Here is a 72089-nt window from a genome sequence, read left to right on the forward strand (position 1 = left end):
CCGATGCTGTAGGTTGTGGCTTAGCCTACTGCACTATAGCACTGGCCCCAAGAGTTCTATTTTTAATGTGTAAATTTTGAAATAATCTGTTTTACATCCAAGAGAGTATGTTCATTAAGTATCCATATATGTGACTCTGGAATTTATGGAGCAATCAGAATAGAGATATAAATTTTTTTATTTGACAGACAGAGTTAGACAGTGAGAGAGAGAGAGAGAGAGAGAGAGAGAAAGGGAGAGATAAATTTGAGAATAAAGTGTTTATGTTCACCCATGGTATGCATCACAGACTATTATTCTCATGATTTTTGAGTGGAATTAATATTTAAGTTCTGTAATTGAAGCATTTTATGTTGATCTAAGTATTTGAAAAAATGTCTCATTCTCTGAAGAGTATTTGGATGCAAATTCTCCACACTGCCATGAGGGGGAGTGTTTGGACTATATTCATCTGACAGATACATCCATGTCCTTATCTTCAGGTCAAAGAATAAGGGTGAATCAACTCAAGTCCCTCTGAGATCATAATGAGCCATTCACCTCATTCACCCAGGTAATTATCGTATGTGTGGGATTTTTTGTTGTTACTGTTGTTGTCATTGTGTATACTTCAAATTTAGATTAAGTCTTCCAGTTTAAATCTGCATTTCATTTTACATTTTGTATCCATAATCATTTTATAAATAAATGGAAACATTTGTTTAAATATGAAAACCAATTAATGAGGTAGCGATTTCAAATGAGGTTATGTTAATATTAATGTCTGAATGTTTCTATTCTTTCCCTGATTCAGGACCTCTGTCACCATCACCAATTGAATGACTGCTTTAATTTCTATTTTTCTGATTATTCATAAATGTGGAAAATACTATGGAGGCTCTTCCAAAAAGTAAAGATGGAACTACCATTATGGAGTAAATCAAAAAGATATGAAATCAGTAGGCCAGAGACATCTACACTTCCATGTTTATTGTAGCTGTATTCACAATAGGCAAGAGAAGAAAACAACCTAAGTACTCATCAGTAGAATGAATGGATAAAGAAAATATATGTATATAATGGAATGCTATTCAGTATACAGAAAGGTGAAATTTTGTCATTTTTCTATCACATGGATGATCCAAAAGAAAATTATGTAAAGTGAAATGAATCGATGCAGAGGACAAATATTGAATGATTTCCCTTGTATGTGGACCCTAAAACAGTTGAGCATATAGGAGTAGAATAGTGGTTATAAGAGACTATGAGGGTAAGTTACAGTTAGATAAGAGGAGTAAATTCTGGTGATGTAGTATGGAGTAGAATGACTATTGTTAGAATAATGTAGTGTGTAATTCAAAATAACTGGAAGAGAAGATTTTGAATGTCTCACTAAAAGAAATAACAAATGTTTAAAATGATTCATATTCTAATTATCATAATTTCATCATTAAATGATGTATAGATGCATCAAAACATCATATTGTACTACATGAATTTGTGCAATTATGTGTGAATTAAATTTTTTGAAATAAGATTGAACGTGTCCATATATTTGATAGTCATTCAGATTTCCCCTTCTCTGAAGTTCTTGTATATATTCTTATGATTCTCATTGGCTATCTTTATTTCAGGAAAGCCATTATATCCCAGTCTTTACAAACTAGAAGTTGATTTCCTCTCCTCATTTGCTAGCACTCTTTCACATTTCCCATTATATCACTAGGGGAACATAATAGCCTTTAAGGCTTCAACATTGTTAAATCCATCCATCTTTTCACCCCATGGTTTGAATTTGGGATCCTATTGAAGCAATATTTATTCACCTAAGTTTGAAAAGATATCCTCTTACATTTATTAGTTTTATATTTTGTCTATTTCATATTTAGGTCTTTAACCTAAAGTGTAAGATTGAGATATTTTTTGCCATGTAATTATTTACTATATAATGATCCAGATTTCCTAACATCAGGTACTAAAATATACCCTTTCCTCACCAATAAGCCCTATTTTCAGCTCTCTTAGTTCATTCTGTTGTTTAATTTTTGTATTCTCATAATTATGTGTGAATTTTATTACCATGAACTTTTGTTTATTACCATGGGCTTTCTGCTTAGTGTTAAAAAGTTTCAAGGAGGCCGGTGCTGCAGCTCAATCGGCTAATCCTCTGCCTGCGGCGCCGGCACACCAGGTTCTAGTCCCAGTAGGGATGCCAGATTCTGTCCTGGTTGCTCCTCTTCCAGTCCAGCTCTCTGCTGTGGCCCGGGAAGGCAGTGGAAGATGGCCCAAGTCCTTGGGCCCTGCACCCGCATGAGAGACCAGGAGAAGCACCTGGCTCCTGGCTTTGGATCAGCGTGGTGTGCTGGCCGCAGCGCACCGGCCGCAGTGGCCATTGTGGGGTGAACCAATGGCAAAAGGAAGACCTTTCTCTCTCTCTCTCTCTCTCTCTCACTGTCCACTCTGCCTGTCAAAAAAAAAAAAAAGTTTCAAGGAAAGGTTTCTCTCCTTTATTTTCTAAATTAATACAGATATTATAATATAATTAATGTAGATACTATAATATAGATAATAATATATTCAGAGACACACACACAGTTACACATCCATATACATTGCACACACAGACACATTATGGAATAAGTTTATTAAGTTCCAAAAATTATTCCTTCTTATTTATTTCTGCATTTAATTTTGGTATAGCCTTCTCATTTTGTTGAGTTTACTGTTTGTGCCTTTTGTTCAACATTGGCATATGATAATGATAGTTATAGTGATTTTATATGTGTGTATTTGTATTTACCCGTGAGAAGCAGAGACAGACAGAAACAGACAGAAGGTGTACATTACCCAATGATTCATTCCCCAAATGCATGCAACAACTGGGTCTAAACCAGGCTGAAGTCATCATCTTGGAATTTAATCTTGATTTCCCACAGGGTGACGGAGACCAAACCACTTGAGCCATGACTCAATGGAATGCAGAAATCCTGAGGGATGTCTTTCTTTTCCTCCTCCTCCTCCTCTTCCTCCTCCTTGTTCTTCAAGATTTATTTCTTTGAAAGGCAGAGCAACAAAGAGAGATGGAGACAAACACACTTATATACACGCACACACACACACACACAGAGAGAGAGGGAGAGAGAGATTGAGAGAGAGAGAGAGAAAGGTCTTCCATCTGCTGGTTCACTCCTCAAATGACCACAACAGCCAGACTTGGGCTGATCTGAAGCCAGAAACCAGGAGCTTCTTCCAGGTCTCCTACGTGGGTGCAGGGGCCCAAGGACTTGGGCCATCTTCTACTGTTTTCCCAGGCCATAGCAGAGAGCTGGATCGCAAGTAGAGCAGCCAGGTCTTGAACTTGTGCCCACATGGGATGCTGGCACTGTGGGTGCTGGCTTAACCCATTAAGCATAGCACCACACCTGATGTATTAATTCTGACACTGTGCTCCTTTAATTCTGTCCAATAATTTTAAGTGTTATTTTTTTCCTCTGTGGCAAAGCATTATATAAATAACGTAAACAAGTTTTTTTTTAAAGAATTTTCAAAGCAATGCTTACATCTCATTGTGGAGCCTTCCCTCTTTTGTTCATTCTTCTATGTCCCAAGTCAGTATCTTTTGTGTTTATAACCTATTTGTATGGTGTGATTATTGATATCATAGGATTTTTTCCATTTTTATTTCATTTTAGGTGATTTTTCTTCCATCCTGTCTTTTATTAGGCCTACATATTATTTGCTAGTTTAAGCAGCATGCTTTATGTTTATTCTTCCACTGTTTTCTCCTAACTTACCAAATAAATACATATGCCTATTTTAAATATAAATTCTTAAATTTTCCAACAGTTATAATTTTGCACAATTCTAACTTTCACAACCCTGTGGGCTTGTCCTGTGAGGCCCACACTGTTGAGATGGTGGGATAACAGCGTTCTTCGACAAGAAGTGCTGGGGACAGTTTCGGTGAACATGTCTGTTTATTAGCAGTTAGACACAAACTTTTATAGGGCAGGCAAAAGGGAGTAGCTAGCTCAGGGTAGCAACACTAATTCTATAGGATAAAGCTGACACTGGTGCTGCTATGCTTCTCCTATAGCTTGAAGGTCATGTAGTCCATATAGCTTTTCAGGTGGTCTTATGGGTCTGGTCCACATCTGGGAGCTCTTTAGCTGACATACAAGGCCCCCTCAACAGGAAGTGGGGATGTGGGAAATGTGCCTGGGGCCCCTGCCACCTGCCAGCAGTCAGGTCATATGTGGGTCTCAGTGTGCTGAGTCCTCAACCAAGGTTTTACCCATGGAGCATGGTGTGCCATGCTCTCTTGACCTCCTGCATAGGCTAGGCAGGCAGCCTTCCAGCCAGGCACAGGATCACCCACACAATCCCATTCCCTAACCTCTGTATCCCTTCCATGTATATCTGAATTATTCTATTTATTTATTTATTTAAGACACAGAGAGAGAGTGCTCCCATTAACTGGTTCACTCCTGGTTTCTGTCTGTGATGGCTGGGATGGAGGGTCTGGGCAGGGAATGGAGCCGGGAGCCAGGGATGCAATCTGGGTCTCCCAGGTCAATGGCAGGAACCCAATCACTGAAGCTCTCACTGCTACCTCCCACAGTGTGCATTAAATAGAAATCTGGAGTCACAAACCAAAGCCAGAAACTAAATCCAGGCTCTCTGATATGGCCTGTGGGCCTCTCATCTGCTAAGCTAAGCACCTGCTCTTGAATTATTTAGTTATTTTATTATAGAGGTATAATTTTTGGGACTTTGCTTTTTTAGGCAATAATAAATTCTGGTAAGTTATTTATTCTTCCTGTATATCTTATAGCCTCTTCCTGGACCAATTTTTTTTTTCTTTTACTGGAATCCTAATATTAAAGACACTTCTGAAGAAGAGCCTTGACATAATTTTCTGGGGACCATATGTTTAATGATATTTTTTTCACCTTTACATTTAAATATTTTGTTTATGAAATCTAGGACCAAGACTTTAAATATCTTTAAATTAAGGGCAAGCAGAATAATAATTACAGATTTAACAATTAAGAATAGATAATGTAAAAAAAAAATAAACAGAGAAAAGGATCAAAATTAACCCAGTAGAATGCTTTGCATATACTTTTTAAAAGATTTATTTATTTATTTGAAAGGCACAGAGAGGCAGAGGCAGAGAGAGATAGAGAGAGAGAGAGAGAGGTCTTGCATCCGCTGATTCACTCCCCAAATGTCTGTGATGGTTGGAGATGTGCCGATCCAAAATCAGGAGCTAGTATCTTCCTCCTGGTCTCCCACTAAGGTGCAGAGGCCCAAGAATTTGGCCCATCTTCTACTGCTTTCCCAGGCCATAGCAGAGAGTTGGATTGGAAGTAGAGCAGCCAGGACTTCAACCAGAGCCCATATGGTATGCTGGCATTGCAGGTAGTGGCTTTACCTGCTATGCCACAGCATCAGCCCCTTGCATATACTTTAAAAAACCATGTATAAGAATGTTTATTGCACCACTATTTAAAATAACTTAAGGAAAACTCATTAACGGTAGAACAGCTCAATTGTGGTTTGCAGTTTTTATAGGATGGGAAACTATACAGCAGTAAGAATGAATGAACAACTATATGCAATAACATGGATGACTTTTTAACATCTACAAATGAATGAAAGAATCAAGATACAAGTGAAGGAATACTCTATGAAACCATTGATATAGATGTGTGTGTTTGTGTTTGTAAACAGTCCTGTTCACACAACTGGCACGTGCTGTTGAACAGAGAGCCACCTGAGAAAGTGATTGGATTAGGGGAAGTGAGGAGTACAGGAGATGAAAGATTATATGTATCATTCGTAGATTATTAAAATATCCTAGTGTATTAAAAACATACTAGCAACAATTTTTGTAAAAGTAAAAATGGAATTCGAATTTCTTAAACACTTTAAAAATATTGACTCATTGCATTGTCGCATCCCAAAACACTGCCTTTTGACATTTTCCCTTTAAAATTATTTATAAAGTGAGCAAATTTCATGTGTTTAATATATACAGATTTAAGATCATAATGATACTTCCCACTCTACCCTCCTGTCCATACTTCCACCCTCCCTCCTTCTTCCATTCTTATTTTTCTTCTAATTTTTATAATGACATACTCCCAGATCATTTTATAATCGCAGTCTTAACTCTCCACTAAATAAACAATTCAGCAAGTACTAAGCAGAAAAAGCAGTGTTCCTCAAGAGTGTAGATAAGGGCTGTAAACATTAATCAAATCTCAAAATGACAATTTTTTCATATATATTACATTTTTTGCACTCTGCATATTAGTTACCACAGATCAAGGAAACCATATGATATTTGTCTTTTAGGCACTGAACATAATGGTTTCTAGTTGTATCCACTTTGTTGCAAAAGACAGGATTTCATTCTTCTTTATGGCCAAGTAGCATTCCATAGTGCATATATAGCACATTTTCTTTATGTAGTCATCAGTTGATGGACATCTGGATTAATTCCATCTTTTAGCTATTGTGAATTGAGCTACAATAAACATGGGGGCACAAATGACACTTTCATATGCTGACTTCATTTGCCTTGTGTAAATTCCCAGGAGTGGGATGGTTGGGTCATATGATCTATATTCAAATTTCTGAGGAATCTCCATACTGTCTCCCGTAATGATTGTACGAGTTTGCATTCCCACTATCAGTGTATTAGAATATCTTTTTTCCTACATCCTTTCCAGCATTTATTGTTTTTTTTTTTTATTTTGGGGTGATATCTATTCCAACTAGGGTGAGATGAAACCTCACTGTAGTTTTGATTTGCATTTCTCTGATGGCTAAAGGTCCTGTGCATCTTTTTAATGAGTCTATGGGCCATTTGCATTTCACCTTTTGAAAAATGCCTATTCATGTCCTTCACCTATTTTTTAACTGGATTATTTGTTTTCATGTTGTTAAGTTTCTTGAGCTCTCTATAGATTCTGAATATTTTTTTTTCTTTTTCTTTTTTTTTTTTTTTTGACAGGCAGAGTGGACAGTGAGAGAGAGAGACAGAGAGAAAGGTCTTCCTTTGCCGTTGGTTCACCCTCCAATGGCCGCCTTGGTTGGCGCGCTGCGGCCGGCGCACCGCGCTGATCCGATGGCAGGAGCCAGGTGCTTCCCCTGGTCTCCCATGGGGTGCAGGGCCCAAGGACTCGGGCCATCCTCCACTGCACTCCCTGGCCACAGCAGAGAGCTGGCCTGGAAGAGGGGCAGCCGGGACAGAACCGGCGCCCCGACCGGGACTAGAACCCGGTGTGCCGGGGCCGCAAGGCAGAGGATTAGCCTAGTGAGCCGCGGTGCCGGCCGATTCTGAATATTAATCCTTGATCAGTTGCATAGTTTGTGAATATTTTCTCCTGTTCTGTCAGCTGCCTCCTCACTTTGTTAAGTGTTCCCTTTGTTATGCAGATACTTCTTAGCTTGATGTAATCCCATTTGTCTATTTTTACTTTTTTTTCCTGTGCTTCTGGGTTCTTTTCCAAAAAACCAATGTCTTGCACACTTTGACATTTTTAAAATATTTATTTATCTACTTACTTGAAAGGCTGAGTGACAGAGAAAGAGAGGGATAGATCCAGTGGTCATTTCTCATATGGCTACAACAGGAAGTCTGGGCCAGGCTGAAGTGAGCAGCCAAGAACACCATCCTGTTCTGTCACGTGAGTGCAGGGGTCCAAGTACTTGGGTCATCCTTCTGCACTTCATGACACATTAATAGGAAACTGGAATAGAAACAGAGTTGCTGGGATCCTAGTATGGAAGGCAGGCATCCCAAGCAGTGGCCTAATATGCTAGACCGCAATGCTGGTTCTTCCTTGATTTTATTAATTTGATCTTTTTAATTTCTGTGTTTTATGTCTATTAATTGGCTTCCTCTAATGAATCTTGTTTGGCATTCCATGAATCTTTTAGTCTTTAAAATATGTATATTTCATGCTTCTGGTTTTTTTCTGGAAAAAAATAGCCATTACTTTATTTAAATCCTTAACTTTTCCTCTCTTCATGAGACTCCTGATATATAAACATTAGTACCCTCTATTCTTCTATGTGAGGGTGTGCGTGTGTGTGTGTGTATGTAAACATTCCTTTTCACACAATCTGGCACATGCTGTTGAACAGAGAACCACCTGAGAAAGGGATTGGATTGGGGGAGGGAAGGAGTACAGCAGATGAAAGTTCATTTCTTTCCAGAGTTACTAAAGGACTCTATCAAAGAAGTTTAAGTGAGGCCAGAATGGAAGGGGCAACTTTAATTAACTTACAGATGAGATCGCCCAGTAGGGAAGTGAATTTTAGAGAATGTACTAAGATAACAAGAGTCATGAAGATGCTTAATCTGTTATCTAAATAATTTAAAGAAGAAACTATAGATCACTTGATAAAAATAGAGCAATTACACAGCTCAACTGACAAATAGTGGTGACCATTGCTGAGAGTGTTCTATAGGCTAGGAACTGTTTCAACCTCACAAGATATTGTGAACTTAGTACTATAATTATTCCATTGTCCTCTGTCTGAAGCATTCAGCCACTTGCCCAAGCTGACACAGCTCCTCAGTGAATTCAGGGGGTGCAACATGTCCCCTGCCTGTGGGGCTTGTGTCCAGGGTATCATTCACATAACCCCCATGATTCACTTTCTCTACTGAAACATGGGACTCTCATTTCCATGCATGTTCATTTCCATGTCTAACATAAATGTGAACATAAAAGCTGTGGCTGTCACCTAGAATTAACTTGTAGTTCATCTGTATAACACATCAAAGTACAGGATGCGCTTGACAAAACTTGCTGAGCTACACAGCCTAGGGAGGACAAATACCACAAGATGCTATTTATGTTTCACTTATGCAAGCTAAGTCAGTCCTATAGATATACTGTACAGCACTGTCCCTATCCTTAACAATTATACTATATATTTACAACTTGTACTCAGAAGGCAGATTTTATATTAACGATAATAAAAATAGCCAGTGTGAGGCATAGATTGTGGTAATGCCTGCCTATTGTATAATTATCTCCAAGTTGCATATGGCTTATTTTTTTAAAGATTGATTTTTAAAGATTGATTTATTTATTTGAAAGGTAGTTACAGGGAGAGAGAGATTTCCTACATCTGATGTTTCAGTCACCAGATGGCCACGCAATGGCAGGACCAGGCCAAAGCCAGGACCTTGTTCCAGGTTTCCCACATGGACCCAAGTACCTGAACTATCTTCTGCTACTTTCCAAGGCACATAAGCAGAGCAGCTGGGACACGAACCAGCATTCACATATGGGATACTAGTGTTGCTGGCGGAGCTTAACCTTCTGCAGCTACAACCTGGTCACAGCTTGGTGTTTTCTACATTAATCACATACAGAGATGTTAATCATATGATATGTCAATAAAGCGGGAAGAGGAGAGAGAGGGAGAGAGTTCCATCCTTACTAGAAGGTCTTGGTAGTAAAACAGAGGTAAACATGTCATTCACCTCTTTGTCCTTTAAGTTTTATTTATTTTAAGAGCCAAGAGTTCTGAAACTTATTTAAAAAGAATCCTCATGTATGTAAGTGGAAGGAAACTCATCAACAAAGAAAAAACCTGATCACTTCATGAAGGGAGAAATCACTGGAGAACGGACACGGAACTTATTGCTTGAATATACAATTCGATCCTGGATTTTAAAAAAAATAATAATGTACGCTTGTTTTAAAAGCATTCTTGAAGTCATTCATCTTGCCCACCTCCCACCTCATTTCCTTTCTCTGTCAGTACAGGTTAACAGGAAAACGGAAAAAATGATTTTTTTTCTCCCGCAAACACTTGTTTCCCCAACTGCCACCACCGAAAGGAAAAAATATTTTCGAAACAAGGCAGGGATGAATACAAATATCATTTAATTGCGCATGGATGGACTCCCCTCCGGGAAGAGCCGCTTGGGGGCGGGGCGGAGGCGGTGGAAGAGGGGGCCGGCAGGAGCGCACTGACAGGCGCAGAGCGAGCTCTGCGGTGTGGGTGGTGGCGGGGGTGGACGGGGCCGCTGTAGGGGCACAGCCCGGTGCGAAGCAGCTAGCCCCGTCTTTGCAGTTGCGCCGAGCCGCCTGGAGCGAGGATGCCGAGAATGGAGAGGCTGGTGAGCTGGGTGGGCCAGGGCCTGGGAAGGAGGGCGCGGGGTGGGCGCGGTCCAGCTCCCCGGCGGCCCCGGGGCGGCGGCGGGCCAGGAGCTGGGGCTCGCCCTAGTCTTGATCCTACGCTTGGTTTACCTTGATGCCGCCCTGAAAATCGCTGAAAAGCTGCTTTTGCTTCCAGAAGGGTGGCGCACAGGCCACTCCTGGCGCCCTGGTGCTCCATCCCCATTCCCTGGCCAGAGAATGCCACCAGGTGCGGGCTCCGGAGACGCTTCGCCTGGGGGACCTTTGTTATCCGCCCTAGGGAGCTGAGCCAGAGGAATCGTCGGGGGCCTGGGTCTCCGGCTCCCGCTCTGAGGCGAGGAAGCGTTTCTCCCGAGAAGGGGGTGGGAGTGCTGTGCTGGCTCCGTGTTGGCGGCGAACTGCCGTGGGGATGCGAATCCCAGCCCGGCCCTGGGCAGGAGGGCTTCTTCCCTCTTTGATTCTCAGCCGCTGTCTCCATCCTCTCGGGGAGCCATGAAAGATGCGATAAAGCTGCACGACACTGGACGAGATTCTCAGGATTGCAATCCGGACTCTCCAGAGAGACGACATCTTGTTTATTCAGGGGCTGTGTGCATGACAAAAGCGAGGGAAAGGGTTCCGTGCACTCCGTTGGTGTAGATAGATAAAAATCTAAAAGCGAGGAATGCCTGCAGGAATTTTGTTTTTCCTACTTGTAGTTTGGAGGCAGGAGCCAGCAGCGCCTGTTTCATTCTGGTTCTTAACAAAGGAGAACTGGGGTCCATGAGCCTCAGCCTTCTGCGTGTCAGATGCATTTCATGTCCACAGCTGTGCTTTGGACGCGAATTATTACCTGAGTCGACAAATAAAGGAACTGGTACAGAGGCTCATTTTCCCATGCATATGGCTGCTTGCAGTGGGACTAAGGTTTGGATTAGAAACTTTCAGAGCAAGAGGTTTGCATAAAGCCAACCATACCAGATGGGCAGTTGTCAGCCAGGCACAGGGCTCAGCCAGCACCGGTGATCTAGGCAAGGGTCCTGAGATGACTGCTTTGTTTTCTTGATGTGTGCTCCCATGTGTCACCTGATTACCGCTTTCAGATACCCAACCGCAGCAGTTACTACATACTGGGCGCTGTACTGTTGAAATGCTTAATTCTCATGAGTACTCCTCCTGTGAGATAACATACAAAAAAAATTATTGAGTAGTTATTTGTATCCGGCACGATTCTAGGAGCCTTACATATACTCCAGGTTGAATACCCCTTATAGGAAATGCCTGGGATCTGAAGTGTTTCAGATTTCAGATTTTTTTTCCTTTCAGATTTTGGAATAGCTACGCACTGAGATATCTTGGGGATGGGACCCATGTCTACATATGAAATTCATGTATGTTTCATACATATCTGCCACACGTGGTTTGAAGGTAGTTTCATTCAGTATTTTCAGCGTGTTTGCATTTGTCTGTTAAATGAGGCCAGGTGTGGAATTTTCCATTTGTGGCCTTCTGTCTGAAACTGAAAAAGTTTCAGATTTTAGAGCATTTTGTATTTGGGGTTTCTAGATGAGGGATGCTGAACCTGTGATTCCTTTAGTCTCTTGAAGATGCAATATTTTGGTCTGGCTGCCATATCTGTCCACCAGAATCTGCTCCTGTTGCTACCATGCAGCAAAGCCTCCTGGACTCCTCCCTACAAAACAGAAACCTGTTGTCTCCGCTTGGTAATGTTTTCGGTTATTTGCGTGGACTAGAAGGAAACATGGCATGAAGTAAAAATGTGTGTGTATTTAATGACAAGGCTTTCCTTCGGAAGCCCTTTGCCTCAATCACTGTGTTTTTTGTTTCTTAACTTTGCTGGCTCCCAGTCCGTAGGCTTAGCTTGCTATGTATCTGCTTTTTTTTTTTTTTTCTTTTCCTGAAACACAGATTTTTGCTTTAGAAATCAGTCTGTTTTGCATTCCTCATCATGGCCTCTGCAAGGCCCTTGAGTTTCCATGGTAGAGAGAGGCATAATCATTTTTGTAAAACGGCATGGAATTAGAGTGCCAGATATCCGTCTCCACAAATTGCCTTAGCTGAAAATAAAACAAAATGTGTTGAGTTCTGGCAGCAGAGCCTGGGGAAACAGTTGGCTTGATTTTTTTTTTTTTCAGCTTTCCTACTCAATAAAATAGGATGAGGCAGTATCAGTAATTCTGAGAAAATGCTCAAGTAGTCAGGCACTTCAGAACTCAAGAAAGCCCTTTAAATATGATACCTGGGAATGATGGGGAGGAGGGAGAAAGCTGAGCAGGTGTGCAGGCTGTGAATGTCTTTTCACATATCATTTTGGACTTCCTAAAGGGCAATGATTTTGTTGTTGGTCTTAGACCCATGAAGATGAGAAGTCACCTTGAAGGGTCTGCAGGCTCATGGTATACTGGGGTATCAAATGATAAAATATACATATGAACATTAATTTGTTCTAATGGCACAATCAGGTGGTATAGCTTTTACTTCCCAGTAGTGTAGACACCGTGTTGACACTCCTTGGGGTTTAGGGATTATCTCTAGGTTGTTGTACCTCAAGTATTGAATAGCCCCGGAGATGGGCCACAGGGTGGTAGAAGTCATCCTTTTCAGGATATCTGTTCTGAAAGATCCCCCAGGAACTCTCTGACAGAGGCTGTGATGGAGACTCTACATCTCTGACAGGTGCAGTGGGTGCTGGGGAGGAGCCCTCTCAGAGCATACAGTCTCTGCCATGACATTCAACCCCAGACTCTGCCAGCTCTGATGTTCACACATGACAGCCATCTCCAGGGGACAAGTTGGCCCAGGAGAACTGAGACAAGACTGGATCCAATATTCATAATCTCAATGGTTATAAATCGCTGCTCCTGGCCAGAAACAATTGAAGTTCTCTCTTTAGAGTTACACCACTAAAGGAGACTACCAACAATGATAAGGGGTAATTTTCTACACCTACCCATAAAGAGACTTGGTTAGAAGTTTATTTGGCTAAAGAACAAACAAAGTTTACATAATGAGATTGTTTGTGACATGTTTATTGGTTTAATCTGGTCAGACCCTTTCTCTGTGACATTTCTCCCCATTAAGTCTCAGTCACAGTTTTTTCCCAAGGGAAGAGAAGAACATGGGATAATCACATCAACAACATAGTGGGAAGGAATGAAGGGAGGATATTGGAACTGGGATGTCTCCCACTTGACAGGAGAAGGAAAGAGAAATCCTGTGGCAGATAGGCAAGGAAAGACTCAGATCCTCAAAGATTCTCTGCCTCTAGCCTTTCCTCCTAAGCCCATAGGAGGAAAGATATCATAAGACAATAAAAAAACTGGGAGAAATTAAAGAACAAATGATAAGATCCAACTTACCGTGTCAGAAAAAGAACTGTGTCACGGAAGTTAAGTCATTATTTCTAAAAGGAATGGCAAGCACTGGGGAGGTGGGATGAGATTTTCACAGTAACAATCGTGACCATAGGCCATTTGAGTGGCTGTGAACCAGTATTTAATAAATATGTTTCAAGTGATAGTAGCAGAGGTTGAGACTAAGCAGGGGCTGATAAGAATACATAAGGCTTAAAATATGTTATCTCAATAAGTACAAAAAGAAAGAAAGGAAGAAGGAAGGATGGAGGAGGGGGAGAGGGGAAGGGGGGGAGGGAAGGAGAGAATATCATTATGTTTTTAGAATTATATCTACAAATCATATCGAATCTGTTAAAAAATAATTGAAAAAAAAGAATATGTAAGTTCTGAATGGAGGGCCCATACTAAGTATTAGTCAGCTTTTCACTACTATAAAGATAATTTTTGAGGTATTCAGCTTTATAAAGAGAAAGGTTTATTTAGCTCGCAGTGTTTGGAGGTTCAAAATTGGGTAGCCCCATTGGTTGTTCTCTAATAAGAGTAATGAAGGCAATGGTTGATGAGCAAGTGCAGAGAATCACATTGGAAGAGATGTTGGTCCTAAACTCAGACTTTTGTAATGACCTTTCTGAGAGAACTACCTTCAGAGACCATGTCCCCAACAACCTAAGAATTTCCCATTAGGTCCCACCTCCTAAACAACATAATTGGATTGAGTCTCTACCTCTTAATTCCATTAAATTATGACTTTGGGGTTTAATATCCTGTATGAATTTGGGAGTCAAGCCCCTAAGACATACTCCTTTGGGGGACAATCAGCATCCACATAATATCCAAATGGTAGTATTCTGCCCCTGCCCGTGTCCACCTCACAATGAAAATGCATTCATCCCATCCCCAAGATCCCCAACGTATTAACTCAAGTCTAACATTTATTCAAGTATCAGAAACAGGCAGAATTTGATACAAACGGAGAGAGCTCTTCCATTGGCTGGTTCCCTCCCCAAATCAGCGAGTGCTGGACCAGAAGTCCAAAGTCTTGTTTGAGATTCATGGCAAACTCTTTTAACTGTGGACATGGAAAAGTCAAGTTACATGCTTTCAAGACACAGTGGTGGGATGGGAAGAGCATATGCATTTCCATTCCAAAGGGAAGAGAGAGGAAATAAAAAGGAGGATGAATCCACCCAAAGCAAGAACAAAACCCAATAGAGCATGACCAGCAACAGAGCTCCATGTCCAGTATCCTGGGCACACTGGGGTAGATGAAATTCCAGGGGCTTGAGGTGCCCTGCCCTATGGCTTTGTTCATCATACTCCACATGAATGCTCTTTCTGCATGCTGATGTCCATGGCTTTCCAAGGCTTGCGTGGTACACTGCTTGTAGCTTTCCCGAGTGAGTGTTTCACATTGTTGCTTCCTCTGGGTCTCTGTGATGTGTGACTTGACTCCCACTCTCACTTGGCATTGCCCTATTGGAGGTGCATGCAATGGTACCAACCCTGTAATTCTTTCTAGCCTCCAGGCTTGCCTATGCAATTTCTTTCTTTCTTTTTTTTTAAGATTTGTTTTATTTATTTGAAAGACAGAGTTACAAAGAGAGGTAGAGACAGAGAGAGAGAGGTCTTCCATCCGCTGGTTCACTCCTCAGATGGCCGCAATGGCTGGAGCTGCGCCAATCCGAAGCCAGGAGCCAGGAGCTTCTTCCGGGTCTCCCATGCGGGTGCAGGGACCCAAGGACTTGGGCCATCTTCTACTGCCTTCCCAAGCCACAGCAGAGAGCTGGATTGGAAGTGGAGCAGCCTAGACTAGAATCAGTGCCCATATTTGATGCTGGTGCTTCAGGCCAGGGTGTTAACCTGCTGAGCCACAGCACCGGCCCTGCCTGGGCAATTTCAGTGTAAGCCATTATGAACCCTTAGCTCATTCATTCTGCATGTCTGCAAAACCAGCATCTTGTGGACAATGCTAGGAGCTTGTGGCAACATGAGCCATACCTGGATCTGTTGGGCTATGGCTGCAGCCATGTAGTGTTTCACCAGCTGGTTGCAGAGAAATGAATCCTTTGGCAGTCTTGGGCAAGCTTGAAGAAAATGCCCTGGCGATCCATGAAGCAATTCTGCCCTTTGAGGCCTCTCCTCCTGTGATGGGACGAGCCTTCTCAAAAATTTAGAGATGCTCTTAAGGCCTTTCTCTCGTTGTTCTGCCAATTAACGCCTGGCTCTCTTTTACTTCCTTTAATCTCTTAGGAATATAAAATGCATTCATATTTCATAACTTTAAAAACAGTTGTGGCCATGAACTCTTGGTGCTTTTTCTACTACTAGAAGTAGAATCCCTGAGATGAGTGCTTGGAATGGAGGTTAAGATGCCACTTAGGATACTGGCATCCCACATTGGAGTGCCCAGGTTTGACTCCCAGCTCTGCTTCTAATTCCAGCTTCCTGCTAATGTCTCCCTAGGAGACAGAAGATGATGACTCATGTAAGTACTTAAGTCCCTGCCACCCATGTGGGAGACCTGAATGTCATTCCCTGATTCTGGGTAGCCCAAGTGCGCACAGTAGTGGGTATTTGGGAGTGAAACAGTGGACAGAAGAGGTCTTTCTTCCTTTTCAACAAAATGAAAAAAAAAAAAAAAAACGGGGGGTAGAATCCCCAGCATTTTAATATCTAACAAGATTAGTGAACCAATTCTAGACACTCCCAAACCAATTTATTAAACCCACCTTCCAAATTCTGTTCCTCTGGAACCACTCATGGCAGCAGAATTTGTGCTGATAAGCCTTTCCTCACTATAAAGAATGTGTCTGAGGCAACTAACTTTGTAAAAAGAAAAGGTTTCTTAGCTCAGACTTACGGAGGCTCAGGTCCCAGAGAGGGCAGCCCCGGGTAGTTGGGCTGTGGTGAGAATGGGGGATGGCAATGGCAGGGCAAATGCAGAGGAAGAGTCATGTGGCAAGCCAGGGAGCAGAGAAGCTGGTCCCCAAATGGGCTTTTATAACAGCTGTCTCAGGAGAGCTCCTTCCCAAGGGCACACCCCAGCGACTTCCTAAATACTGTAATCAGATCAAGTTCTTAGCCTGTTAGTACCATTAATTTATGACTTTGAGGTTAAAGTGTTCTTTGGGTTTAGGGGCAGACCTTTAATATATGCACCTTTGGGGGCATTCAACATCCAAACTCTATTCAAACCATAGAACTAGATTGGAGCAAGGAAAAAATTGTCAGGATGTCCTGCTAAACCAGCAAGTATTGGTGGATACTGAGGTTGCTGTGGAGCAATGAGACAAGCACAAAGAGACAATTACTTTATGGAAGAGTGTGGTGATACTGCTAAATGCTGTTTAAAAAAACTATATAGTAGCAAGTTAAAGACAATTTCCAGCCAAGAAGGCAGCCAGTGTAACAGGAATTTCACAGTGGTTGAATTAGTGATTTCAAAAGTGTGAAAAACTTAATTGTTTCATATGGTCAGGTAATGTTTTAGGATTAGAGTTCCCCTGGAAGAGAAAGATTGAAAAGACTGACAATGTGTGGAGAGGCCTAGGCAGGTGGTAACCGTGTTAGGGACAGTGTCTCAGGGTATGGGATGTACGGTGGGCTGCACTTAGGCAAGGGTCATCTCTTCTCAAACCAGGAAGCAGAGGGATGTGTCCCTACAAGATTTGGACATTTGAGACGTGGTGGACCCCTTAGGCACTGGGGGAAGAGGCTAGACTCTGCTGGGAACAACAGCAGTGCTGAGAGCCTAAGGGGAAAGTGACGCAGAGGGGGAGATCACTGTACGCAGAGGTGGCTAGCTAGGCTGCTACAGGTCAGGAGGAAGGCATTTCTGGTATGGGGAAGTTCAAGCAAAACCATCAAGGCAGGAAGCGTGCATTTAGGAATAAACAAGGCAAGCTGGCATGGAGAGGCAAATCTAGGAAAGCAATGGAAGGTGAATTTCCAGGAAAGCCATGCAATTGCCCCTCAGAATTTGGCATTCGCAAACGGGGAGACACACAGGGAAGAGGTATGGAGGGTGGGCCGAGGAGAGTGTGGCGTGTCAGGCAGGTTGGGGCAGAGGTTCGGGCAAATGGAGCCAGGGGTACTGGGGTTGATTCAAGGACCAAAATCTCAAGTTCCTTCTGTAAAATGGCTTAGCATTTACAATACAACCTACTTATAGCCTCCTGTACACTTAAATAATCTCTAGATTATTTTAATATCTAATGTATTGCAAATGATATGTAAATAGTTATTGTACTGTAAAGAAAACAAATCTGCACATATTTAGCACAGATGTAATGTTCCCCCAAATATTTTCAACCTATAATTGGTGGAATGCACAGGTTCCACAGCTATAGAGGGTAAGTTGTTTTAAGCTAGGAACTTTGAATGATTTTCTCTAGACAGCAAGGGACAGTGGAAGATTTTGAGGTGGGTGTCAAAGAGGAATTTAAGAAAAATTAATCTGTGAAATGGCATATAAATAAATCAACTGGACACTAAACAAGTCTAGGGCAGAGACTGTGTCTGCCTCATCCAGTCTTGGCTCCAAAGTGCCTAGCATGCGGTCAACTCGATAAACAGGATGAACAATAGCATAAATGAGGAGAATATTGTCAGACATTCAGAAAAGAAAAGACCATTGCATAAACCTCCCACCGTGATGAACTGAGACGTGGGTAGTAATGGTGGAGAGCCAAGAGAGACTTCACTGGGACACCCTGGCTGGATATTGTGATGCATTCCATGAGTGTGTCCACGATAGGGGACACTGTGCGGGGTGACTTCAGTGCTAGGAGTTGGAAATTCAGGAGAGAAGTTGTTTTGGTAAACATAATGATGAATTTGGCATTATTCATAAATTCATTCATTCAACTGAGAGCATTTTACTTGAAAGAAAAACCTTAATGCGTGACATAAAGCAGAAAAGAGTTTGGTGATTGCAGGGTATTGGAAGGGGGATGGTGACGTGGAGATTGGTGTGTGAAGAGGTGAGCATGGTGACATGGATGGATAGCAGGTGTGGAGGGGCTGGTGGTGGGAGACAGGCGCCTCGCACACTGGAGAGACAGGGTTGGGAGGTATTTACCAGTAGAGCTTCTGGGTAGTTATTCTGCAGCTCTCAGAGATTGCCTGCTTCTGTAGAAACCTGGCTAAATGCTTCTTTGGATAGGAACTTCAAATCTGCATTGTGCCTTTTGTTTCTGGGGTCAGTTGCAGCAGGGGTCGCTGTGTGAGTGAGTGAGTGGTAATCCCTCAACGTGGTACTTTGGTCACTGACAGTAACAACATAATTTGATATTTATGTGTCAATATTGTAAAACCAAGTCATTTTTATGTAAAGCAAGTAATAGTTTATGGTTACAGATATGAGTTCTGGAGCCAGAATGTCTGGGTTTAAATCCTGGCTCTGCTGCTTCCCAGCTGTGTGATTTTGGGCAAGTTCTTCACCTTCTTTGGGGATCATGGTCTTCTTTTTGAAATTGGTGATAATGATAGTGCTTCCTTAATAGGTTTATGTGCTCATCTGGGTCCTGGGCAAGCGGGCAGCGTATGCACATCCCACAACCAGACTGCTAATACAGTTGCAGCAAGGGGAAGTGCAGCCGCGGCGCCAGGCGGGCGCCCCCAGCTGGCTCGTGAGACTTGAATCAATGAAAGGAACATATGGCATTTGTGGAGAGAAATGTCACTCTTCCCTGCTTAAGGGGAACTTTGGCTTAGGACCTGTATATGACTTTCACACGCGACCTGTTCTTGAGTAGCCACTGACTTCAATTACAGGAAGGTCTCTGAAGATTTGTATCAATGACGTCAATGGCCAGCTTGTTTTCTGTTACTAGTCCAGCAGTAAAGGGATTGTTTGGAGGCTGGAAACAAGGTGATGAGGAGGAGATATGAGTAGAAAAGGCAGTTGGTGTTTTGGTGAAAAAGCTAAACAAGAAAAAGGGTGCCGTGGAGGAACTGGAGAAAGCCTTGAGCAGCCCAGGACAGCTGAGCAAATGTGTCACTATTCCCAGATCTTTGGATGGACGCCTGCAAGTTTCTCACAGAAAAGACTGACCTCACGTTATATATTGCCATGTTTGGCGCTGGCTTGATTTGCAGAGTCATCATGGGCTAAAGCCATTGGATATTTGTGAATTTCCTTTTGTATCCAAGCAAAAAGACGTCGGTATCAACCCATACCACTATAAAAGAGTGGACAGTCCAGTCTTACCTCCAGTATTAGTGCATCCTCGTAGTGAATTCAGTCCACAACACAGCCTTCTGGTTCAGTTTCGGAACTTGAGCCATAACGAAGCACTCATGCCGCAGAGTTCCACGTTTCCGCACTCTTTCCACCAGCCCAGCAACACTCCCTCCCCCTTATCGCCAAACAGCCCCAATCCCCTTCCCCTGCTAGTAGCATGTATCCCAGTTCCCCCTCGAGTTCTGGACCAGGAAGTCCCTTTCAGCTCCCAGCTGATAAACCTCCTCCTGCTCATATGCCCCCTGATAATCAGATGGGTCAAGATAATTCACAGCCGACGGATACAAGCAATGATATGATGATTCCTCAGCTTGTGCCCAGTATATCCTACAGATGCCTATGAGGAGCACAAACATTGGTGTTCAGTTGACTACTATGAGTTAAACAATCGTGTTGGGGAAGCTTTCCATGCATCTTCTGCTGGTGTGTTAGTAGGTGGATTCACAGACCCTTCCAATGACAAAAGTAGATTCTGCTTGGGGTTGTTGTCAAACGTGAATCGTAATTCGACAATTGAAAATGCTAGGCGACACGTTGGAAAAGCAACACGTGCTGTGTTGGCAGGAGGGGTATGCGGAATGTCTCCGTGACAGCAGCCTATCTGTACAGAGTAGGAGCTGCCACTTGGATCACGGCTTTCAGCCCACCACTAGATTCCTAGCAGCTACAGCCTCAACTTTTTTTTTTTTTTCTTTGTTTGTTTGTTTTTTAATTTTTGACATGCAGAGTGGACAGTGAGAGAGAGACAGAGAGAAAGGTCTTCCTTTGCCGTTGGTTCACCCTCCAATGGCCGCCGCGGTAGGCGCGCTGTGGCGGGCGCACCACGCTGATCCGATGGCAGGAGCCAGGTACTTCTCCTGGTCTCCCATGGGGTGCAGGGCCCAAGAACCTGGGCCATCCTCCACTGCACTCCTGGGCCATAGCAGAGAGCTGGCCTGGAAGAGGGGCAACCGGGATAGGATCGGTGCCCCGACCGGGACTAGAACCCGGTGTGTCGGCGCCGCAAGGCGGAGGATTAGCCTAGTGAGCCGCGGCGCCGGCCAGTCTCAACGTTTTTAACAATCAAGAGTTTGCTCAGCTTCTGGCCCATCTGTCAGTCCTGGGTTTGAGGCAGGGTACGAGATCATCAAAATGTGCACCATTCAAGTGAGGTTTGTCAAGGGCTGGGGAGCAGCATATCACCGGCACGATGTCACCAGTGCCCCGTGTTGGACTGAGATCCACCTACGTGGGCCTCTTCCGTGGCTGGGTAAAGTCCTTACTCAGATGGGCTCCCCTCTGAACCCTGTATCTTCTATGCCATAGTGCAGAAGTATTCTTTTCAATTACATTAGTAGTGGACTTGTTTTAATTTTAGAGAAACTTTCAGTACAAATACTGTGAGCTTCCATGGAAAACATACTACCGCTTATTCTTTTCTACATAATTGTGACCAATACATTTGTATTTTGTGATGGATCTACATTTGTTTGTATTCATGTTCCCGTAATTAACTCTTAAAGTGTTGTGAAAGTTGCAGAGTATTATATCCCAGCTCAGAAGTTTGCATTGGTGCTAAACTGGAACATGCTTTTGCTTTATTGTCCCAACAATTTTTTGTTTGTTAAATTTATAAAAAGAGTCACATGGTGAAACATTAAAATAGGGCATAATGAAAAATAAGTTTTGCCTCCCACTGTTGATTTTCCAGAAATTGCTCTCATCATCATTTTTGTCCCACCAGCTCATTGTTTTGCAAAAGCAAAAGATAGGGGCTTTTTAAGAAGGACTATAAGAACACAATGTTTGATTTGAGGGAACACTGCACTTCTCAACAGGCAGTGCTCAGTAAAAGCAGAGTGATAATTTTCTAGATGACATCATAAAATCTGCCTTTAATATAGCTAAATGTTTTTCAGTGTAATGTAACTTGATGCTATATACCTTCTGTAAAACACTTCCTTTTAAAAATAATATTGCAAATAACTGACCTCCTGTATATGTCATTTACTCATAATCTGTCGTAAGTACTACTTGATAAACAGTGACAGTGCGTGCGTGGCCTCGTTCAGCTGTGTTTGCTGCTTTTGGTCAATGTTGCAAGAACTCTAATTTTTACATGCATTAGTCTTTTGTTTTGCACTTTGATGGGTGGCAATTCTTACTGTAACCTTTGGTAAAACACACTCAAGTGATTTGGCCTTATTTGCTTAGCCTTACTTCTGTGGATTACCCCTTTTGTATTAATAAACACTGCAACTTTTAGACTACAGTTATAAGAAGTTAGGCTTTTTCTTGGTTTTTTAATTTATTTTTTTTATTTTCAACCTGGGTTATAAGACTGTTATTCTGTAGCTCCAACTTCAGGTGCCTTTTTAATTCTCTGTGATTTTATGGATGTTATTAATGTTGGAAAAATCACACACTTAATGCCATCGCTCTTCTGTCAGTCAGCTCACGTGGGGTCCTTTGAGCTCTAGTAGCCATGGGAGACATTCAGGATAGACTTCAAAGATGAGGCTTCTGGTCAGGTGTTCACATGAAGCAGCAGTGAGTATTGGCATAGCTGATTTTTTGAATATTCACATAACAGTGTAGATGGTTCTCTCACCATCAGTGCTATGTTGGCTTCCATTTTATTTTAGTACCTGTTGGATGCTAGACTCCCAAAGTACAATCTTCAAAGAGGAAATACATGAAAACTCTAAAATGTTAAACAAAAGCTTTTAACTGCTTTTTCTAGGGAGCAGTTAAATGGAGTTAGCGTGACAAGAGAATGAAGACATTATTTTGGGGAAAAAGATGACCTAATTTATCCAACACAAGAAGTTTTGTTTTCTGGTGCCTTTTGAAAGTGTATGGAGATTTCTTTTGTCTCCTCTGCCATTATTTATTGTTTTTCCAAGTGCAGCCCGTGGGTAGTGTGGGTTTTTTCAGATGATAAGTTTATATCCCAGCTCACCATTTTTGCTGGGTGACAGGACCTCTTTGTGACAAGTGACCTGAGCCTTAGCATAGGTATCACAAGACATGCGCCCTCTGCCTCCCAGAGCAGTGGCAGCCACATTGGAGAGCCATTTGCTTGGTGTTTTATTTTTTTTTCCAAAAAAATTTTATTTATTTATTTGAGAGGTAGAGTTACAGACAGTGAAAGGGAGACAGAGATAAAGGTCTTCCATATGCCGGTTCACTCCCCAAATGGCTGCAATGTCCGGAGCTGTGCCAATCTGAAGCCAGGATCCAGGAGCTTCTTCCAAGTCTCCCATGCTATTGCAGGGGCCCAAGTATTGGGCCATCTTCTACTGCTTTCCAAGACCATAGCAGAGTGCTGGATCTGAAGAGGAGCAGACAGGACTAGAACCGGTACCCATATGGGATGCCAGCACTACAGGCAGAGGATTAACCTACTGTGCCACAGCGCCGGCCCTTTGCTTGGTGTTTTCATTATTCTCTCACCTGTCAGGTGCATGACACAGTTTTTGAAACAAATTTGTGGGAAAAAATATCATGCAAATTGAATGACAGATACATGTAAACAACTTCAGTGGGTTCTAGTGATGAACTGGGAGAATCTATTGCATAGTTTTATTGATGTTTTCAAGTGAGAGTTAATTAAAAGTTGATTTGTGATCATAATGTCACTGCTTTTGGAGTTAGCAGGATTTTATGTGACTGGTCTATTTTGTTTTCTCTAAAGAGCTGTCTCATGAATGGCAGCGTTGAAGCTGTTAGCTGTCAAGAATTTCATGAAAAAGGATATATCTTTTGTAGTTATTAAAATTGTCAGCCCCACACCTGTGGATTTTAAGGGAAAAGTTTATTCATTCCAGTTGCTTTACAGTCGCTAACAATGCCCATGTGTCTGTGGATAGGAAATAAAGCTTGCTAGGAAAAAAAAAAAAAGTGAAATCCTGGTGAACAAACAGCATCCCTGAAAATTACAGGTGGCTTTGTTGTTGTTGTTGTTTAGATTTATCCAGTAGTCACAGTGACAGAGAGGAGGGAGGGGAGACAGAGAGAGACATTCCAACCATTGGCGTACTCCACAAATGCCTATAACAGGTGGGGATTGACCAGGCTGAAGTAAGGAGCCAGGAACTTCTTTTGTGTCTCTCACCTGAGTAGCAGGATCCCAGGTACTTGGGCCATCATCTGCTGCTTCCCAGGCACATTAGCAGGGAGGTGAAGTGGAAGCAGAGTAGCTGGGACTGAAACCAGGCACTTTGATAAGAGATGCGGGCATCCCAAGTAGTAGCTTAACCCACTATGCCACAATGTCTACCCCAAGAAAATTACAGTTTTAAGTTTTTATTTAATCTGCAGGATGGTTTATAGTTGGTCAAGTTTATGAAAACATCATCACTACAATACTCACTATTTGTACAAGTACACACCAGCTGAAAAGACAGAATATGGAAATAACAGAGTTACAACCAGTTTGGTAAATGCAGAAAGCAGGGTAGAATCAAATTATTTCTTCTGCATAAACAAAGAATTCTGCCTGCCAAACAGAAACCTCAGCAGTTCGGTGAATTCAGTGGAACGCAGCTCAATGGGTGCTAGTTACGGGAGGTAACAGTTCATCAAGCCTGCCGCACATTGGATCACCTGTTTCCCAGAGTACTGTTGTCCTGACATCCTACAGTTGGGTGATTTGCTGAAACCATGGAAGTGAGTTCACACTCTGAGAGGTATGTGATGATGCTTGCTGGGAGCAAGTGATGAGTTACTTTGCTTAAAAGATCCAGTCATGGACCAGGATTCTTTGGTCATTCATGGCAGAGTGAGAAAGGTTTATGCTGTTCTTCACTTCCTAAAATTCTTAGAATCATCCTAAGCCATTAAACAATATGAATTTACTTGAAGAAATTATTTTTAAAAAGTTTGGAATTTTGTGTACAGGTAAATCTTCCCTTCATGAATAAATACGTAGTGTCTTCTTGATACTAGCTGGTGTGGGCTGTAACGAAACTCCAGTGAGGCCAAAGAATCCCACATCTTCGTAAAAGAAATCTTTTAGGGTCAGGTTTTTGCCTTTCACTACTGTTGGCGATGATACTGCTTTGATTTGTTCCTAAAATAACTATAGGGATTCTAGAAGGTGCTGGTTCATCACGTGATTTTCTTTTTAACCTGTGTGGTTAAAGTTGTGTTTTGAAATCACTGAAGTTGGGTAAGATTGTCATGAAAATGGAATGAATGTATGTAACAGCTGACTTTCTCCCAGAAAGGTGTTTCACATGCAGATGATAAAGTCCAAACCAACAGCTGTGCTGCAGGTCTGCTTCTCATGTGTGTTTGCTCTGCTTCGCTGATATTGTAGAAAATGAAATTCTAGCTACATGCTCCAACTGTTCTTTTTGATCCTTACAAACATGTACTACATTTTACTATATTGTGATTTTCAAAGCCAGAACTTTTAAAAAATTTGTTTTTGCAATTGTTTGCTAGTACTTAATTTTAATAAAACTCAAAACCTGAAAAAATAGATTTATGTGAACTGTTGAGTGAAATGGCTCATGTCAATTCTTCAGAACAGTAGCTGGTACATAATAAATTAATCTTATTGTTAGTGGCTTGGTTATCTTATTCAAGAGTATGATTTTGATATATTATCTGGTATGTTTCTCAATTCCAGCCATTTCTTTTTGTCCTTTGGTTTTTTCAAATCAGATAGTCAATCACCTATTGACAGAGAGGAGGAATAACTACCCCAGAAGAGTGGAACAGACTTTTTAGTTTCCAAAGCTAAAGTTTTGCAGTAGTATCAGCCTCGGGACGTTTGAGTTTCAAAAACCTAAGTGCCCAAAAGGCAAGGACATACTGTTCATGCCAGGAAGAGTAGGTTGGAAGCAGCTTTTCTGAACCTAGGGGTGCAAAGGGGCACTGACTGATGTCTCTACTCAGGCACCAGTTTACATCCTGAAAAGGAGGCCCTGTGCCCAGCCCCTGGGAGTGTGGGGCTCAGAGGAGTGGGAAACAGAATCTGCAAGTAGACATTGAGATCAAGAAACGAAGGTTCCTGTGCCTCAGTTTCCTCTGGGTGTAAGGGGTTGTGGGAAGCAGCAGGCCTCTCAGTCTAGACAAAGGAGTAAGTAAAACAGCACTGGAGAGACCCATAGAAGTTAAGGAAGAGGGTGTTGTAGATGTGAACCAGGGCAGCCTGGGATCCCACGAGGGACCCCCACCTCACCTAGTAAGCCGTGGTGATACACACTGAAAGCTGTGATGGTTTGACAGGAACACAGCTGTCTCAGAGAATGGCAGCAAGGGGAAATGATTGTAACCAAGCATTCAAATTCCCACCCACAGCGTGGCATTATGTAAGCCCTCAAGAATATGGGCGCAATGCCAGAGATTAGAACAGTCATGGGGTGTCGGGGTGGTGGGTGGTTGAATGATGTCTGTGATAGTGATTGAAATTTAAGTTTCTGCCTCCAGTTGTAATGGCAACATGACAGAAAAATGAAATTCAGTAAAAAAATTACAGAGAAAACTTACAATGTTTGCACACCTTTATTATAGAAAAATGGAGAAAGACAGATCTGTGGGGGAAAGTTACATTTCTTGGCTCTACTCCCTAGAATGTAAGTAGATATAGACCAAGTGGGTGGCTCCTTGGAGTGACTGCAGAGAAAACTTCAACTGATTTCTACCATGCCTTTCATTTTATAGCAAGATGGTGCCCAGAATAACATTCCCCGAAATACCTCCATGGCTATATGAAGGGTTTCTTCCTAGGCCCATGAAAATAAAACAATGTAGAAAAAATTTAAGCTCCTTTCTAAAAGAGATACGATTTACATAAAACATGAAGCTTTTGCAAGCAATCTGCCTCAACAAATTCAGGGTAGCCACAGAAAACTGTAGCCACAGTTTTCACATTCTGAAGACTGGCGACTCCCTGAGTTACATCCTTCTTAACAGATGGGGATCATTTGGGAACTTTTGATTTCTCTGTATTTTTTGTATTTACTTCCCCCAGTGATCCTGTGTGTTTGAGACCTTGCTCTTGACAATGGTGACTTTGGGAACAAGGGCTCAAATTGCTAGGGATTGTTATTATGAAAGAGACACAGTGCTTCTTTTCTTCCCCGTATCGTGAGTGCACTCTGTTATTTCTTCCATTTATAGCCTCTGGTTCTGCTTCCACGAAACCTAAATTCCTTGGTGGATAAAAACGTAGCAGCATCATTCTCTGTTAGATCAAAGCTTTCCTTTGCTTTGTCCAAATCCAACCCCCATTTCTGTACTTTGCTTTCTGTCTTCAGGTGTTCGGGAGGCCCTTCTGTCATCTGTCTACCTTCAGCCTGATTTGGGGCATGGCGGCAGTGGTGCTGTGCACAGCACAAGGTAAAGATGCGCAATTTCCTGACTCAGAGTCCAGTAACTGCAATTGCTGGGGTGGAGACTTTTTGGCCGCTGTTGTCTGTGCTGAGCCAGCTCCATCTGTCTTCATCTTGGAATTGTGGGGGTGGTTCTTGCTGCTTACTGTGTTTTTTGTGTTCAATGTTTGGTATTTAGGAGCGGTTTTTATAAATGAATTGGGCTTACAAAAACATCCTCTCTAAGTTAAAATAAAACATCATTTTTCACCAACTGAACATAAAAACTTAAAAATAATAGTTGCCTGTGGTTGAGGGGTATGGGAGTACTTGGAATATGAATGAGTATGACCTTTTGGTGAGGGAAACCGGCAGGAAGCCTTCAAATTGGGTGTGCCCACTTTTTCCAGAAAAATACAGAAAGTAGTGAAACATGGAGTTTACACGGGTTCACATTGTGTAAAATATGTGCCTTTGTGGGAACGGCATTTTGGTGTGGAGGGTTAAGCCACTGCTTGCAAAGCTGGTATCTCGTATTGGAGTGCCAGTTGCGGTCTGGCTTCCCGCTAATGTGCCTGGGAAGGCTGCAAAACATAGCCCAGGTGCTTAGATCTCTGATGCCCATGTAGGAGGCCTTGATAACTTCCAGGCTCCTGGCTGCAACCTGGTCTAGCCCTGGCTGTTGAGGCCATTTGGAGAATGACTTCAACCAGCAGATGGAAGATTTCTGTCTCTGTCCCTTGCTCTCTTTCCCTCTGCCTTTCAAGCAAATAATGGAACTCAAAAAAAAAAAAAAAAAAAATGTGTCCTTGCCACCTGTCTGCTGAATTTTCTAGTTCCTCCTCTGTCTACGGGAGGCTACCCCGCACTTTGCTGCTCACCTTCTATTGCATTCAGTGTGACGTGGTGCAAGGCTGGGTAGTACCGTGCACATCCCTGGTCCACGGGACCCATCACAGCATTTACCAGATGGCTGGGGGAATCTAAGTGGAAGTTCACCTAAGCAACAAAGAATTGTAAACTTTCCACCCAATGATTTCTTCCACAGTCAAAAATGAAAACAAAATCACTCAAGATGTGCACCCTTGTTCTGATGTCTTCCACTTGGCATTTTAACAACAATTTCTTCAACCCTGCTCTGCAAAGGTCTCAGCAAACAAACTTTCTGGAAACCTCACCCCTGACAACGGGAATTGCCTCCCGGAACTTTTCACATCGTCCAAGGGTGCACACCGTTAAATCGAATTCCACACCACTCAGACGTTTCAGGGCTTCCTGTTTGTATTTGTGGCTGTGCCCATCCGTGCATTGCTGCTGGCAGTGAGAAGTTCTTTGTACTGCTGTCTTCTGTTTCCACTTGCCAACATTTTACCTAGATTATTAGACCTTAAAAAACAAAAGTTGGTGTTTTTTTTTTAACCAGGTCTCTATTTTGTGTACCATGTCACCATGCTTTTATCTTTATTAACTCCTTGTTATTTTGGAGGAGGAGTGGGAGGTTTGAAAGGTCTATTCATTGTTCAGCCTCTTTGGTTTCCTAATAAATATATGTAGACTCTAACACATTATGCCCTCATTTTCACTGCCACCACTTTTAATTTTTGCTATGATTTCTAGTGTAACTGAAGAGTTTAAAAATGTATAAATTTCTAATTTATTGTATTGTGAACAATATTCAAAGCTATGTTAGCAACCTTTTTTGTTGTCTTTTCCAAGTTTGCTTTTGGGAAATGTTTCATGTGTATTTCAAAAAGTTAGTATATTTCTTTTTGAGTAACGTATGCTTATATGTGTATGGATACACATATGCATGTAAATTATATGCCTTATATAAATATATAACATTATTTTTAATAAAGTATATATAAATAAATTAGCTTTTAAAATTTCTGTATCCCTATATTGAAGTTTTTTGCTTTTTTTAATATACAGAATTGAAGATTCTGAGAGAAGTTTAGAGACTTTTTTCCATTACAATTGCAGCTATATAGAATTTCCTTTGTAATTCAATTAGTGTTTGCTCTATATCGGAGTTAGGTGGTTAGGTGTATGTGGGTTCATGATTGATAGATCTTATTTTAGATTGGTCCTTTCTGTCATTTTGAAAAATACATTCTCCCCTTGCTGTGCTTTTGTCTTCCATTCTTTTTTTTAAGATTTATTTATTTATTTTTTGAAAGGCAGAGTTACAGAGAGAGTGGGAGAGACAGAAAGAGATCTTCCATCTGCTGATTCCCTCCCAAAACAGCTACAATAGCCAGGGCTGGGTCACGCTGAAGCCAGGAGCCAGGAGCTTCTTCAGGGTCTCCACGTGAGTGCATGAGTGCATTTGGGCCATCTTCCACTGCTTTCGCAGGCCAGCAGCAGGAAGCTGGATCAGAAGTGGAGCAGCCAGGAGAATTGAACTGGCGCCCCTATGGGCTGCCAGCATTGCAGTCAGTGGCTTTACTTGCTGTGCCACAGCTTCAGCCCCATCTTCTACTCTCTTTGTCTCTTTTTATGGAAGTCCCATTGGACTAATGACTACTTGTTCAATTTTTCTGTAATTTCTTCCATATCTTTATAGGATTGTGCCACATTCTAGAAGCATTTCATGGCCTGTATCCCTTCTTATTATTTACTCTTCGGTGGTATCTAGCTGCTAAGTCAGTCAATCTCAAGACTCTGTTTTTTCCATTTTCCACATCTCTAATTTCTACTATTTCTCATTATTCTTAAGTTATCACACTTATTCATGAGAGTATTTCTTGATTTATGGTATCTTTTCATTCATTAAGTTCGTAGGTTTGTAAAGTTTAGTGTTTATCTTCCATTTGTGTTAGTTTCCTTGAGTATTTGTATATTAGCTATTATATTGAGATTTCTTATGAAGTCATTGGTCATAGCATAGATAGCCAGCATTGGAGAGGGGAAAATTAATTGCCATAGCATTACGTGAAAATGGGGGCACCTTTATGTGCCAAAGATCCAAAGTTCTCTTTGTATTGATAGCTTCACAGACCATCGTCCTGGGTATCTCTCTACCTCATGTTCTTATATTCACTCCAGGGCTTTGACAGCAAACACCTCTGGGTGCCCTTTTCTTAGGTAGTGCTGTGTGTGTGTGTGTGTATACAATATATAGGGCTATTTCATCTCATTCCCTTCAAATGATCACTCTGCTTGCTGTCCTTTAACCCTTTCTTGCTCCTTGCTTCTCTCTGAGTGTGAACACACCTCATAATGCATCCATGATTTTCATCTTCAGTCCTATTCATCCTCCTTTCTAGCCTAAAAAGATTCTTCACAATTTCTGATCATTAAGAGTTGCTTTCTTGTTTTTGTCTTCTACTTTTAAATACTGAGCAAACATTGCAATCCACATTTCTATACCAATGCATAGGTTTATAAATATATTTGGTTTTTGTTTATACTTTTCTCTTTCTATATTTCACTTTTGGTGTACGTTGTATTGGTAACCAGGAAAATGTGTGTGTATGTATTGCATTTTTAAATTTTTAAACTTTTATTTAAGAAATATAAATTTCCAAAGTACTGCATTTTTAAAATATAATTTTTTTTAATTCCATAGAGGAAGTGGTGACCCAGGATGAAAAACAGCTGCTAAACACACCTGCTTCTTTAAAATGCTCTCTGCAATCTTCCCAGGAAGTCTTAGTTGTGACATGGCAGAAAAAGAAGGCTGTGAGCCCAGAAAATATGGTCACATTCAGCAAGAACCACGGGGTGGTAGTGCAGCCTGCCTACAAAGACAAGTTAAACATCACCCAGCTGGGACTCCAGAACTCCACCATCACCTTCTGGAATACGACCCTGGAGGATGAGGGGTGTTACATGTGTCTCTTTAACACCTTTGGGTCTGGGAAGATCTCAGGAACGTCCTGCCTCACCCTCTATGGTGAGAGTCTCTGAGAATACACTGTCTGTATCTGGAAGTACGTTTGCAAGAACACGGTTGCAGTGCTTGGTTTTTCAGGGTCCTAATCACAGACAGAGTCACCCTTAGCCTTTCCTATCTGTACTGTCATTGTGGTCCTGGTTATGTGCAGAGTTTATAGGGCTACCCTGAGTTCCTTATCTGGGGCTAGCTTTTCTCACCGGCATCCTGCTGTCAGCAAGAGTAAACCTGAGGAAGATGATGAGGACAATGTTTCTGCGTAAGCACAGACGTGATTCAGACATGGCTTTGCCGGGAGCAGTCATGTGACCCTAGATGGATTCCATCTCCCAGATTCTCTTTTCACAGGAGTTTCCTTGTCTGGACAGTAAATGTGGAATAGATCACTTCTAAGATCCCTTACTGCTGTGAACGTTTGGATCTGGAGACAGATCTGGCTAACCTGGAGCCAGTTATGGTGGTTCTTTCCATTTCACTTGCGGGTCCCTTTTTCAGGGTCGATAAGGGCACAAGCAGCAGAGCCTCTTCACTGGAATGATGCCAGCTAGGGAAAGAACTGGATACCAAGCATTCTTTTAAAATAGAAGAGGTTTGGTTTGATGAAATTGCCTTCCTCTGAACTGACACCCAGCTGAGAGGAAGGATTAGGATATAGGAATAACAGGTAACTTTGACAGCCGTTTGAGGAGAAGGAAGACAAACTTTGATAGGCTTGTGAGGGATGGTAAGGTGGGAGTTTAGGTACTCCAAGAATGTTGGCTGCAAGGGAAGAGCAGAATTATAGATAAGAATGCAAGAGGGCGGTGACATCAAATAGAAGTTTCTTAAGCTTATTTTGCTTGTAGTTTCTCCTGTCTGCACAGTCCTATGTTGAGTTTCTTCTTCATTTCAACTGCTCTATTTTTCTGTCTCTTCCCTGCATCCCTTGCTCCCACTTCCTATCTTCTATGTATGTCATATTTTCATCATTTATTTCCCTTTTCCTTTTCTTCTTTTCTCTCATCTTTCTTTTTCCCACTTGCACTCCTTTGCTCATCTGTTATACTATTTTTATTTCTCTGTTATACTATTTTTTTCTCTGAAAATCAGACTCCTGTGAGCTGGTAATCCTGTTCTCTTGCACCATTACCTTTCTAACTACATCTTGCAGCTTTCATGTAAGCCACTCTTTGATAGGCCACGCAGCCTGACGCTCTGTCTGGCTGTATCAGCCATAGTTACCTTTTTCCACTTTTATCACCTTTATCTCTTTCAGTGTGACTTGACATTAGGAATACGGACATTTTTAAAGGATTTATTTATTAATTTGAAAGTCAGGGTTACAGATTGAGAGGAAGAGACAGAGACAGAGAAACAGAGATCTCCCATCTGCAGGTTCACTCCCCAAGCAGCCACAGCTGGGACTGGGCCAGGCCAAAGCCAGGTGCCAGGAGCTTCTTTGGGGTCTCCCACATAGGTGCAGGGACCCAAGCCCTTGAGCCATTTTTCACTGCTTTCCCAGGAACATTAGCAGGGAGCTGGATCAGAAGTGAAGCAACCAGGACTAGAACCAGTGCTCATATGGGATACTGGCATTGCAGGTGGTGGCTTAACCCTCGTGCCACAGTGCCAGCCCCAGCAGTCTGAACACTTTGAATAGAGCCAAAGCTCTATACCTCCATACCCTCTCCACACTACTGCCACCCACTGCCAACCACCCATCTCTTGAACCTGTAAGCACAGACCAGTCTTCCATTTAATAATGTTCTGTGATTATCTTGTGGGTTCTAAAACCAAATCACAGAAAAACCAGTCAGCATGGCAGAGATAAACCCTAGTTTTCAACAAAACATACACATTATTCAGGGGACTTTGAAAAGGGAACAGGCTATGACTGGCCTGAAAACAGTATCTTTTTCTCATAAGTTACTTATTTTCCCTTAACTGCATCAGGTGATCTCCAAGGTTCTTCCAACTGTCATTCTTTGACTTTTCTGGTCATGAGCTCCAAATTCCTAAATTGCATTTTGTGTATCTCTTTCAAAAAGGGATTTTCCAAGTCTCCTCTATACATCTCACTTATGGATCCAGCCCAAAGTCTCTTTCTCTGGGGCCCCTGTTCTGAAACTCCCCTGGTGCTTCTGACAGGTGCAGGATACATGTAGAGAGGTGCTGGTTGGGGTTATTGTCAAGCTATTTGAGAGAAAGCCACCCAAGGGCTACGATGCCCAAGGAAGAGGAGCACAAAGTTACTAGGCTTTGGGCTATTGGGAGAGAAGACTGTTGTTCGACATCTCCCTACTCTGTCCATTGAGCTAATTCTGCTACAGACAAACTAAAGAGAGGATCTGCCTCATCAAGAGCTTGTACCAGGCCAGTCTTCATCCTGCAAGTGAGAGACTGCAGCACAGGAAGAACTGGGAAGGCCCTAGTATGGGTGGGATGTGTTACATTGTCCTTCAAGTCCCCCACTGCCTTTCTTTTAGGATCTTCCCTTCATCTGTCTCACGAGAGTTGACAAGTAGGTGCTTAACTGATGGCAAATCATAATTTTTTTTGTCCCAGTACAGCCCATAGTATCCCTTCACTACAAATTCTTTGAAGACCACCTAAATATCACTTGCTCTGCCACTGCCCGGCCAGCCCCTGTGATCTCCTGGAAGGTTGCTGGGTCCGGGATTGAGAACAGTACTGAGAGTCTGTCACATCCCAACGGGACCACATCTGTCACCAGCGTCCTCCATGTCAAAGACCCCAAGACTCAGGTGGGGAAGGAGGTGATCTGCCAGGTGCTGCACCTGGGAAAAGTGATGGACTTCAGGCAAACCATGAACAAAGGTAAGAAAGGGCGGCGAAGATGGCCGTGGCCGTGGCTGCGGCTGTGCATTGTATACACACCTAAAAGGCAGTGAATGTCCTGCAGTGACTTTCACTCACAGCAAAGGAGCTAATTGGGCAGAGAAGAGGGTAAGTTAGGAAAGAAAAACGGAGTTGAGTAAACAAAGCAGACATTGCAGTAGAGTTCCTTATCTGCAAGGGAAATGTTCTCAGATCTCCAATGGGTGCCAGACACTGCAGATAGGACTGAACTCCATAGATACTAGGATTCTACCTTTACACAAATAACTGCGGTAAAGACTCATTTATATATTAGACAAGGTAAGAGATTAGCAACAGTAATAAAATAATAATTGTAACATTATAAAACATTATAAAAGTTTGTGCTTTGCTTCCATTATTATGTCAAACAAAGTTTGACGTACTTGCACTTGAATATTGGCAGTGGAGCAGATGGCTGAATCCACCACTAAATGACTGGTGAGCAGGTAACACGTGCAGCAGGAATGGGCAGGGTAGAGTGGGTGGTAGATTTCATCGAGATACTCAGAAGAGCATAAAACCTAAAACTTATAAACTGTTTAATTCTGAAATATTCTATTTAATATTTTTGGATTGCTGTTGACAACACATAATTGAAACCTCAGAAAGCAAGTGCAGCTAAGTTGGGAGTACTATACTTTGGTAAATGTGGCGCTGTACGTTGTCCACATCCCAAATGCTGCTGCGGAGGTGTGTTTGCTTTCTTCTCTGCTGACATCTATTGAAGGTCTGTTTGCAAGACTTTGAGTTGAACATGAAAAACACAACTATGTGTCAGCCTCAGTCCCTGCATTCAGAGAGCACCTAGGGAATACAGAGAAGTGTCTGAGCAACTGTGCTTGGATGGATGCTTCCCTAAGAAAGCTAAGGGCACCATGGGAAGAGTGGAGGTGGATGAGATGGGCCAACAGCTCCCTCTGTGGGAAGTAGGCGGGTTTCCTAGACCAACTGACAGCTATGGCAGAATCTCTTTGTAATCTATAAGGTGAGAAAGGGGCAGTCTGAAGTGCCTTCATCATCCTCAAACCAAATGCCCCCAGTCAAGTCACTTTTTGCTCTCTTGTGTTTCTACCTAATTTTCCGTCCCTGGACCTCATAGATACAAGAGACTAGGATCATGGGTAAGAGAATAAAAGGAGCAGTGATTTTAGAGACAAGAAGACTTAGCAATAATAGCCACCGTTTTCTTCCTCTGCATAATTTGAACCACTGCCTCTGGACAAGGCACTTGATCATAAGTCTCCTAAAAAAGTAGTGTTGCCTTTTTTTTGGAGGGGGCTGCATTTGAACAATAAAACCTGGGAGAACTTTCCTAAGTCTGCCTCATTGGTGCAGTGGCCTCTCAGGAACATCTACTGTAGGCTGTTCTGGGGTTTCTAAAAACCCAGACTAATTAGCACGTAGATATTTAGGTAAATCTGGTTAAAAAAAAAAAAAGACTTGCAGGATTGGGGTTTGAGTTGGGTTGGATGTTTGTGAAGAGAGTCTCAGATTCAGCCAAGGCAAAAGTTCTATTCCTCTGAAAAACAGAGACTCTGAAAAGGAATCTGTCTCCTTTTCCAAGAATGCCAACTTTGACTAATATCACTTACGATGCATATGCATCATTTGTGCAATGTTTGTTCATTCTATGAAAATTCACTGAAAATCTTCCACCCTTAAAGCAATGTGGTGAGCACTGGAACTACAGAAGCTAGACCAGTCTTTGAAGGCACTCAGTTTAACAGAGACTTGACAAAGCTAATCATGGGGATGTGTGGAAGACACTTGGCCTCTGCCTCTACAGTTGTGCTGTGACCAAGTGACACTGGGGAGCTGACATTTGGGCTGAGTTCCCATTCATTGACTACTGAAAAGATTTTATTAACAAACAGCTTAGAAGAAATCCAATGAAAACATCGAGATGGGTCTTTTTCTGAAGGTTTAGAAATGAAATCCATGCTTTTTCTTTTATATATCTCCATTTTTTGTTTTGTTTGTTTTTTTTACCAAATGTCCTCAATAAACCTACATTACTTTAATGGACAATATGGAAAAAAACATGTGCTTTGGGGTCAAAAAGACTTTTGCCCAAGGCTTGGATCTTCCATTTACTACTATGATCTTGCACTCACTTAACTTCTCTGAGCCTTTTTTTTTTTTTTCTGTTAAGTAGTAATACTACCTAACTCTTGGGTTGTTTCCAAGATGAAATGAGATGACATGTTTAAAGCTCCTAATACATAATAGCTGCATAAAACACACTAGCTATTGCTGATATTACTGTTACTAAAATTATATGGAATCATAAATATGGATCTCCGTATGGTTGTGTTTAAGGATAATATTGAGATCTCAACTCTAGTAAAAGCTCATCATAACTATTACTGTGTCACATTTTGCCTCTATATCTTTCCCTTGTGACTGAAGTTTTCCTTTTCTTCCTTCAATACCCATAGGCTTTTGGTTTTCAGTTCCACTATTGTTAAGCATTGTCTCGCTGGTAATTCTTCTGATCTTAATCTCAATCTTATTATATTGGAAACGTCACCGGAATCAGGACCGAGGTGAGTCATCACAGGGAAAAAAGAGTCAAGCAAATTAAGTGATTTGTTCTGTGGATCATCTGAAGATATAAATGAAAGGATGGCAAAAGTGTGTTGATGTGTCATTTCCAAAGTACGTACATGTCATGCTGTTTTAAAGTGCTTTAAGGTCATTTACTTGTAAATGTCAGTAAACTGGGCATTTCTGCTTTCATTTGCTAAGATGGCTTAGAGGTTACTTACTTTCTAAGTTGAGATTAAGAGTTAATGATAAGAAATAAGGAAAATTTTTATTTGACCACAATGGAGTCGTATGAAGGCAAAACCAAAAAATAATTCTGGGAGCCAGGCAAGATCCTCTCTACCCATTCATGAGAAGGACAATCTCTTCTCTCTTTATAGAATTCCACAGGCCAGCTACCTACCCATTTAAGAGACTGTGACACATCACTCTCTGTGTTGTATTTCCATGGTATTTGAAGTGCCACAGGCAACACATAGGTGAACCATATTTACAGTAACTGCGTGATATCATCCTGCCCTTGTACACTTAAATTTTACTGTCTCCTACAATATCTACCCAACATCATATATGTGTGTATGTGTGTGTATACATGTATATATAGAGAGTGCTCAATAATGTTAATTTACTAAGTAAGTGAATAAATAAGGAGAGGATGGATAGATTTTCAAGATGAGTTTTTCAATTCTCTTTCTCCCATTGACAATTTAGTACTTCATAAATGCTGTCTAAGATATTGTGAGAAATCATAAACCAAGAGATGCTATAAAACAAGAGGAGTGAGTTATATGAATAGAGAGAATTAGAGTTCTTTGGTGTTGGAGGGACTGCACTGCACAATGCAGTTGGCTGTTGGAAGGGGAACTTCCTAAGGTGAAGGGGCAATATGGGAGTTTCCTGTCTTTCAGTTGACTGAAAGATAGGGGTCAAGGAAGAAAAAAAATGTTGGCTTTGGATGTTATTTTAGATTCTGGTAAAAAAAAATTTTTCACTTAAAGGGCCAGCATTGTGGCATAGCAGGTAAAGCGCCTCCTGAGACACCGGCAACCCATATGGGCATCAGTTTAAGTGCAGGCAGCTCCACTTCTCAGATGTCCAATCTGGCACTGTGGCATAGAAGGTTACACCTCTGCCTCCCATCCCATATGGGAGCCGATTTGAATCCTGACTGCTCCACTTCCTATCCAGCTCCCTGCTAATGCACCTGGGAAAGCAGTGGAAGATGACCCGAGTACTGGGGCCCCTGCACCCACGAGGGAGACCTGGACCTAGTGCTTGGCTCCTGGCTTCTGCCTGGCCCGGCTCTGGCTGCTGGAGCAATTTGGAGAATGAACCAGCAGATGGAAGACCTCAGTCTCTCCCTTTCTCTGTAACTCTGCCTTTCAGATAAATAAGTCTCTAAAAAAAATTCACTCAAATACTACCTGTCCCCTTTTCACCTCAGGTTTCATAGAAGTTGCCATTCTTGTTTTTTTTTTTAATCATTCTATTATGCATAAGCCTTCTATAAACATAAGATTAATTCTTGTGGGTTCACAAAACAAGTCACTGTGGGTGACGCTTTTGCCTATGTGGGAGGATTTTTGTTCTGTCTCGAAGAGGAGGTCACAGACCAGATAATCTAATGGCACATCAACATAAGCCCATGCAACTCATAAGCCACAGAAAGTCCAAGGCAGATGTCCCTTTGAGTCTGCTGTTCCCAGACATTTCACTTTTCCAGTGAGGAAACTGACGCTTAGAGAGGCAAGTCATCTTCCTTCCCTAGGGTCACACGGCTCCTTACCTGCAGGCTTGCATGAATCCCTGCTCTGCCTGCAGAACCTGGAGTGTGCTACCAATTCTTTCTGGTGCCCCTGAGTCCTGACTTGACAGGAGCTACTGTATCTGTTGTGTCCATTTTAATTTGTGCTTATTATATTGTTCTTTTGGAAATTACGAGAATAAAAGTATACAAATTAATTTTTAAAAGTCCCTTTTGGACAAAAGCCCAGTAAAACAATTTATTCAAGTCCAAAGTAAATGTCTCTAAAAAGAGACATTTACAAATAATTGCCCTTTACTTACTAAGTCTTGGACTTTTCGAGAAGTATAATTATTCAATGCCGTATCCAATTCTTGAAGCAAAAAGAGTCAGCTTATCTCTGCCCATGTTTTTCTTTGTGAACCTGTGTTGAATCTTGGAAGCACTAGGACTACAATTTACTGATGTCTTCTTCAAGAGGTATGGCAAATTCAGCTAATTTCTCCAAATGTCCCTTAGCATATTTTGAATGACTGACTTTTTGACTGGTTTCAAAAATTTTAGCAGCTAGCTGTTTGGTTCCAGATACTTACAGCTAGTATGACAAAGTATCAGTTATGCTGGAGGTATGAATGCTTGGGGCTAAGGAAATACTGCTTCATTGAGACCAAAAGTATGTTGTACATAAAGTTGAGAGAAAGGGAAGAAAATCAGAGAAGGTAGTCACACTTTTTATGTCTTTCTGTAACAATTTCTGATTATTAATTTGCCTTCCATTTTTTCCTTACCCTTTATGTTCTTTCTCTTTTATCTTCTGGGAACATAAAATTCTGTAGGTCAGGGAAACATGGTTAGTCAAAAATGGCACCAAAGTTCTGAACATGGGGACCTGGAAAATGATGTGAACATAAAAAGCAAAGTAAGAAGATGTAAGAAGATGGGACTGTGTGTGTGTGTGTGTGTGTGTGTGTGAGAGAGAGAGAGAGAGAGAGAGAGAGAGAGAGAGCTCAGAGTTTATAGAGAGGTAAAGGAGACAGATGAAGTAGTTAGTTACTGATTGTAAGCAAAGAAAACCTCTGTGGAATTGTCCAGTAGCCAGTAAGAAAAATCTAGTAAGAAAGGTAAGTCTGTAAGTAAGATCAACTCTTTGTTGGATAAATTACCAAAAACAAAAACAAACATTTACTTCAACTCATAATCACTATTCGCTACCCACAAAAGGGTAAGCAAATTTATAATTTTGCACAGAGTGGTAGCCTCCAGTGACTGATACTATTTTTACATAGCTGTTACACTCCCTTTACTTTTCTTATCTTTTTGTAGAATGCCAAAGAAACTGCTTTGGGTTTTCTCAGCTGTAAAGTGGCACTCAGGAGGAAGGTTTGGTGAGTTATAGGCCATTTATCTGTACCTTCCCTGATAAAATCATCACAGTGAGATTATAAGCTTTCAAAGAAATTATTTTTTTAATTTTCGTGAATCTAGTTCTTTATTACCAAAATAGAAAATGAGAAACAATTAAAATTTCCAAGGGAATTTTTCTACTACCTCATAATAGTTCTTTCTCATAAAACCCAGTGATGTGATGAAGCTCTCCCTTCCACATGTATGGCAGAGAACTTAAATTTTGAGGTTGAGAGTAATCTTTGACTTCTCATTAGTCAAGCCACCAATGATTACATGTTTCTCAGAAATAATAAAAGAACATTCACTTAATTTTTATAACTGTCAGACAACCACTTAATTTTTATAGCGCTTGATCTTGTTTTGTTCAGCTTGATTGGGTCGTGGCTGAGTTGGAAAACAATAGAACATTTACACAATCATGTGAAATGAGTGTTCAGAGTACATGTTTCATCCAGGTGATCTTTATATTTGCCTTGCTATCCTTCACTTCAAAACAGCCTGAAGTATAAATTGGCTCTTGACAATGTGACCATGGCAATATTATGCAAACACCATTTCCTGGGTTGGAGTATGTTACTGTCCCCTATTTTAAGCTTAGTACTATGTCAGACAATGAAGATGTTCAATACATAACTTGTGATAGTAAAAATTGGTCAATTGTTGGAAGGATAATGAAGAGAATATTTGTTCGCAACAAATTAGGAATCTTTGCTTTGCCAATAATTGTACTGATGCATCCCAGACAAAGGCTGGAAGAGTCATAATTCCTACCCAATCCCACCCATTTCCCAGGAGAAGGAGTGTGATGTTTTAAAGCATTTTTTTTTTTTAATTTGAGAGAGAGAGACAGACAGTCTGGCAGAGACATAGTGAGTTCCAGCCATTGGGTCACTCCTCAAATGCCTGCAACAATTAAGGTTGGGCCAGGCCAAAGTGGGGAGTCAGGAACTGTATCCAGGTCTCCCATGTGGGTGGCAGGAACCCAACTACTTGAGTCATCACTGTTGCCACCCTGGGTGCTCATTAGCAGGAAAATGGATTCAGAGATTAAATCCAGACTCTCCACTATGGGACGTGGGCATCCTAACTGGTGTCTTGAGCTCTAGGCCAAACGCTTGCCACAGAAATGTGATGCTTTAAATGAGAAAGTAATGGGGACCCTTTGTTGAGCTATGTAGGTCAGCAATACTAGACTACCTTTCTGTTACGGCTGTTGCATGGATATCAATGTTTTCATTGTACTACAGTGGCACATAACATAATCTGATCACAAAATCCCCAGATAACAATCCCTTAGAGCCTGGATATTTTTTTTAAGATTTATTTTATTTATTCGAACATCAGAGCTACACAGAGAGAAGGAGAGGCAGAGAGAGGTCTTCCAGCCTCTGGTTCACTCCCCAGTTGGCCACAATGGCTGGAGCTGTGCTGATTGATCAGAAGCCAGGATCCAGGAGCTTCCTCTGGGTCTCCCATGCAGGTGCAGGGGCCCAAGGACTTGGGCCATCCTCCACTGCTTTGCCAGGCCACAGTAGAGAGCTGGATTGGAAGTGGGGCAGCTGAGATTGGAACTAAAATTTTTACTAAAATCAAGGTGTCCATATGGCTACTTCTGAAAGCCCTAGGAAAGAATCTCTTTTTGTTTTTCCTTTTGGACTTCTAGAAGACTGCCTACATCCCTTGCCTCTTCACTGCTTTCTTCAAAGGCAGCCTTGGCCAGTTGAGGCTTTCTCTCATGTAATCGTTATAATTCTGAGTTTCCTGCCTCTCTATTTCCCTCATAAAAACTCTGGTAGTTGCATTGGGTTCACCAATATAATCCAGGGTAATGTCTCCATCTCAGCACCTTTCATTTAATCCTGTCAGCAAATACCTTTTGCTACATAAGGGAACATTCACAGGTTCTTGGAAATAGGATGTGGGCATCTTTGGGGGACCAATATTATGCCTATCACAGATCCTCAGGGGGAGTAAGAATGAGTTTGGGATAAAGGCAGTATTAACTGGCCTCCCAGTGCAATAATCTATAATTCCATACCCTTAGCTGTTTTCATGGTAACTTTATATCAAAAAAACATTAGAATGGAGTCAGAACCAGTAACCACTTTACTTTGGCTTTCCCACCCATATGCCATTTCTTCCCATCAAGGACAGATTTCATTTTTCAAGATTGTGTTTTGTCTGTTAAGTCTATAAGGCAAAAGCATCACTTCTGCTTTCTATTTTTCTAGTCATCACTAACTGTAATGTTACAAAAATTAAGGTTTCTCTAAATTAGAATTTCTATTCTCATGTACTTCCTGCTTCTCTCTTCCACCTTTTCACAGGGGTAAGTAATTCTGACTTCTTTTAATATCTTAGTGTTAGGCAAGGCCACTGGATTCTCTATGGAAGTTCAAAATGAGAAAATTATATTTGTCACTGTGTATACTAATATTAGACATAACCAAGTTGGTTCTTCCCCTTTGTCATAACTCAAAAATGTGGATTTCTCAACCTGTATTACTTGCAGAGTCATGTTTTGAGGCCTTTGTAGATTTTAGGAGTCTCAGTATTTTCCATGTCATTGTTAGAATTGTTTGAAATTCTTAGTTACAGATCCATATTGCTTCAAACAGCCAATATGAAGTAGAACAGTTATTCTACTAATAGCTTTTTTTTAATTAAAACATCTCTTTTTTAATAGGTTTATTTATTTATTTGAAAGACAAAGCAACAGTGAGAGAAAGGGAGAGAGAGATCTTCCATCTGCTGGTTCACTCCCCAAATGCCCAAAAATGGGCCAAGATAAAGCCAAGAGCCTGGTTCTCAATCCAGGTCTGGCATGTAGGTGGCAAAGGCCCAAGTCCTTGGGCAGTTTTTTGTTGCCCTCCTAGGTGTATTTGCAAGAAGCTGGATCAGAAGTGGAGCAGCCAGGACTCAAACCAGCACTCTGATAGGGATTTTGCTGTTACAAGTGATGGGTTAATCTGTTGTACCACAGCACTGGCCTCTATTTTCTTAATAACAGAGCTATAAATCTATTTGCCTAAATATGAATTTTTACAAGTATAAATATAAATCAGGCAGAAAAGTTGTTAGAGATGTCAAAAAATAAAGAAAAAGCCATATTCAATAAGATGTACTTGAATAAATTTAGTCTCACCATAATCATTTTGTAAAAAATGCAATTTCTTCTGGCAAATAGTGAACAAATGAGGTTGTCCAATACAAACACATAAGATAAATTTTGCAAAAATAAGAACTTCCAATTAAATCCAACATTTCATAAGAGACAATTCCAGAGTTTCTGTGAGTGGTAGACTATTACTAATGGTTTCTCACCCCTCTCAGTAAACAAACTGCGTGAAATTTTGTGATGAGTGGTTCTCAGAGCCTCTGTGGTCACTGGTTGGTAAGTTCTCCAACCTTCTCTAGTAGTTACACTACAAAGAGAAAGAGAGGCTAGCCTTATATTTTGAAAGTCCTTTAAAGATTTCTCTTTAAATGCCATTGGGACTTGTGTACTAGTTTCTCTTAATCTTCTAAAAATTGTGAGTGTTGGGTCTAACAGTTATGACACCTCTTAGGATACCTGCATCCCATAGCAGAGTGGTTGTGTTCTAGTTCTGGCTCTGCCACCTAGTCTAGCGTCATGCTAACACAGATGTCCTGGGAAGCAGCAGCTGATGACTCAAGTAGTTAGGTCCCTGACACCCATATGGGAAATCTGGGTTGAGTCTTTTGCTCTGTATTTCAGCCTGATCCAACTCTGACTCTTGTGTGAAAATTTGGGAAGTGAAACAGCAAATGCAAGATTTCTTTGTGTGTATGTGTGTGTGTGTCTGTGTGTGCGTGCGCGCTTCTAAAATAAAATAAATGAAAAATTATAATTTATTTAATTGACAAAATGTATAAATTTGGAGTGTAAAACATGATATTTGGGCATATGTATACATTATAAAATTACTAGATCAAGCCAATTAAGATGGTGCATTCTCTCAAATAATCTTTTTTTTTTTTTTTGGTAGTGTGAATTCTTAAAGTCGCTGTAATTCTTAAGTATACAATACATTGTTAGATCCCTTGAACTTAGTTCTCCTGTCTAATTGAAATTCCTTTAATCTTAATCAAGCCTGCATGAAACCATTTCCGTATTTATTTCTATAGCAATGTTTCTGTCATCAAGAGTTTAAAATTTTTAACTGACAATCCTGGCAAGGATGATTATAAATAGCATATTGAATTGATTGCTGTTTCTCAGTCAGTTGTTATGTTTATTTGCAACTAACTTTGACCAGCTACTGAGTGATTTGGGGTCAAGACCTCTGTCTTTACTAATTAGCTCAATCCCTTTGGACAAGTCATCTAACTTCCGGGTACCTCTTGGTAAACTGGGGAGAACTGTGACTATCTCATAACAGTGTTGCTAAGATTCAGAAGGGACTACACGCAGGTGCTGAGAAAAGTACCTAAAACCAGTGGTATGCTGGAGAACTGGTGTGGGGAAGAGGGTGTGGGAGTGCTTATTTGTAGCACTTTTACCTTCTGTGATGTAAGTTCTCCCACCATGGTCAGTTTCACGGAACCAGTAATTGAGCTCTCCGTGTGAGGCATAAAACTCCAGAATACCAGTACTTCATAGTAAGTTTTCATTAAATGCTAGTTCCTATTATGACTAAACCTGAAGTCCCATTTGGTTTTATCAATCTGTAGTTTCACGAATTACACACATATTTAAGGAGGAACAAATTTAAAGAGGTAAATGGGGCAAAAGACTTGGGGATAATATCAATCAAGCAGTCTTGGGGGAAGAAAACTTCCGAAGTCTCCTGAATTTGTGTGGATACACGTATTTGAAAGGGAGTAGACACGTGTCAGTCATTTCAGTGATATTTTTTGGAGAAGTTTGCAGTGAAGATAAGCTGAATGGGGAGACAGGATCAGAAAATAGATATTCTAAAAGCTTGGGTGAACTGAGATACACTTGTGATGCCTAAAATTGACTTCTTGATATGTGTCAGCTTACTTTTTTTTTTCTTTCTGAGAAAAGGGAACTGTTTTGATTAGACTGTGTGTGGGGGAAAGGGGGGCAGTGGAGAACAGTTTTGCACTTAAGTTAGCATGAGTTTGAGAGTAAAGCTGAAGTTACCTGCTATACTTAGCAAGTGTCAGAAGACAGAGTGAGAAGTTACGGTAGGGATGTGTGTAAATGGGCTTCTGGGAAACTAAACATCTGCCTGTAGGGGCTGTAAAGCTAACGCTACCCTAGGTTGTCTCAGATCACCTGAATCCTTCTTGGATTTTCCCTCTACTTTCCTCATCCTCCTCATGATTCGGCTGAATCTCTCTTCTCCCCACTATATAGTGTCTTCACCCTCTGTTCTCTGTGTCTTAAACATACCTCAGACGTTTTATTTTCTCAAAATCCTGAGTGTGAAATGATTCAATCCTAAACAGAAGAAAACTACATCACTGAATGTGTTCTGCATGTTTGCACACTAACCAGTGTTTCAGGTAGGGCTTAGAAACCCCAGGGTGCAGAAGATCTGTTGATTGAAAGGTTCTGTTTCAGGAAGAATTGTGAGTGAAGCGTGTCCCCTTGGAGGGAAGTTGGGAGAAAGGGGAGTGGATAGATATATTCCATGTAGAAGTTTATTTTAGAGAGAGAATTCTTGAAGAGAAGATAATGTATTTTGGAATTTGTTACTTCTCTGAGTTGGTGACATTTAATCAGCAACCAGACATGAAAGAATAAGCCAGCCATGGGGGACAGAAGGAAGTGGTGGCTTTTTAGGAAAGAATCACAAGTATGGAAGCTCTGAAGCAGAAAACTCATTGATATTTTAGAGTACTGTTACACAGCGTAAGACTGGAGGTGGTTTCCCATTAGAGAACTGTTTCTTACTAGTCTAAAGTAAAGTAAGTGCATCATTGAGAATAAATGCTTAGATGTTATGAGAATAATTCAACAGCATAAGGTTATGTTTGTTGAACCTGATTTATTATATATGTCTATCATTTTTATTTTTCTAGTAATTCATTTTTATAATATTTATTAAAAGTATTGAATCACATTGGGGGAAAATGGTCTTTTTATGGACATGGGTATCTGATCTTGGAAAATATGGTAGTGTCTATAAATAATAGAACTTTGCAAATTCCAGTAAAGAATTACTTAAGACTACACAGAGAGTATGAGGTGACGCTAAGACAAAATTCTGGGTCTTGTATTGCACTACGTGCCTTAGAGGCACATAAGCCCTATTTATGTTCTGTAAAACTAATAAACCCTCAAAAAGGGCTCTGTCCATCTCCTTTGTGACCATTTCTCAACGTAATGTATAGCAAGTAAGTGTCCACTGAAAACAAAGCTCAAAATCCTGTAAATAAAATACATTAACATCACTTGGAATTGATGATATGTTCCTTTATTTGTACTCTTTAATGATGTCCAAACCATTATTTCTTGGGATTACTTATGTATTTTTAAAGAGAGTCATATTCCCTTTACACCATATTAGATTGGAAATTTTTATTTCCTTATCTTTGACAATGAAATGCACATCAGGAAAATTGTATGTGTTGTAAAAGTCTGTTATGTATCCTCTTAAAATCTAAAAAAAAATATTATAAATGTCAAAAGTTAATATTTTGATTTTTCTTTTATCCAGAGCCATAGAGAAGTGACAGAAACCTGAAAGTTATTCCCTGGTCTACTTGAATCTGATGCAAGAGGAAATCATAAGAGAAAAATAAAGTCATTTTCGAAGGGACCTAAAAGAGCAAAAGAGAGAGGACCAAAAGGCTTAGGCATTCCATGACTTCCTACTGCCATCTAAGCTATTCAGTGTTTGTCTGAGTTCAAAGAGGAAGATATTTAACCTCTCAGGTCTGTTGTAGGACTTGATTTTGTAAAGCAAATGCAGTGTTATGATGTTGAAAGGGCACTGGACTTAGAATCAGGAGCGCTGAGCTCACAGGCTGACTCCTGCTGGCTCCTGCAGGTGGGAACCCTACGGTAGACATGTTACCTCAATGAGCCTCACGTTCGTATCCAACGCATACAGGAATTGGACCAAATAATTTGCCATGCAACTCTAAAAATGATATAATTCCAGGAAGAATGGAATAAGCAAAGAAAGAAGAAGTAAAAATGAAAGATAAGAAAGAATATGGAAAGGTCCAAAGAACTTTTCTGGAACTACCTTTTGCCTTTCTATTGATGTTGTATTTCTTCTGCCCCAGTTCTTAGGTCCAAGAGTCTGTTTTCTGGTCCTTTGCTATCTAGTCCACTCCCTGCTTACTGTTTTGCTAATGGTTTCCTAGAACCTTTGGTTTCATTGCTTCTTCTTGATGTGCTTCTGTGAGATTTACTACAGCTAAAATAGGACTGAATTTATTGTGAAATAACATTGGCATCCCTATCTATTTAACTTACCTATTTTTTTTTTAAGTAGGATAAATACTGTTAGTCTTAGACAATAGTTCACATTTGCAAAAAAAAAAAAAAAGCATGCTTCCCTGTCCATTGTCTCATAATATGACCCTGTCCTATTTTAGGTCATTCTGAATTCAGCCTAGTAGGAAATGAAAATACATTATGAAAGCAGACATTTAGGAGATTTCCTGTATAGCAGTCAACCAATTCATGTTTTGTCTCCCCTGGCTTCTTCTTCTGTGAGTTAACTTTTCACAATAGCAGAGGCAACTATGAGCATACAGTGTCTTTGCTCTACAGATATTTTTCTGACTAGTAAAACAGTATCAACTCTTATGTAACCACAAGACTTCCTCAGTATCTTTTGCTTCATCTGTCTCCAGTGACCTAGGAATTAAAATGTAAGTTGTTTTCACTGTTGACTTGGATATTTATATATTTAGTAAGCTTTTCATGTGTTATTTAATTGTGTATTATTTCTTATATTTGTATTAAAATACTGAACAATTAAAAGTGTCAACCCTAAATACCTTGTTTATGATATTCTCTTGGGAAATGTGGAATTGAATGATAAGCCTTACCTTTTCTGTTTGAGGGTAACACCCCCTCCTCTCCTCTGTATCCCACTCCTTAACAGATGTAGTTGACATTTCAAGTTAATAACAGAATCACAAATCAGACATCCCTTATTTGGCCGCTGGGAGGCCAGTTGGTGTCTGTGTGCTTCGGACCTCATCGCATCAGCTTGGCACTTCCTTACCTGTGCTCTTTTGGTTTGGTTTTTAGATATCAACCTTTGCAAGCACATTTGCTCACAATTTTTGAGTTTACTTGGAGTCCCACTTTTTTTTTTTTGTATTTTTGGTATTTTGGCTGAATTGGTGCTGGATAAGGCAAGACAGCTTAAAGCAGTGGTTCTCAAACATTTTAGTCTCAAAGATTCCCTTTGTACACATAATCACATTGAGGAAACCCCACAACTTTTTTGTAAAATGAATTATGTATGTTGGTATTTACTATATTTGAAATTAAAGTTGATAAACTTTAAAAACAAAAATATGTAAGCATGCATCCTCTTAGCTATCAGAGTGATGCCTACATCATACGTTGTATAACTTCTGGAAAATTCCACAACACACTTGTAAGAGAATGAGAGTGAACAAGATAAATAATGCATTGGTGCTATAATGACAATTGTCTGGGTTATGTGGACCCCCTGAATTGGTCTCAGGGACAGTACTGAAGACTGATGAGTTAAAGTACAGACAAGAAAGAAACTAACCGCTTTATGTGAAAATTCTTGAGCATTTCTCAAACGAACTCTTTCCTAAACAGACATGTGCTTAGTGACTAACCATTTCACAATTCATCAGAGCCTTAGTCAAGACCATTGCCATTCTGGAAGACCTTCCTCAAAGTAGAGAGACCTCAGAGAGCCTGAGGACTAATCTCTAGCCATCACTAATAATTCAGCTTATATTAGATTATGAAATGGTTTGTCAGATGTCTTTCAGGGTATTGAGCAAGTTGGGCTTAGGTTTGTTTGAGGGAGAGGACTTGGAAAGTTCTAGAGAAATAAAGAAAAGAGCAGGAGGGGGTAATTCGGAGCAACGCCTTCTGTCTGAGAAGCTGGATTGGCACTGAGCACCACAGTCTGACTTTCTGTCAGGGGACCCCTGCCCTCTCACTTCTGGAAGGTTCTCACCCACTGCTCACCCAGGGGCCTTTTTCTGTTTGTAAATAATAGTTCGGATTTTGCATATGAAACCAAAATGAGGAAAGTTGTAAAGTTTTAGTCACTTAGAATACTTCAGTCATATATTTCTCTTCTTAGTCAAAATTTAGAAAAATTCCAGGGTGATGGTAGACTTCCTGAAAGATAGGGGGAAACAAAACAAGTTTTGTGCTTCAACAGAAACTGAAAATGAGGATTCTTTTGGTGTTTTTTTTTGTTTGTTTTGTTTTTGTTTTTGTTTTTGTCTTTTGGTGTGAGAGGGTAGGTATTCATTAGTGACTGACTGGATAACAATTCATAAATCTAGATTCAAAGAATAGAAAATCCATGTTTCAACTGGGTAAAACAATTTTCTTGAATCGTCTTCTATGATTATTCTTAATTTAACAAGAAAGGGATTCACCATTTAAAATAAAGATTTCTTGTAAATCACTTCTTCCCAACTCTTATGTTTTAGTTTCTGCTTATTTTTCTTATTAAAATAGTCCAGATTTGACTTCAACCTGCCCCCACAGTTGCTCAGCCTAATTAACTTGCACAAGATCACATAGACATACGTTCAATCCGAGCAAGCCAACATTTGCACAGAACCTCATGATTGTTTGTTCCAAGTTTGGGTAAGTGTTAAAAACATTTTTGTAGGAATGATAAGTGAGGGTTCAAACTTTCCAGTGACCTTCTTCATGTAGCACTGGTAAGTGTGTGATGGGACGGAAACTCCAACTCGGAATCCTAGGCTTCCTGCCCCCATGCGTTTTCTTCCCCATCCACTCATACTGTGACTCATCCCACATCCTATGCCCCAGCATATCCTGTTTGTCCTACCTCTTCATAATCCAACTCCCATCACCTGGCCCGTATCCTCATTTTCTTCCTCTTAAACAGTTACCATAGCTTTCTCATGAATCTCCCTGTTCTTACTTCACCTCTTTCAGTCTATTCTAAACATAACTGCTATAAAATATGCCAGTTTAAACCACATCATTCTTAGGAAAAAGCTTCAAGTGCTTCCCACCTCACTACAATTAGGAGTCAGTTACTCTACATGGGCAGGCTCTCCATGAAATTATCTCTTGCTATCATTATTCCTGATCACTAGCCGCCTGCTGCTTCCCAGTATTCCAGATGTATTTCCTACCTCAGGGCCTTGACACTTACTCTACTCTGCCTAGAATATTCTGGAAGATAGCCATCAGGCCCCTGTGCCCTACAGCCAACAAACACTTATCACTTATCTGCTTCACTTTTCCTGTTGCCTCATCACCATCAGGCATAGCATATGTATCGCCTGTTTATTACCTGGCTCCTTCCATCACCTGTAAGCTTCATGAGAGCAGAGATTTTTTAACAGTCAATGACTGTTTCCCGAATGAATTAGTTTTCCACTTATACATTGTGGGAGAGGAATAGTTGCAACAACTTTGCATGGAAGCATTCTTCTTTCCTATGGGGAGAATGTGTTTGAACTAGAGAGAAAGAGGATGACTTTTAGAAATTGGTGGTCATGAGGTGTAGGAACAAGATAATGACTTCAAAACCAAATGTTCCATTCTTGACATTTAGTGCATGTGATCATTGGCCAGTCACATAACGTCTTTGGAGCTTAATTTCTCAAGTATAAACTAGAGTGTGTCCTCCTAGTCTGTCTCCCTGGGTGGTTGCAAGTTTATGTGCTAAGTCAAGCCTGTCCTCTGACCACAAAACTGCCACTGCACAGCACAGGCCTCCTGTTCTCTGCCTTTCCAGCTGTCCCGAGTCAGCTCCATCCCTGCTCAGAAGCAGACACAGGGTCAAAGATGACGTTAGGGTGCTGGGAGTGGGACCCGCTCTCTGGCTGAGCAGAGAGAGAATCTCCTGGGCTTTGTTTCAACAGATACAGAAACATAAGCAGCAGCAGGCACGAAGTCTGGGCCTTTCTTTGTGCTGAGGACAAAAGGAATGACAAGCAAAAGAGTTCTGATCCTATCTATGTAGCATTGTCTTTATGAACATAGTGCTGACGTCTTATGCTAGAGTGTTGCCAGCTGTGGCTTTAACTGAATGCTCTCCAAGACAGCAGAGAGCCCGCCGGAAGATTTAAGCTCGATATCCTTGACTCCCCTCATATGAGTGTTGCTTCAGCCGAGCTAGTGATGTGTGATGTTGGCGAGACTTCCAGGACTGGGGAGGTTCCAGAGAACTCAGATATTTTGATACTTTTCAGTGGACTCATGTTAGTTTAGACAGTGGAACATTCAAAGTGTATTGAGGTGCCAGCGCTGTGGCATAGCTGGTAAAGCCACCGCCTGCAGTGCTAGCATCCCATATGGGTGCCAGTTCGAGCCCTGGCTGCTCCACTTCCAATCCAGCTCTTTGCTGTGGCCTGGGAAGGCAGTGGAGGATGGGCCAAGTCCTTGGGCCCCTGCACCCACGTGGGAGACCTGGAAGAAGCTCAGGAAGCTCCTGGTTTTGGATCAGCTCAGCTCTGGCCATCGCGGCCATTTGGGAAGTGAACCAGTGGATGGATAGAAGACCTCTCTCTCTCTCTCTCTCTGCCTCTGCCTCTGCCTCTCTGTAACTCTGCCTTTCAAATAAATAGATAAATCTTTTTAAAAAAGTGTATTGAGACATCACGTGATGCCCCATAAATATAACTTTTTATAAATTAATGAAAAAAATCAAAATAATTGTTTTAAAAGTCAGAACTCAGAACAGAGAATAAGAGAGTTCTATTTTTCTGGCAGAAACTTTTACTTTTCAGCCCAGTCACAGCAAGGCACTGGAGCCCAGCTGCTCAGGTCACGCACTTCAAACACTACACGATCCTGGATCCGGTATTGATGTGTAGCCCTGTAACTAACCATGTACTCAGGGTGTGCACCTGTTGTTCCCCCTTATCATAAATCAAACACAATATTGCGACAGTCTCATTTAGAAATAAGTCAGGTGGTGACTGCAATTAAATGTTCTTAGGTAGTAGATGAATTACTAGGCCAGATGGTTCTTACTTAATAAAATCGGAAAACACTAAAATTTCAGCCAGCAATTGAAACATCAGTGAACAGTTTAAATCTACTGTGTACCTTTAGGGGTGAGTAGGACTGGCCAATCAATGTTTATGAAGCAGACACTAAAGAGATCGTAGATTTTATTTGTTCTTTCCACTAGTCCCAGTGAATTTCTGCGAGATCCAACCAGTTCTAAGACTGCCCAGACATGGTGAGACGTACTCAGCAAAAAAGAGGTGCTTTTCTCTGATTCACCTTAAAAGTAACTTTAATTTATATTCCTAAATCCGTATATATGAAATCCACGAAACTTGTATAACTTATTAAAGTGTAAAAAATCTCTTGGAAACAGGAAACATAGTCCTTGAGAAAACTGCAGGTTCCACAAGTTGGTTCTGCATTTGATTTGACCAGGTCCTGTCTTCAAAGTGTCCTCAGATGCCACCATCATTTATAAACAAAGTTCAGTAACAGCTTGAGACCCATGTCTCTGGAGTCGACTGGTACAATGTTTCTGGGTGAACTGAAACTTCATGATGTGTGCACTAAGGGGTGTAGCATCTTCTGAGTCTCTGTGAAAGAATCTGAATGAGAATCAGAAACTCAGCTTCAGGGGAGTCTCAGAGATGAGGAAACTGAGGTCTAGAAAAGTCAGTTGACTCCAGATAGCACACAAGCCTCACCCCTTTAAAGACAAAGGAGAGAACAGGCAGTACAAAACTCGGTGTTGGCGCAGACCCTTATGTGACCCTATAGACTTTGGTTTGGGCTTCTGGCTCAGCTGAGAAAACTGGTTCCCAAGTTTATGTAAAGCTTCAAGATCACAGAGCTTACTGGAACCTGAAAATTTCCTAAGCCACTTCCTTCTGTGTGAGGGTCAGAGCTATTCCCAGCACTGGATTTTGATGAAATTACAGCTTCTTTGGCATTGAAAAAGTACACATCTGGTTTCACAGATAACATGTACAGTTCTGACTTTACACTTAGTTCTGGAGAATATCATTTTGATTGTTTTCAGTTACGGTGTGTAGGTTTTGGTTTTGGTTTGGGTTTTTAGTTTTATTTCTTTTTAATTGAAAGCAAAGCACACAAGCAAACAGGTGACTGCATGCTTGGCTGAGAGGAGAATGCCTCTGAGTACATGAAAAGCCAAAAACCAACAAAAGAGAACAAGAACCACTCAGGAATCTGGCAAAGTCCAACTTGCATGAACTTCCAGTCACTCTTACCAAGTTGCAAAAGCTAAATACATAAGAGAGAACGTCTCCACGGTGCTGGGAAGATGAAGAGAAAGAAAACAGGTGATTTCACAAGTTTGGGGATCATGTTTGACTTGGCTGAAAAAAGATGGAATAGAAGTGTTGTTAAAATTAGAAGTTGATATGTTATACCAAATAATAACATAAGATGAGGCTTGGATTTTATACCAAATGAAAATTAAATTTTAGAGTAATTTGATTTTATGTCAAATGCCTGCAGCACCAGCATCCCATATGAGCACCGGTTCAAGTCCCAGCTGCTCCACTTCCCATCCAGCTCTCTGTTGAGGCCTGGGAGAGCAGTAGACAATGGCCCAAGTCCTTGGGCCCCTGCACCCATGTGGGAGACCCGGAAGAAGTTCCTGGCTCCTGGCTTTGGATCGATGCAGCTCTGGCTGTTGCAGCCATCTGGGGAGTGAACCAGCAAATAGAAGACTTCTCTCTCTCTCTCTCTCTCTCTCTCTCTCTCTCTCTCTCTCTCTCTCCCTCTGCCTCTCTGTATCTCTGTCTTTCAAATAAATAAGTGATTCTCTTTTTTTTTTTAAAAAAAGGGGATATTGCATTTCTCTTCACTGTATTATACATGATTCCTGTCAGTAGCATTTGTGGTAATCACAGTAGTGATGTGTTTCTTGAAATGAGTAGCATTTATCAAGTACCACTTCAGGCTCCTTACTGTGCTTGATCCTGAGAGGTAGTTACAGATTAAGACTCCAGTGAAACCCTTTCCTAAGGAAAATTTGACACTTAATAACAGACCGAATAAGTCTACATGTATGTACTTAGAAACAATTTGTAAAAATTCATAAAATAGTATCATGAATAAGAAATACAGTTTAGAATTATGATTATTACAATGCAAATTATACTTTGATTCCACAGAGTCACAGATGTAATGCTATGATGTCCTGGGAATCAGATTATAGGGAATAAAGTTGGCCAGAGGTTGATCACCGTGGAACTGAAGTCCATTATATTTTGTCCTTATTTTTATACTAGTTTGAAAATCTTACAGTCCAAAATTAGAAGAAATAAAAATCCCTCAGATCCAACTTGGTTACTTGAGGTTGACCTTCATCTGAAAAAGAAACTAGCATCTCCTCTATTTTTTTTAAAGATTTTACTTATTTATTTGAGAGGTAGAGTTACAGACAGTGAGAGGGAGAGACAGAGAGAAATCTCTCTGTTGGTTCACTCCCCAAATGGCCTCAATGGCCAGAGCTGTGCTGATCCGAAGCCAGGAGTCTCTTCTGGTCTCTCATGAGTGCAGGGGCACAAGGACTTGGGCCATCTTCTATTGCTTTCCCAGGCCATAGCAGAAAGCTGGATAGGAAGTGGAGCAGCCGGGACTAGAACTGGTGTCCATATGGGATGCCGGCGCCGCAGGTGGAGGATTAACCTACTGCACCACGGCACCAGCCCCATCTCCTCTATTTTAACCATATATCACAATTCCATTATCTTTTCATCTGGTTTCCAAATAAAATCTTTTCTCAGTGACTTTCAATTTCACTACTTTATATATTTATCAATGGAAATGTAATCCCAAACACTACACTCAATCTTCCGTCAAGGCTTAGTTAATAAAATCATTATGTAGTCACTATTTTGACAAGTGTCATAGTATAAAAAAGTTCATGACCAGGTACTGACACAGTTTGGGTAATCATAAAGGAGGTAGGTTTTGATTTAAAAGAAATCTTCACGGCCAAAACACATGGCACAGAGATTTGCAATAGTTCCTCTTGCCAATTAGGGTGGCTTTCTTGATTACTGATGCTTCATCGAAGAGTACATTATTGAAGATGATAAAGCTATCGCCACACTTGTTTCACACCTTCTGGGAGCATCACTGTCTTCCTCTATGACTAAATATTCCTGCTCATTGCTTAGACTGGATACAGGCTGGAGGCCACACTTCTGGGACAAATACCTCATCATTTTGAGGCTACACCGTATAGCATGTGTTTGCAAAGCTTTCAACACATATTTCTCATGCTCTAATACTGCAAGATATTATAGGCAACTCCAGGCACATTTTCACATTCAATACTTTTAACCTTGACCCATGAGTCATGCTTTCATGGTCCCTCTGGGAGTTCGTCTCACAGTGATTCTTAAGAGTAGTTGACTAAGCACACAGAAATCATCTAATTGGCAAATAGTCTTGTACTACGTAATCTTAGCCCATTACAGAATTATTTACATCTTCTGCTGTTTTTGGTTCATGGCATAAAAAAGTATTTCCAGGCATTGTCAGTATATTTGCAGAGAGATGTTTAAATCAAAGTATCTTATCAAAGGATGCTTAGTGTTTGCTGTGATTTGGACACCACTTTTAATGTCTCTCAGAGGTCCATGAGTTAAGGGCTCAATTATTAAAGTCTTTGTTAATGTTGGGACAGGCACCAGGTGTAACAGTTACAGTTTCATATCAGAGTGCCTAATAGGAGTCCTGGTTCCTCTGCTTCTGATCCAGTTTCCTGCTAATGTGCACCCTGGGAGGCAGCAAAGGATGGTTCAAGCATCTGGGTCTCTGGCATCCTGTGGGAGATCCAGATTCAGTCCCAGGCTCCTAGCTTCACCTGGCCCAGTCCTGACTGTTGTGGACATTTAGGAGAATGAGCCCGCAGATGGAAGATCAATCTCTCTCCCCTTCAAATAAAAGTGAAAATAAATAAAACTAAAAAATTTTTAAAAATAAATGAAACTTTTAGAAGTGATTAGATTGAATTACACTGCTAGGATTACCCCATGATCAAATCATGGTGGTTTTACATGGAGACATAGAGACACACATGCTTTCTCTTGCCATTTGAGCCACCTTGGACTCTGCCCAAAAGACCACAATTACCAGAGGTCAAACCGATGGAGCCACCCAATCTTGGACTGTGATCTGAAATAATCCCTTTCTCTTTATAAAGTTAAATTCTTCCAGGTGTTTCATTATAGTAACAAAAAGCTAACACAGTGTTCCAAGAGCAAATCAATATTGAAAAATTATTTTCCTGAAGGAATTGGCATATTCTGATTCATTTTTTTAAAAAAAAGATTTTTTATTTATTTATTTGACAGGTAGAGTTACAGACAGTGAGAGACACACACACACACACACACACAGAGAGAGAGAGAGAGAGAGAGAAAGGTCTTCCTTCCGTTGGTTCACCCCCCAAATGGCCACCATGGCCACTGCTGCACCTATCCAAAGCCAGGAGCCAGGTGCTTCCTCCTGGTCTCCCATGTGTGTGCAGGGCCCAAGCACTTGGGCCATCCTCCACTGCCCTCCTGGGCCACAGCAGAGAGCTGGACTGGAAGCGGAGCAGCCAGGATTAGAACCCGGCGCCCATATGGGATGCCAGTGCTGCAGGTGGAGGATTAGGCAAGTGAGCCATGGCCTGGCATATTCTGATTCTAACTACATATATGACTAATTTTTTTAAGATTGATTTTATTTTATTTATTTGAAAGGCGGAGTTAGAGAGAGAGAGAGAAAGAGAGAGAGAGAGAAAGAGAGAGAGAGAGAGAGAGAGAGAGAGAGATCTTCTATCTGCTGGTTAACTCCCTAAATGGCTGGCTGCAATGGCTGAGGCTTGGCCAGGCCAAAGCAAGGAGCCAGGATTTTCATCCAGGTCTCCCACATGGGTAAAGGGGCACAAGTACTTGGCCATCCTCTGCTGCTTTCCCGGGTTCATTAACAGGGAGCTGGATGGGAAGTGGAGCAGCAGGACTTGAACCGGCACCCATATGGGATGCTGGCATCACAGCTGGAGACTTAATCCTTTACAGCACAGCACAAGCCCCTAGATGACTAATATTCCCTTCTTGCCTTGACTGTAAAGAAGTCAAGATCTAACTGGCAAATTTCTTTCTGATCATGAAAATTATCGAAAGTTGTAAAGTACAGAATTAAAATGAAGGAAAGAGAGACATCAGAACATTAATTCAGCAACAGGTATTGAGCCTTGTGGTTAAAGTGTCAATTCGGATGCCCATATCCCACACCAGAATGCCTGAGTTTGATCCTTGGATCCAGCTCCTGATTCCAACTTCTTGCTATTGTAGACCCTGGGAGGCAGTGATAGTAGCTTGAATAACTGGGTTCCCAACACCCACAAGGGAGAAAGATTGAGTTCCCAGCTCCCAATTATCAGCTTTGACTCTGGCGAAACCTGGTCATTGAGGGTATTTTGGGAATGAGTTGATTGGAGCTCATTCACTCTCTCTCTCTCTACCTCTCAAATAAAAAAAATTTTTTTTAAAGATTTATTCGTTTACTTGAAAGGTAGAGTTTCGGAGAGGCCGAGGCAGAAACAGAGAGAGAGGTCTTCAGTCCACTGGCTCTCTCTCCAAATGGCTGCAATGGCTGCAGCTCAAATCATCTGAAGCCAGAAGCCAGGAGATTCCTCTGGGTCTCCCACGTGGGTACAAGGGCCCAAGCACTTGGGCCATCTTCCACTGCTTTCCTAGGCCACAGTAGAGAGCTGGATTGGAAGTGGAGCAGTTGAGACTAGAACCAGCACCCATATGGAATGCTGGTGCTGCAGGCAGTGGCTACCCACCATGCCACAGCGCCAGCCCCTAAATTTTTTTTAAATAACCCATTATCTCACCATATAAAATTGCTTATTACTAAATTTACTATTGGTATTTTTGTAGAAACCAAATGTGATGTGCTCAATTGATGGAATTGTATTGACCATTATGGTTATCATATGAGTGCTCACCTTTTATTTGGCTTCATTTTCCAAATTTGCTTCTATCTAAGCATCAATATTTTGAAATTACTTCAAGATGCTTTTGGAAAAAGGAGGGAAAACAAAAATTAATCCTTAAATACATTGATATTGTAGTAATATGAGGCGAGTGTTGACAATTCCTTTGCCAATGCTCACCATTGTTTAAACATTGTATCATTTAACATTTGCAACAACCCCCCCAAAACCAAACAACATTGAATCATAGTAGCTAACCTACCACTTGAAACACCTGCATCCCACATCAGAGTGCCAGGTTCAAGTTTCACCTCTGTTTCTGATCCAGCTTTCTATTAATTTGCACCTTGATAGCTCTTAGGTGATGCTCGAGTACTCAAGTCCCTACCACTGTGTGCTAGACTCAGATGAAGATAAAGGCTCCTAGCTTTGGCCTAGCCCAGCCCTGGCTGCTGCAAGCATTTGGGGAATGATCAGTGGATATAAATGTGTGTTATCTCTCTCTCTCTGCTTTTCAAATAAATAAAAATATATTTTAGAAAAGTGACAGGCCGGCGCCATGGCTCAATAGGCTAATCCTCTGCCTAGCAGCGCAGGCACACCGGGTTCTAGTCCCGGTCGGGGCGCCGGATTCTGTCCCGGTTGCTCCTCTTCCAGGCCAGCTCTCTGCTGTGGCCAGGGAGTGCAGTGGAGGATGGCCCAAGTGCTTGGGCCCTGCACCCCATGGGAGACCAGGAGAAGCACCTGGTTCCTGCCTTCAGATCAGCGCGGTGCACTGGCTGCAGCGTGCTGGCCGCGGCAGCCATTGGAGGGTGAACCAACGGCACAAAGAAGACCTTTCTCTCTGTCTCTCTCTCTCTCACTATCCACTCTGCCTGTCAAAAATAAAGAAAAAGAAAAGAAAAGTGTTTCCACGCAGTGGGCTCCCTGCAGGTCCTCTGTGTCACATCCACCAGATTCAGAAGCGTCTCCTCTGCAGTTTTTTTTCCTGAGTCTTTTCCTGAGGCTACAGTAATTCCACTTCTATGAAACCTCACTTTCCCAAACTACGGCGCACGTCCTCACTATCCACCATCTTGGCTCCGCCCGCCTGTGCTGTACACTCTTATTTAATGCTATAACTAGTACTCCAACAGTATTTTTTTTTCACTGTGTGTTGCTATATGGGGGCAAACTGTTGAAATCGTTACTTAATATATACTAAACTGATCTTCTGTATATAAAGAGAATTGAAAATGAATCATGATGTGAATGGAAGAGGAGAGGGAGAGGGAAAGGGGAGGGTTGTGGGTGGGAGGGAAGTTTTGGGAGGGGGAAGCCATTGTAACCCATAAGCTGTACTTTGGAAATTTATATTCATTAAATAAAAGTTTAATAAACCCCCCCCAAAAAAATTCAAGTTAAAAAAAAGTGACAAAACTAGATATTATTAGATGAAAATAATTTTGAATGTGTTAAAACTTTTGGAAGTATTTTTGATTAGAGTCTCTGAGAATGTCTCCAGGAAGTAAAACCTAAATTCCAAGCTTTGGTTATTGAACAGTCCACTGCACTATTTTGTCTAGTAATGGAACCTTAAATGGAGGATGCATTTTTGGTAATTTTTCAGAGCCATGAATTTTTCTATTCAAAAAATATTTGTGGAGCATCAATTAAGAGAAAGGTATGATGCTTGGCCTCAATTATAGAAAATATATTTTAGAAGACCCTTTCTTTATATTTAGACAAGGTCATAAAAGACAGGGTGAGGATAGTAACCAATGATCCTAAGAGTGGCATTAACCAGGTCTGAACAATTATACAGCATTAAGTGGGGAAGAGGACCATCAGTACACACAGGTTGGGAGTAGAGCCATTGGTGGTAGAGTAGAGGTGATGATTACAAAGGAATGAGGCCCAAGTACACTAGACAGGGTCTAGAACAAAGGACGGAGTCATTATTAGAGGAGCTAAGAAAGGTGCTCTCTAAGCTACAATTAAGTTTTCTGATTGAGAGACAAATAGAACCTGACAGAAGGGGCTTGATAATAATCTGTTGGGCTTTAGGCCTTGTAAGTTAAGAGGCCCAGACCTATCTATGTCTTCATATGGGGTACATCCTAAGGGAGGTGTGAACCTCCTAGGGGAAGTCACTCTGTTGACTTTCATTACTTGGCTGGCCTGGGAGGAGAGCTGGCCAGCTAAAGAACTTGGAAGGCTTCCATAGCCTTGGCAACTCATGACAAGAGCCTAGGGTGGTTACTGGCGCCATAAACTAGAGTGTCAATTTGTTGGGTCAACAACAGGAGTCACTGTGCACTTGCTCCTCATGTGGGATCTCTGTCCTTAATGTGCTGTACATTGTGATTTAATGCTATAACTAGTACTCAAACAGTATGTTTCACTTTGTGTTTCTATGTGGGTGCAAACTGTTGAAATCTTTACTTAATATATACTAAATTGATCTTCTGTATATAAAGAGAATTGAAAATGAATCTTGATGTGAATGGAAGGGGAGAGGGTGTGGGAGAGGGGAGGGTTGCGGGTGGGAGGGAAGTTATGGGAGGGGGAAGCCGTTGTAATCCATAAGCTGTACTTTGGAAATTTATATTCATTAAAATAAAAGTTAAAAAAAAGACCCTTTCTTTAGATATGCTTAGGAAAATCATCATATAAACCAGATCAGTGGTGACGTACAGTAAATAAATATTCAGTAGACAGAACAGCACATGCGGAGGGAGCAGCTATGGGACACCAGGTGAGGCTAAGGGCCAGAAGCATGAGGTCTGGGAGTGTGGATGGGCATGAGGAGAGCAGCTTCAAATTAGCAAGAAAGACAGGCTATGATCACCCACAGAGGACTTTCCACTGCAGGGTGTTTGCGCTGCACCTTGACGCCCAGACTAAAACGAAGTGAGTTCTAATGCTACATGGACTCAGTTGATTGATGTATATTTTTCTCAATCAGGTACCTGATTCCTTAGACTAAAAGTTATCCTAAAGCCAGAAATTTGACATATTTTACTCTGGCCAATGACAACTTATGTCAAATGAATAAACAAGGTGAATTTTTTGTTTTTGTCATTGTTCCGTGGCACAATGAGACAGGAATTGTTGCTATATCAGGTATCTCACATTTTTCCACATTCAGTGGTATGTGGGCCCCTGTTAGATAATAGTACAATCATTGAGCCCAAGGCCCTCAAAATGTACCATAGCTGACTCCTATGTTTCACAAGTGAAGGGTGATAAGTCACTTAGGATCTTTGCTTTTGACTGGAAGGCTCTCATATGTAACTTCACTCAGCGTGGTTAGTAATGGAGGAAAAGTATAAGCATACTATCAGGTGCACCATTGAGGCTATGCACCTTTGTGCTGCATAGTCTCATAAATTAGGCCAGAGTTTTACTTTCTTATGCAAGCTGATCATGGGAATTCCCACGAAGGCAGTTACAGCGGTTGCAAGACACACTAACCACTGCAGACGACATTGCATCAGTGGGAATGTTCAGCTTTGTGGTAGGATGGGTCAGATCACAAAGATTGTGATTATGGGTAAAGAGTTAGCATCTCTCTGATCAAGTGTTTAGAATGCGCCAGGCCTCAATTGCATTCCAAGAGCTTTCTTTCAAAAGGAAATAGTGTCATTTTGCTTTCCTCAGAAGGGCATGGCTTTGCCCCCAAAACCAAAGGAGTTTGAATTGTAGTTCTTTGGTTGAGACTGGCTCCTACGGAGTCCTCAGCTGCCCTAGATAGTTGGAGCACCCTTGCATCTACCCATCTATAGACCTGCTCCCTGCCTCTGCTTCGTTCTCTCTGCACACACATGCATACTTTTCTTCTCTGAACAGCTTGAGATTTCAGTATTTTGTAAAATAAAAATAGATTCTAATGGTTCTGCTGCTGCATATTTTCCTGAGGCAGTGAGTAAAACAGATCACCAGTAGCTATAATGCACAGAGGGAAATGGATAGGAAGGAGGAGAAAAAATAGAAACTATCATATGGTAATACTGTCTTAGCACATGCCTAGAACACTGTCTTTAGTAATGTCTGTCAATTGCTTCTTAATCTGAGTAAGAGCAGCATAACAGCTCTCTTCAAACAGTGGAAGGGCAGTTTTCTGGAAGAGGAAATATATGTGTTCTTTGTTGGTTGTGGTGGCATTGAATTGTCTTCCCCAAAATAGAGGTTCACATTGCCATCTCCAGACCCTGTTACTATGACCTTATTTGGAAAAATGGGTCAGAGCAGACATAATTAGAAGGAAGGATCTTGAGATGAGATCATTCTGGATTTAACTGAATATACCCTATTTCCATGCAGTGTGTGCTGGAAAGAGACACACAGAGCAGAAGGGACAAAAATGTAGCCATGGGGGCTGGTACTGAGGCATAGCTGGTAAAGCCATGATCTGCAGTGCTGGTATCCTGTATGATTTGAGTTCCTACTGCTCTACTTCTGATCCAGCTCCTTGCTAATGTGCTTGGGAAAGCAGCAGAAGATGACCCAAATCCTTGGGCCCTTGCATCCACATGGGAGACCCAGAAGAAGGTCCTGGCTTCTGGTTTTGCCTTGGCCCAGCCCTGCTATTGCAGCCTTTTGGGAGTGAGCCAGCATATGGAAGAGCTCTCTCTCTCTCTCTCTCTCTCTCTCTCTCTCTCTGCAACTCTTTCAAATAAATAAATTAATTTTTTTTTGAAAATGTTATCACTGAAGCAGAGGTTGGATAACATGTCCACAAGCCAAGAAATGACTGGAACCACCAAAAGCTGAAAGGGAAAAGAAAGAGTCAGGGACCAGTGCTGTGGCGTCATAGGTTAGGCCTCTGCCTCTAGTGCTGGTATCCTATATGGGCACGGGTTTGTGTCCCAGCTGCTCCTCTTCTGATCCAGCTCTCTGCTTATGGCCTGGGAAAGCAGTAGAAGATGGCCCAAGTGCTTGGGCCCCTGCTCCTGGCTCCTAGCTTCGGATTGGCACAACTTTGGCCATTGCAGCCATTTGGTGAGTAAACCAGCAGATGGAAAATCTCTCTCTCTCTCTCTCTCTCAAATAAATAAATAAATCAAAAGAAAAGAAAAGCAACAGTCAATCTCCAGAAAGAATGCAGCTCTGCTTACACCTTGTATTTGGACTTGTAGCCTCCAGAGATGTGAGTGAATAAATTGCTGTTGTTTTAAGTCACTAAATTTGTGGCAGTTTGCTATGGCAGCCATAGGAAGCTAATGCAAAGATCTAGAGAACAGAATTAGAACCAACAGGGAGAAAGTAAAATGATGAACTTTCTAATTATTGGAGCTTTTCAATAGCTGGAAGGGCCGAGTTACAAAATAGTTGGTTCCAGTTATCAGAATTGTGGCTCAGTGGTTGAATGATCAGGAGGGAGATAATTCATTATGTCGCAGGAATACAAGACTCTTAAACTCACATTTAAACAGATGTACGTGTTTCTGAGCATTGTCTTCAGGAGTCACTTCTCAGCAATTCCAGGTTTTACTCACCTTGTTGTCTAACATATCAGCTTGGATTAAGAATAATACCATCATGTCGCAATAGGAGAATTAGTTTCCAGGGAAGGAAGAAGTCATTGTTGATGATTTCTGGAAAATAGATTAGAAACACAAGGCAGAGTTTTGTGTCTGTGTACCCAACTCTCTGTTGTTGATTTATAATGTTTTTCTATAATTACAGAGGATCAGACTTCCCTAAAGGCAAATAAAGTAGCTACCATGTTTATATTATTATAACCTCTTTCTTTAAAAAGATTTATTTATTTTATTTATTTATTTGAAAGGCAGAGTTACAGAGAGGCAGAAGCAGAGAGAGAGAGAGAGAGAGAGAGAGGTCTTCTATCAGATGGTTCACTCCCCCAGATGGCCACAATGGCAAGAGCTGGGCCGATCTGAAGCCAGGAGCCAGGAGCCAGGAGCTTCTTCCTGGTCTCCCACATGGGTACAGGGGCCCAAGGACTTAGGCCATCTTCTGCTGCTTTCCCAGGCCATAGCAGAGAGCTGGATCAGAAATGGAGCAGCTGGGACTTGAACCAGAGCCCATATGGGATGCCAACACTGCCAGCGGCAGTTTTACCCACTAAGCCACAGAGCTGGTCACTATAACCTTTTCTTTGGTCCACTAGGCTGCCTAGGGACACAAAATTTGCCTAATTTCAGTTGATCTTAAAGTCAGTTAAATAATTTATGATGCCTGTGAGAGCAGAGAATTAATACGTTGAATTGTATTAGGTTAGCTTACTGAATCTCTGTTAGGAAGCTATAGATAGATGTTCTTAAACTGGGCTTCAGGGGTGAGCAAGGGGACAGCACAATCCTCCTTAAACTGTAAGTGCATTTTTTTCCTTTCTGAAAGGACTCTGGTGATCTCTATGTAACTATGTTCAGCTAGTATCTTTTACCTCTTATCATAGTAGACTCTCTTCCTTGAAATTATCTTTTCCATTTTCATCTAGGACACAATTGCTCTTGGTCTTCTTTTCAGTCTCTTCAGCCCATCTTCCTGTACCTAATCTTAACATTTGCTAACAGGCTCTCATGTTTTCTCATAAGATACTCATTCATGCCCATGGCTTCAACTATGATTTATAAACTTACAGCTCTAGCCAGATCACTCCTTCCAGCTCCAGGTACGTGTATCCAACTGCCTACAAAACATCTCCACTTGATGCCTCACAGATAACTCAAATAAAACAGATCCAAAGCTGAACTCCTGGTCTTTCCAGTCCTGTAACTGGTCCTCCTCCAGTCTTCCCTGACATAATAGATGGTGTCATCCCCTGCCCAGGTACAAAAGCCAGAAATCTGGTAGACCGGCTTACTACATCTCTCTCCATTTGTCCCCATATTTGATTAATCAGAGTAGTATTACTATGTTTATCCTAAATATAAAATACACATCTCTGCATCTCCACTGCTATTGCCTTTATGCTAGACATTATTATCACTTCTGCTAAATATTGCCCATTCATTTCCTACCATGTACACAGGTAATAAATTCTGATAATGTTATTCCCCTGATTCACATCTGCCAATAACTTTCTATTGCTCTTTGATGTTTTTTTCTTCTATTTGTTGAACTCTTTACTTAGTGTAGAGTTAATCTCATGAGTACAAAGTGAGTTGAAAGTAGATCATTGTAAAAATTAAGAGAGGGAATAGGAGAGGAAGTAGGAGGAAAGGTAAGAGCATGGGTGGGAGGGAAGGTAGGTATCACTATGTCTCTAGATCTGTATATATGAAATCCATGAACTTTGTATATTTTAAATTACAGAAAGAAAAAAGAACAGAATCTAATATCTGTAACAGGATCAATAGTGTGGCCTCTGGCTGAATTACCATCTTCATCTTGTACTGACTATGTGCACTTAGGCCATGTTGGATATGTCAGTTACCTAACGTTGTAATTATGTTGCACACCACAACCAAATCTCAGAGAAATATGAATTCCATATATTGTTCATGCCTCTTTGGTGGCCACTGGGAAAGTCCTACAGATCTTGAGATCTTGGCTAGGCTTGTTCATGTGTCTGGGAATCAGCCATCTGACATTTAGGGTAACTGAGGCAACTGGATTCTCCTCATGTCTCTCATCCTCCGGTAGGCTAACCTGTGCATGCTCCTGTGGCAATCAGAGAAGGTACAAGAGAAATCAAGGGAATACATGAGGCCTATGCTTGGAACTGGAAAATGTCACTTCCACCACATCCTATTCATCAAAAACAAGTAAGTCCAAACATATTCAAGAAGTACGGAAATAGATGACACATTTTTAGGGGAGAAAATTCTTTTTTAACTGCATTGGCAACATTAATGTTGTATTGACATTTGGTTCTTAATAATAATATTCAAAATGCATTTTATTCTTCTAGTACTGTAACCATAACTGCATTTGGTCAAGGGTTCATGTTGCTGAGACTCCCTTGGGAAGAGGGGAAGGTCTGCTGGTTAGAGACATACTGATGTTTTCTTTGGGACCCATGTATAACCAGGTGGGGAGCTGAAGCAGGTGCCTTGGCTCTGACAAGGAGTGGGGTACCTTGCCTCCATAACCATAAGAAAAATGTTGCTCATAGAATTAATGGTGATAGCTCCAAGAGAGCAAAAGAAAGGCTGGCCTGCTGCATTCTAGAGACTTTCACAAGGAAATGTTATCAGAGCCTGCAGGGGGTGATGTTCTGGGTTGGGTCCCTCTGTGTTGGTTCCAATGGATCCAAAGGAGTCAAAGTGAGCCCTTGGGAGCACAGCACCTGGAGGAACCTGGCTTGGAATATCAGAGGATGAATCAATAATTGCTCTTGGGAAATCAGATCTCAGGGAGTCCACAACCCTGCTACTTTTCTGCATCCAAAGTGCCTAGGTCTTCTTATCTGACAAGACACAGGCCTAGGGGATCACACCAGGGAGGCTGCTGGCTAGTGTGTGGGTTGTGGGGGTGGGAGATTTCTAGAGTGTATCCGCCTCTCTAGCTATGACAGGAAACTCCCTGTGGAGACAGTTTATACTAGCCTTTTCCCGGAACTCTTAGGTGGGTGTGATGATTCCAGACGCAGCATGATACCGAAGCTCCTCACTGTTCTTGTAAGTCCAGTGGAAGTCACCCATGCTTCGGCATTTATATAATCACATGAGCTCAGTGTCAAGTCTGCCACTTGCTGTGAGCCATATTCCATTATGTTGATGATCATGCTGTTCTCCATGGCAACCTCCAAGAGATTTCTGGACTCATCCTTAGCCTCATACCTGACGACATACAAATCTTTATTGCTGTGCCACCTGGTTGGCGACAATTCTGGTTTCTTCTTATTGGAGCTTGGCTGATTGCTGGCAGACAACCCGTAATAGCCATGTGTCATATCTCCCAGTGCAAGAAGCAGACCGGTGTGTCCTGAGTGTTGGCTGGTGCTGCTGCTGCAAACAGTACTTTCAAGCTCAGCACAAGCACCGCCCAACTTCTGCAGTTGGAGGGAGGAAGGGGAAGACTGCAGTGAGCTGGCTTGGCCTTCCAAATATCTATAATTCTGCTCTGCTTCTCTGCTAGTTCCAGCTGGGGCTCCATCTGTGGCCAAAATGGACTAGCGAGAAGAATTTCAAAGGCACATGGCAAAGGATTAAAATGAAAGGTAGAAGACTCAGAACCATCTTCACAATCAGTTGCCTTTCATTTCTTGAATATGACTTTCTCCCTCTTACCTTTGGGCCTTAATAACATGTTCTTCAGTCTAGTTGGAGAGTTTTCCCCATCTCAGCCTCACCACTCTATTTACTTAGCTAAATTCTACTGATTCTTCGGATCTTAGCTAATGAAATTCCCTTCTAGAATTTCTCCCTCTATACTAATTCAGATACTCACTATCCTCTCCTTGAACTAGAACATCAGCCAAAAATGAATAATTATGTAATTGTCCACTTAAATTCCACCTACTTTACTTATAATGTCCATGAGTGCAAGAAGGATCTTTATTGTTCAAAATTGCATCTCTTACATTAAATATAGTACCTTACAAAGATTAGGTGCTCAATAAATATTTGCCAAATGATTGATGCCTAAAACTGATATGAGGGCCCAAAGCTTTTGTTACAATCTCAGATAGATTTGTGATCCTCTAAAAAGTCAAGAATTCTTGCCTGAAAATGATGTGACACAGACTATAGACAAAAATATTTTGCAGATTGAAGACTCAGGGTTTGGGTAAGTCAAGATTTATAATAGTCAGCTTTTTTATTTTTTAGAAAGCTTTTATTTAATAAATATAAATTTCACAGGTACAGCTTTAGGAATATAGCGGTTCTTCCCCCCATATCCGCCCTCCCACTCCTGTCCCACCACCTACTCACTCTCTCATCCCATTCTTCATTAAGAATTGTTTTTAATTATCTTTATATACAGAAGACCAACTTTATACTAAGTAAAGATTTCAACAGTTTGCACCTACATAGACATACAAAGTATAAAGTACTGCTTCAAAACAAGTTTTACCAGTAATTGCCATACTATAACTCATTAAGCTCAGGCACTGTGGCACAGTGGGTTAACGCCCTGGCCTGCAGTGCCGGCACCCCATATATGCGCCAGTTCGAGACCCGGCTGCTCCACTTCTGATCCAGCTCTCTGCTGTGGCCTGGGAAAGCAGTGGAAGATGGCCCAGGTCCTTGCGCCCCTGTACCCACATGGGAGACCCAGAAGAAGCTCCTGGCTCCTGGCTTCAGATCGGCACAGCTCCAGCTGTTGTGGCCAATTGGGGAGTGAACCAACGGATGGAAGACCTCCCTCTCTTTCTCCCTGTTTCTTCTCTCTCTCTGTAACTCTGACTTTCATATAAATAAATAAACCTTTTAAAAAAAATCCTTAATAGTAGCTATTAAAATCCAGGCCATACCTTGAATACTTTGTTGCCTTGAAATCTCTTCCACCAAACAAACCAATCCATCATATTTAAGTTCAGCCTTCCACAGAGTCTCAGGGCAAGGATGCAATAAGTCTAGGTTTCTTGTCAAGCTGCAACAAGAGTGGTCTTTAGTCCACGTCCCATAGAACACTTGTTTACACCTAAGACATCATTAGCATGTTCTTCACTATCCACATTTTTGTCAACATTCACATCTTTTGAGCCATCAGTAGAATCATTCTTAAGTACTTATAGTATTCTAGGCTTTGAAGACATTTAGTTGATGATTAATTGCCAGTCCCAAAACTACTTCGGTCATTATTATGAATTATATCAACACGTACATGGAGAATCCTTTCAACTCCCTGGCCTCTTCCTCTCCACTGATGTAGTCTTAACCCCGTCTCAGGTACCCTACCTCACTCATAATCATGTTCTAATCTTTGTTGTTAGAAAAATTGCTACCTCTTCATGACCTCACTTTCACACTGCCCACTGCCATAAGACAGCCTACTTTTTTCCCTTCATTCCCACAAATACTCTAACACTGGTTTCCATTACCTGTGATTCTTTTTATTCTTTATCTTTTATCCAGGGTTTGTGACTGAGAGTAATTTTGACTCTCAGCTTCCCAGATCTTTGAAAATTCTGGAGACATTTATGACTGTTGTACCTAAGAGGATGCTATTGGTATATAGCAAAAAAAAAAAAAAAAAAAAAAAAAAAAAAAAAAAAGCCCAGGGATGCTTATAAACATCCTACAATGCACAAGCTAGTTTTACACAGCAAAGGATTGTTCAGTCAAATCTATCAGTAGTGTCAAAGTTGAGAAAATTCTTAATACTGCCAACTTAAGCTTGTTTTAAATACATAGATAATCTGATTTACCAAACTTTTGAATTTATGCTTTTTAAAAATGTTGAGATGATTAAAATAATACCGTGGGAATGTGTAATTTTCATCATTAGCTTTACTAAAATTGTTTATGCATTTAGGAAGGTTTTGTTTATGGGGTTTTTGCTTGAGGTTCTTAAGGAATCCATTATATAAAATTGTGGCAATACCTGGAAATGTTCACAGAAATATAACTGCTCTGGATTGAATAGACTTGACTCCCCAAACTCAAGCAGATATTTGAACCTCAAAGTCTTATGTTAACAGTGCATGGAAATATGCAAATGATTGATGATTTAGGGTATAGGTTTGATCTATTTATTTTGTGTCAGAAGTAGCCTTTTGAAAATGATTGGATTGATAGGGTAGAACCCATGATTGAATCATGATGGCATTACAAGGAGAGCTCACACACAGTGTAGATGAAGTCTATGCTCCCTGTGCCTCTCTGCTTCCTAGCTGGTCATGTGATCTTCCTTCCACACATGCTCTATCATCTCTGTCTCCATCGGATACAAGACTAAGGGAGGCACACACTCTTGGACTGTGAACCTCCAAAACTGCAAGCCAAAACAAACCATTTTCCTTTATAAGAAATTCCACTCTTGGGGCTGGCGCTGTGGCACAGCGGGTTAAAGCCCTGGCCTGAAGCATTGGCATCCCATATGGGTACCAGTTCTAGTCCCAGCTGCTCCTCTTCCCATCCAGCTCTCTGCTATGGCCTGGAAAGGCAGTAGAAGATGGCCCAAGTCCTTGGGCCCCTGCACCCGCATTGGAGACCTGGAAGAAGCTCCTGCCTCCTGGCTTTGGATCTGCTCAGCTCCAGCTGTTGTGGCCATCTTGGGAGTAAACCAGTGGATGGAAGACCTCTCTCTCTGTCTCTACTTCTCTCTGTAACTCTTTCAAATAAAATTAAGTAAATCTTAAAAAAAAAATAATAATAATAAAAAGAAATTCCTCTCAAAGCTAATACATGAATTAATCAGTTGTATAAAATGCGTTTAAATATTTAGGATCAATACATAATTAGTTTTGAATATCCACTTGTTGAATTGCATACATTTAAGTTATAAATAATTTATGTTTTGTACAATATCTAAAGTTTTGTGGAAATTTTACTTGTGAAATGTTTAAACTAATCAAATGGTAACCAAATACAAACTGCTTAATTTCAACATAAATTCTTAAATATATAAAGTAACTTACCAGAATTTTTGCAGTTGTGTTTAAAAATATAAGATCAGTTTTCACTGTATAAGCTTGAATTGAACGCCACCAATAACATACCATATTGTAAGTATTGTTTTCTGCACACAGAAGCCTCAATGAGACTTAAAGGGTTCAACTGATGTCAGCCTGAGACAGACTGAAAAAGTCATCCAGATAAAAGTGACACAGGTTGAAAGTGAAGAATTTGAAAGAGTAAGCCAGAAAAGGGAGTCTAGGTGGGAGTGAGGAGCAGCAATGCATGGAGAATCTTAAAAGCTTCAGTTTCAGGCTATGAAGGATAAAACAGGAATCCTCAGGGAGTTAGATGCTAACGCTCCTTAATTGGAAACCATGCAAGAGGCAGCTAAAAACTACTCTCCAAAATGCCTCCCACGTTCAGTTCTCTCTCTCTCTCTCTCTCTCTCTCTCTCTCTCTCTGGTTAAAAATAAATCTAATTGGCTTCTTCCAGATCTCTTCTCTGTGGAGAGGCCTTAGTGGGCAATGCTGCTTGGGAAACAAACCAGGCTTTTGTTTGTACTTCCTTCAGCAGAGCCTGGTGCCAGTTCTGTGGCTTAGGAAATAGAGCTCAATTGTTTTCCCCTCCTCTTCCCTCTCTTCATAACCGAATATGCTCATTTCCTGAGGGCAGTCAGGCTTCCTTTCTGCTTCGACCTCCTCCCAGCCTGGGGGTCTCTGTTCCAGCTGGGGTCAACACATTGATGCAATTGGGAAGATACAGAAACCAGATCAGATTTGGCTGACAGAGGTCACCTCCTTCGTTGTCACTTGTGCTTACAGGCTACAAGGGGACGCAGCCAGCTTGACCACAGGTATCAGCTCTTTCCCAACTCACAGCTCCTGAATGCACAGGCCTACAGAATTAGAAACTAGAACAAGGAGTGCTAGGTTGGCATGCAAGAGCCTTAAGCTGATGTTTTCTTTTGTCCTAACTCTGTGACCTCACACAAACCATTGATATTCCCTGCAATCTGCTTCCTTCTATGTGAAATGATTTTAAAAACCTCCTTATCTATAAAATGAGCTAAAGATAATACCTGACTCTTGAGATCGCAGTGAGGAATGAAGAAGAGAGAGTGAGCCAGGATAAAATAAAGTCCCTCAAGGGGAGTGTGCTCAATTTAGATTAATTGTATTGTGGTTTTCAATGATGTCATTATAAAGTGAAAGATATTCTTGCTTGGCAGGTCCCAAACTGTTTCAGATGACAATAAGATTTCTTAAAGGGCCTTTCTATTTCAATTGTTTAATTCTCATGTTTTTACAGGCTTCTGTTGGGTTTTTCTTTTTAAAGTTTATTTATTTTATTTGAAAGGTAGAAGTTATAGAGACAGAGAGAGAGGAGAGAGAGAGAGAGAGATCTTATCTCCACCGGTTCACTGCCCAAATGGCCACAGTGGTTGGGGCTGGGCTAGGCCAAAATCAGGAGCCATGAGCTTCTTCCAAGTCTCCTACCTGGGTGCAAGGGCCCAAGCAATTGAACCATCCTCCACGGCTTTCCCAGGAGCATCAACAGAGAGCTGGATCAGAAGCGAAGCAGCTAAGACTTGAACCAGCACCCACATGAGATGCCAGTATGTCTGGCTATGGCTTAACCAGCTGTGCCACAACACTAATCCCTAGTTTTGTTTTTGTTTTTGCTTTTATTTTTTTTTAACATTCTCAACCAAATGCCTGCCATGAATGAGACTGGGCTGGGGTTAAAGATGGGAGCTGGAAACTCAATCCAGTCTCCCATGTGGGTGGCAGGAGCCCGATCACTTGGGACATCAGCACTGCCTCCCAGTGTCAGCATTTGCAGGAAGTTGGAGTCAGGAGCACAGCCAAATATGGAATCCAGACATTCAGATATGCAATCTGCGTGTCTTAATCACTAGTCCAGACCCCGATCATTTCTTACTTCACTCTAAAATTTTTATGCAAATTTGGAAACTAACCTTGTACGATGTCTTGCGATTATTTA

The 72089-nt window shown here is 41.3% G+C and overlaps 1 protein-coding gene and 2 pseudogenes across 4 annotated transcripts; 2 read left to right on the forward strand and 1 right to left on the reverse strand.

Annotated features, from left to right (window-relative positions):
* The first annotated feature begins 10010 nt into the window (after positions 1-10010).
* Positions 10011-47450, forward strand: LOC133771753 (OX-2 membrane glycoprotein). Of its 4 annotated transcripts, XM_062208032.1 has the most exons (7): positions 10024-10135; positions 27005-27086; positions 30630-30956; positions 33501-33773; positions 36254-36361; positions 39430-39491; positions 46167-47450. In XM_062208032.1, exons 1-6 carry the CDS (start codon positions 10115-10117, stop codon positions 39465-39467), a joined length of 849 nt encoding a protein of 282 aa, XP_062064016.1. In that variant the 5' UTR covers positions 10024-10114; the 3' UTR covers positions 39468-39491; positions 46167-47450. The 4 variants fall into 4 exon arrangements, with proteins under 4 accessions (XP_062064034.1, XP_062064016.1, XP_062064024.1 ...); XM_062208050.1 differs by lacking the exon at positions 27005-27086 and having other exon boundaries at positions 10011-10135; XM_062208040.1 differs by lacking the exon at positions 39430-39491.
* On the forward strand, positions 19310-21090 carry LOC133771748 (mothers against decapentaplegic homolog 5-like; annotated as a pseudogene).
* Positions 47451-65743: 18293 nt separating the features above from the next.
* Positions 65744-66674, reverse strand: LOC133751105 (proteasome inhibitor PI31 subunit-like; annotated as a pseudogene).
* Between the last annotated feature and the right edge of the window lie 5415 nt (positions 66675-72089).

Source organism: Lepus europaeus, chromosome 2 (assembly GCF_033115175.1).
Source record: "Lepus europaeus isolate LE1 chromosome 2, mLepTim1.pri, whole genome shotgun sequence".
Classification (NCBI taxonomy): Eukaryota; Metazoa; Chordata; class Mammalia; order Lagomorpha; family Leporidae; genus Lepus; species Lepus europaeus.

Excerpts from the sequence above, each read along its gene's own strand:
- LOC133771753 (XM_062208032.1), top strand. The coding sequence starts at position 10,115 with ATGCCGAGAATGGAGAGGCTG. Across the intron at positions 27,087-30,629 it reads GGTGCTGTGCACAGCACAAG|AGGAAGTGGTGACCCAGGAT; the intron begins GTAAAGATGCGC and ends TTAATTCCATAG. Across the intron at positions 36,362-39,429 it reads TCACCGGAATCAGGACCGAG|AATGCCAAAGAAACTGCTTT; the intron begins GTGAGTCATCAC and ends ATCTTTTTGTAG.